At 45.8% G+C, this 72,089-nt stretch overlaps 1 protein-coding gene across 1 annotated transcript; it reads left to right on the top strand.

Annotated features, from left to right (window-relative positions):
• Positions 1 to 27,732: 27,732 nt before the first annotated feature.
• Positions 27,733 to 60,745, top strand: LOC311147881 (plexin-B1-like; the record flags this gene model as incomplete). Its single annotated transcript, XM_084184708.1, has 36 exons — positions 27,733 to 28,842; positions 29,712 to 29,894; positions 38,649 to 38,777; positions 39,190 to 39,287; positions 39,469 to 39,601; positions 39,827 to 39,983; positions 40,102 to 40,210; positions 40,301 to 40,409; positions 44,860 to 45,591; positions 47,066 to 47,164; positions 47,274 to 47,396; positions 47,592 to 47,685; positions 47,780 to 47,946; positions 48,042 to 48,193; positions 48,300 to 48,405; positions 48,526 to 48,662; positions 48,831 to 49,007; positions 49,095 to 49,329; positions 49,565 to 49,807; positions 49,930 to 50,106; positions 50,327 to 50,475; positions 50,745 to 50,845; positions 51,103 to 51,320; positions 51,498 to 51,676; positions 51,818 to 51,884; positions 51,980 to 52,126; positions 52,299 to 52,467; positions 52,661 to 52,764; positions 53,124 to 53,208; positions 55,038 to 55,204; positions 55,336 to 55,496; positions 57,128 to 57,275; positions 57,487 to 57,551; positions 57,870 to 57,945; positions 58,107 to 58,181; positions 60,641 to 60,745. The coding sequence occupies 36 exons, from the start codon at positions 27,733 to 27,735 to the stop codon at positions 60,743 to 60,745; spliced, it is 6,486 nt and encodes a 2,161-aa protein (XP_084040834.1).
• Positions 60,746 to 72,089: the final 11,344 nt, after the last annotated feature.

The following is a 72,089-nucleotide window of genomic DNA, read 5'->3' as shown; positions in this document are numbered from 1 at the left end:
ATTAGGCTACAGGTAAAAAATAAAAGAAATGTAAGAAAAGTTTGGGATCACTTAGAAATGTTGTCCATTAAAATCACATCAAATTGATCAGAAATACAGTGTAGACATTGTTAATGTTGTAAATGGCTATTGTAGCTGGAAATGGCTGATTTTTAATGGAATATCTACATAGGCGTACAGAGGCCCATTTATCAGCAACCATCAGTCCTGTGTTCCAATGGCACGTTGTGTTTGCTAATACAAGTTTATAATTTTAAAAGGCTAATTGATCACTAGAAAACCATTTTGCAATTATGTTAGCACAGCTGAGAACTGTTGTGCTGATTAAAGATGCAATGAAACTGGCCTTCTTGAGACTAGTTGAGTATCTGGAGCATCAGCAATTGTGGGTTTGATTACAGGCTCAAAATGGCCAGAAACAAATAACTTTCTTCTGAAACTCGTCAGTCTATTCTTGTTCTGAGAAATGAAGGCTATTGCATGCGAGAAATTGCCAAGAAACTGAAGATCTCGTACAACGCTGTGTACTACTCCCTTCACAGAACAGCCAAACTGTCTCTAACCAGAATAGAAAGAGGAGTGGGAGGCCCCGGTGCACAACTGAGCAAGAGGACAAATACATTAGAGTGTCTAGTTTGAGAAACAGACGCCTCACAGGTCCTCAACTGGCAGCTTCATTAAATAGTACCCGCAAAACACCAGTCTCAACGTCAACAGTGAAGAGGCGACTCCGGGATGCTGACCTTCTAGGCAGAGTTGCAAAGAAAAAGCCATACTCAGACTGGCCAATAAAGATAAAAGATTAAGATGGGCAAAAGAACACAGACACTGGACAGAGGAAGATTGGAAAAAAGTGTTATGGACAGACAAATTGTAGTTTGAGGTGTTCGGATCACAAAGAAGAACATTTGTGAGACGCAGACCAAATTAAAAGATGCTGGAGGAGTGCTTGATGCCATCTGTCAAGCATGGTGGAGGCAATGTGATGGTCTTGGGGTGCTTTGGTGGTGGTAAAGTGGGAGATTTGTACAGGGTAAAAGGGATCTTGAAGAAGGAAGGCTATCACTACATTTTGCAACGCCATGCCATAACCTGTGGACGGTGCTTGATTGGAGCCAATTTCCTCCTACAACAGGACAATGACCCAAAGCACAGCTCCAAACTATGCAATAACTATTTAGGGAAGAAGCAATCAGCTGGTATTCTGTCTATAATGGAGTGGCCAGCACAGTCACCGGACATCAACCCTATTGAGCGGTTGTGGGAGCAGCTTGACCGTATGGTACGTAAAATGTGCCCATCAAGCCAATCCAACTTGTGGGAGGTGCTTCAGGAAGCATGGGGTGAAATCTCTTCAGATTACCTCAACAAATTGACAACTAGAATGCCAAAGGTCTGCAAGGCTGTAATTGCTGCAATTACTATTTCAATTAAAAATCATTATTTCTAACCTTGTCAATGACTACATTTCCTATGCATTTTGCTATATTTCCTATTCAAACTCATTTCATGTATATTTTCATGGAAAACAAGGACATTTCTAAGTGACCCCAAACTTTTGAACAGTAGTGTACATATTAGTAATATTTAATTCTGTGATTGAAATTACGACCCCATCCTCAGTAACCTATTCCAGCAGGCTATTGGGAAACACAAGCACTTCTTAGGCCTACCTCGAAATCGCCTCGCTATTCATGTTGAATAAATTAGTCTGTTAATTTGAACTAAAGCGAGCTGCTAAATCGTTCGTTCTTGCCTACATCTTGTCTAGGTTACTGTAGACTCTCTGAAATGAGATGTAGGCCTATCAGGGGCTATAGGCTACCTTCCTTTAGCTAAGCAAACTATGGGAACATGGAATTACGATCATAAATCCTGATTTTAGTCTGTAGCCTATGCCTATTGAAATGACAAGTACATCTCGCAAATGGGCCATTTATAACTGTTTGTACTTTTAACATTGGCACATAATAAAGCCACTATTGGCAGAAAATAGCCTAACATTCTCATTTTTAAGTGTTTCTTGCTCAGAGATTTCGAGATCCTCTGTCCAACTTTCATCACTCAAACTCTCCTGTCAGATGTATCTATAGTTATGCACATGAACAAACAATGATTTATTTACAATTATAAACCGGGTTTGAGCCCTGAATGCGGATTGTCTGAAAGCCATGGTATATCAGACTGTGTACCAGGGGTATGACAAAAAATTACTTTTTATTGTTTCTAATTACGTTGATAACCAGTTTATAATAGCAGTAAGGCACTCAGGGGGTTTGTGGTATATGGTCAATATACCACGGCTAACGGCTGTATCCAGGCACACTGTGTTGTGTTGTACTTAAGAACAGCCCTTAGCCGTGGTATATTGGCCATATATCATACCCCCTCATGCCTTATTGCTTAATCATAGCAGTCAAACGAGTTAAATCGGCATCCATTGATGGAAAATGATCTGGGGAGTTTAATAAGGGCAAATTATATTTTCTCTCTTGCGACATATTGAAATGAATTCATTACATCATGTCATAGTTCGCAATAATTATTATTTTGATGAAAACCGAGTTTTGCTTCTAACGTCATTACAAGTTACGTCGATATTCCTTCTCAATTGGCTCGATAACGTAATTGAAAAAGGGTTTATTGTATAAATGTGGCAACTCCTCTCTTGCTATGTGAAAACATTTTGGCCTAGTTTTGAGTGGTCATTGGTCTGGAAATTTTACCTAGTCCTGGCAACTCTGGACGAGACCAAAAATACAACAGGAGAACAAGCAGACAAACGCTAATTAAAAAATTAAAAATAACAAAACATCAAATCCAATTAATCCAATTAATTTGTTATATCGCCCAGCCCTACTGCCAGATCTCTGACCTCCTCCCTGTGTAGGCTGTCTCATCGTCGCCGGTGATCAGGCCTACCACTGTCGTGCCGTCGCCAAACTTAATGATGGTGTCGTGTGTGGTCACACAGTCGTGGGTGAACAGGGAGTACAGGAGGGGGCTAAGCACGCCCCCGTGTTGAGGGTCAGCGTGGCGGATGTGTTTTTGCCCGTCAGAAAGTCCAGTATCCAGAGGGAGGTGTTTAATCCCAGGGTCCTTAGTGATGAGCTAGGAGGGCGCTATAGTGTTGAACGCTGCGCTGTAGTCAAAGACCAACATTCTCACGTAGGTGTTCCTTTTGTCCAGGTGGGAAAAGGCAGTGTGGAGTGCAATATCAAATAAAATAAAATTGTATTTGTCACATGCACCGATATACAACTGGTGTAGACCTTACCGTGAAATGCTTACTTACAAGCCCTTAACCAACAATGCAGTTTTAAGAAAATAGAGTTAAGAAAATATTTACTAAATAAACTAAAGTAAAAAATTAAATAATAATGATAATAACACAATAAAATAACAATAATGTTACAAATAAAAAACGGAAATTTCACATTTACATAAGTATTCCGATCCTTTACACAGTGCTTTGTTGAAGCACCTTTGGCAGTGATTACAGCCTTGAGTCTTCTTGGGTATGACGCTACAAGCTTGGCACACCTGTATTTGGGGAGTTTCTCCCATTCTTCTCTGCAGATCCTCTCAAGCTCTGTCAGGTTGGATGGGGAGTGTCGCTGCACAGCTATTTTCAGATCTCTCCAGAGATGTTCGATCAGATTCAAGTCCTGGCTCCAGCTGGGCCACTCAGAGACTTGTCCCAAAGCCACTCCTGCATTGTCTTGGTTGTGTGCTTAGGGTCATTGTCCTGTTGGAAGGTGAACCTTCGCCCCAGTCTGAGGTCCTGTGCACTCTGGAGCAGGTTTTCACCAAGGATCTTTCTGTACTTTGCTCCGTTCATCTTTCCCTCGATCCTGACTAGTCTCCCAGTCCTTACCGCTGAAAAACATCCCCACAGCATGATGCTGCCACCACCATGCTTCACCGTAGGGATGGTGCCAGCTTTCCTCCAGACGTGACACTTGGCATTCAGGCCAAAGAGTTCAATCTTGGTTTCATCAGACCAGAGAATTTTGTTTCTCATGGTCTGATAGTCCTTTAGGTACCTTTTGGTAAACTCCAAGCGGGCTGTCATGTGCCTTTTACTGAGGAGTGGCTTCCATCTGGCCTGATTGGTTGAGTGCTGCAGAGATGGTTGTCCTTCTGGAAGGTTCTCCCATCTCCACAGAGGAACTCTGGAGTGACCATCGGGTTCTTGGCCATAGATAATAAACAGCGAGTAGCAGCAGTGTAAAAAGAAAGGGGGGGGTCAATGCAAAGAGAACAGTCTATGACTGGAGTCTATGACTGGAGTCTTTGACAATTTTTGGGGCCATCCTCTGACATTGCCTAGTATATAGGTCCTGGATGGCAGGAAGCTTTGCCCCAGTGATGTACTGGGCCGTACGCACTACCCTCTGTAGCGCCTTACGGTCGAATGCCGAGCAGTTGCCATACCAGGCGGTGATGCAACCGGTCAGGATGCTCTCGATGGTGCTGCTGTATAACTTTTTGAGGATCTGGGGACCCATGCCAAGTCTTTTCAGTCTCCTGAAGGGGAAAAGGCATTGTTGTCCCTCTTCACGACTTTCTTGGTGTGTTTGGACCATGATAGTTTGTTGGTGATGTGGACACCAAGGAACTTGAAACTCTCGACCCGCTCCACTACAGCCCCGTCGATGTGAATGGGGGCGTGTTTTCAGCCCTCCTTTTCCTGTAGTCCACTATCATCTCCTTTGTCTTGCTCACGTTGAGGGAGAGGTTGTTGTCCTGGCGCTACACTAGAGATAGCGTCATCTGTGGATCTGTTGGGGCGGTATGCAAATTGGAGTGGGTCCAGGGTGTCTGGGATGATGGTGTTGATGTGAGCCATGACCAGCCTTTCAAAGCATTGCATGGCTACAGATGTGAGTGATAGTCATTTAGATAGGTTACCTTGGCATTCTTTGGCATGGGGACTATGGAGGTCTGCTTGAAACATATGGGTATTACAGACTGGGTCAGGGAGAGGTTGAAAATGTCAGTGAAGACACTTGCCATTTGGTCAGCGCATGCTCTGAGTACACGTCCTGGTAATCCGTCTGGCCCTGCTGCCTTGTGAATTACATCTGCTACGGAGAGCGTGATCACACAGTCGTCCGGAACAGCTGGTATTTTCATGCATGGTTCAGTGTTGCTTGCCTCGAAGCGAGCATAGAAGGCATTTAGCTCATCTGGTAGGCTCGCGTCACTGGGAAGCTTGTGCCTGGGTTTCCCTTTGTAATACGTGATAGTTTGCAAGCCCTGCCACATCCGAGGAGCGTCAGAGCCGGTGCAGTAGGATTCGATCTTAGTCCCGTATTAACACTTTGCCTGTTTGGTGGTTCGTCGGAGGGCGTAGCGGGATTTCTTATAAGCGTCCGGATTTGTGTCCTGCTCCTTTAAAGCGGCAGCTTTAAACTTGGCTAATCAGAAAGTAGCACAGAACAGGGCTCTGTTTCATTCTGCCACAGTGGAGGAGACTGAAGTTGAAAAAGATGAAAACACTGGACCAAGCAGCAGATGTCCTTGTTAAACATTACACAGAAGGACGTGCCAAGCTAGAGATAACCTGGGGAGGGAGGGTTGGGAGGGTGGCCATTGTTGCTGACCAAATCAGAGCCAATTAGGCTGGTAAATGTTTCCATATCACTTTTTAGACAGCATTAATTTCACACATAGTCAGACATTTAACTTTTAACTTTCACACAGCTCGTTGCCTATCACCATTTTTAGACATTGGATAACATTTTGGAGATGCAAATATGGCAAACGTGGAGTCTATTGGATGAGCATTAGCTGGCGAAATGGAATCCCACCTCAAGCAAGAGGATATGATACCAGATGCCCAAATAACATCTGATATGCTGTAGTACAGGTACTGTACATGCCGATGCTGTAGCCCCATCATGCATTGCGACCACACAGTAGCTCCATACAATCCATCCATTGTGGCAACAGTCTGCTAACCAGGAGGAGTGTTCTCTCAGTGTTTATACAGATGAGCCTCCCCGTGTTGCGCTCCCTACAAGCAGCCCCAGCAGCATATTGTTTTAATATCTCGCTTTCAGCTCAGCGTGTGTAATGGCAATTTGAGAAGGAGCGCAGCCCCCCCCACAGTGGCTGTGTTTTAATTGGTCGCTCCAGGGCATTCAGTGGCCTCTCCTCTCTCTCTCCTGTTCTGAGACGTGCCTCAGTCTGATCAGGTCTGTTTGTCCAGCTGCTGGATTACACCCCCCCTTCTCTCCCCCTTCGCAATTCTCTCTTCCTCTCTCACTCTTTTTGAATACACATGCACACACACTCATTCACATGCACACACACACGCATTCTCACACATACACACACACATTCCCCTGCACACACACACACTCAAAATCAAATCAAAGTTTATTGGTTGCCTACACAGTTTAGCAGATGTTATAGTGGTTGCAGTGAAATGCTTGTGTTACTAGCTCCTAACAGTACAGTAAAAATTTACACAAATCATTAACAAGAAATCACGAATGTCAGGATGAATCCAGTTAACAACCCAATTCACACAACTCACACACTCACTGAGAGTTATCCAATCTTATTTGTCACGACATAAATGGATTCTGTTTTTCCCTTTCACTCAGAGTGACATGTCCAAAGGCCATGTCCGCCTGTCTCCCTCGGCCCCTTTCCTCTCCTTTCCTCCTCTCTCCTTGTATCTTTTATTTTCCAGGGTACACAGTTTGATCCTGGTTACCCTTGACACAACTCAGCTTATACAGTGAGGGAAAATTGTATTTGATTCCCTGCTGATTTTGTACGGTTGCCCACTGACAAAAACATGATCAGTCTATAATGTTAATGGTAGGTTTATTTGAACAGTGAGAGACAGAATAACAACAACAAAAATCCAGAAAAACGCATGTCAAAAATGTTATAAATTTATATGCATTTTAATGAGGGAAATAAGTATTTGACCCCTCTGCAAAACATGACTTAGTACTTGGTGGCAAAACCCTTGTTGGCAATCACAGAGGTCAGACGTTTCTTGTAGTTGGCCACCAGGTTTGCACACATCTCAGGAGGGATTTTGTCCCACTCCTCTATGCAGATCTTCTCCAAGTCATTAAGGTTTCGAGGCTGACGTTTGGCAACTCGAACCTTCAGCTCCCTCCACAGATTTTCTATGGGATTAAGGTCTGGAGACTGGCTAGGCCACTCCAGGACCTTAATGTGCTTCTTCTTGAGCCACTCCTTTGTTGCCTTGGCCGTGTTTTTTGGGTCATTGTCATGCTGGAATACCCATCCACGACCCATTTTCAATGCCCTGGCTGAGGGAAGGAGGTTCTCACCCAAGATTTGACGGTACATGGCCCCGTCCATCGTCCCTTTGATGCGGTGAAGTTGTCCTGTCCCCTTAGCAGAAAAACACCCCCAAAGCATAATGTTTCCACCTCCATGTTTGACGGTGGGGATGGTGTTCTTGGGGTCATAGGCAGCATTCCTCCTCCTCCAAACACGGCGCGTTGAGTTGATGCCAAAGAGCTCAATTTTGGTCTAATCTGACTACAACACTTTCACCCAGTTCTCCTCTGAATCATTCAGATGTTCATTGGCAAACTTCAGACAGGCCTGTATATGTGCCTTTCTTGATCAGGGGGACCTTGCGGGCGCTGCAGGATTTCAGTCCTTCACGGCGTGGTGTGTTACCAATTGTTTTCTTGGTGACTATGGTCCCAGCTGCCTTGAGATCCTTGACAAGATCCTCCCGTGTAGTTCTGGGCTGATTCCTCACTGTTCTCATGATCATTGAAACTCCACGAGGTGAGATCTTGCATGGAGCCCCAGGCCGAGGGAGATTGACAGTTATTTTGTGTTTCTTCCATTTGCGAATAATCTCACCAACTGTTGTCACATTCTCACCAAGCTGCTTGGCGATGGTCTTGTAGCCCATTCCAGTCCTGTGTAGGTCTACAATCTTGTCCCTGACATCCTTGGAGAGCTCTTTGGTCTTGGCCATGGTGGAGAGTTTGGAATCTGATTGATTGATTGCTTCTGTGGACAGGTGTCTTTTATACAGGTAACAAGCTGAGATTAGGAGCACTCCCTTTAAGAGTGTGCTCCTAATCTCAGCTCGTTACCTCTATAAAAGACACCTGGGAGCCAGAAATCTTTCTGATTGAGATGGGGTCAAATACTTATTTCCCTCATTAAAATGCAAATCAATTTATAACATTTTTGACAAGCGTTTTTCTGGATTTCTTTGTTATTATTCTGTCTCTCACTGTTCAAATAAACCTACCATTAAAATTATAGACTGATCATTTCTTTGTCAGTGGGCAAACGTAAATAATCAGCAGGGGATCAAATACTTTTTTCCCTCACTGTACATGACTGGAGGGGCTATAGGCTAATATGCAGCATTGTTGTTTTGATTTTAACTTTTTGGGTTTGGGGACATTAGAAACATTGTAGGCCTATTACTAGAATTTCTCCAACTTTATCCCGAAAAGTGGATAGAATCATTTGTTTGGAGCCTGAATCTTGCAGACCTGTGAACAGAGGGAATCTGTTCATTTTAATTTAGAGAAGAGAACCCACAGAGAGCCCAGAGCAGAATCAACCCTGCTTCTCATAGGAATGAGGGATTGGTAGGTAGGGGGTAGGGGGTTGGTGGTATGGGGGGTGAACGGTAAGGGGGGGTAAGGGGGTGAAGGGTAACTAGCTGGCTTAACGACTGTGAGAATGCTCAGCCCTCAAAGGCCCCAGCAGAGATCCCTGGGCTCAGGAGGCTATCCCATCACCAAGAGGAAGCACATGTTGGCCCTATCATTCATAGCTATTGTATGGCATTACAGTAGTCATTAGTACTTTGAAGAATTCGCAGTAACAACTGGGAATTTGGATGTCAAGAAGATCTAACTTATTCTGTCATTCATTGTATGTATTCCGTTTTTTTTATATATACACTACCAGTCAAAAGTTTGGACACGCCTACTCATTCAAGGGTTTTTCTTTATTTTTTTTACAAATTTTTACATTGTAGAATAATAGTGAAGACATCAAAACTATGCAATAACACATATGGAATCATGTAGTAACCAAAAAAGTGTTAAACAAATCAAAATATATTTTATATTTGAGATTCTTCAAATAGCCACCCTTTGCCTTGATGACAGCTTTGCACACTCTTGGCATTCTCTCAACCAGCTTCATGAGGTAGTCACCTGGAATGCATTTCAATTAACAGGTGTGCTTTCTTAAAAGTTAATTTGTGGAAGTTCTTTCCTTCTTGATGCGGTTGAGCCAATCAGTCACCTTACAGTGAAATGCTTACTTACAAGCCCTTAACCAACAATGCAGTTTTAATAAAAATAAGTGTTAAGTAAAAAATAGAGAAGTGAAAAATAAAAGAAAAAAGAAAAAATTAAAGAGCAGCAGTAAAATAACAGTAGCGACGCTACATGGTCGTGGTCCTCTGTAGCTCAGCTGGTAGAGCACGGCGCTTGTAACGCCAAGGTAGTGGGTTCGATCCCCGGGACCACCCATACACAAAAAAAAATGTATGCACGCATGACTGTAAGTCGCTTTGGATAAAAGCGTCTGCTAAATGGCATATTATTATTATTACATACAAGGGGTACCGGTACAGAGTCAATGTGCAGGGGCACCGGTTAGTCGAGGACTATGCATTTTAGGCTATGCATGGAAGCCATGTTTATGTTAATTAACGGTCAATTACCATGAGACCGGCAGTTATTTCCTTGACAATCACCGGCTGACAACATTTCATGACTGCCACAGCCCTAGCAGTGCCGCCAGCCCAGACCTCCCTCTGTTGTATTGTAATGGCCGTGGCAAAACTCTTCGTCAGCTCACTCTGTGCTCAGTCCAGACACTGGTATGGAGGCTGGGCTTTCCCATGACTAGCTGCACTAGAAGAATAAAGCAGGCTTACGTCAGTTTAATTTTGGTGTTCTCCTCTACATATTTTTTACAGTACGCTATAACAGCAAAAGGCATAAAGAAAGAGGAGTACTGTATCTTGCTGAGCTAAAGTTTGCATACACTAGGTGTTGTTCTGGAGAGGGCGGGCCGGGGCAGTGAAGAGGGAGGAGTGGCGTGGAAGAGGAGTAACTAACCATCACATTTCAGTCTCTGTGGAACACTTTAATGCTCTGTTTATCTTTCACTGATCTGGCATTGGCAGCATACCAGTATTTAGGGCTGTGCTTTGATGTTAGTATCTACAGTATACATGGGGGGGTTTTGTCAGACCATGTGAGTTTTGCTTGGCCTTTTCTTTGGGTGAACTTGACTCACTGCCTCGATGGTTAATACGCCAACGCAGAGTTAAACCCTCTGTGAATCTGGCTGAAACACATTAAAGCCCATCCACTCCCTCACACTGGTCTGATCAATGATTAATGCAGTCCCCCCGGGTGTCAGTCATGTTAGCAGACTGTCTCAGCACCTCTGAATGAATGAATGATTTTCTGTCAGGGATTAGAGAAAGGGGTTGTGTGTGTGTATGTGTGTTGTGTGTGTGTGTTTTGTGTTTGTGTGTGTGTGTGTGTTGTGTGTTGCTTCTACTTAAGAGAGAGAGAGTGCACTCTATTAACCATTTGACAGTTGAAGACCTCCCACTCAAAGATGCCTGCTCTGATTCTCTCCCAGGGAAAACGAAGGGGTGTCTTGCGGGCGCTATTATCTTTTAAATGAAGCTGTCTGTCACCTGGCACACGAACAGAAGGCCACGACAGCTCTCACCTGCCTGGCTCTGCCCAAAATGAAACAAATTGGAAGGGGATCCTTTTTTGCCGTGATTTTTATGAGAGTAGACAATGAAAACAATGTCAAAATATGTATTTCTTTCATAAAAGCTGACCTCCTTTCCCATGTTGAAACAACCCCTCCACTTTCAGTCACTCCTCAGTGTGGTATGTTTCTCAACAGTGTTACTCAATTATTGGCACGTTGTGAAGGGTCAAAGATTCATCATGTATGTAATAAGAGTATGTAGCTTAGTGTATTTTCTCCTGAAAAAAGCATTACAACGCATTATCATCAGTTTAGAAACATGTTTTTATAGTTTGACCAATGTACTTGGTACATTTGATTGCCACTCTGGGAAAAGAAAGTAATCCTCAATGACAGGGTTGCCCAACCCTGTTCCTGGAGAGCTACCCTCCTGTAGGTTTTCGCTCCAACCCCAGGTGTTACTAACCTGATTCATCTTATCAACCTGCTAATTATTAGAATCAGGTGTGCTAGATTAGGGTTGGAGCAAAAACCTACAGGACGGTAGCGTTCCAGGAACTGGGTTGGGCAACCCTGGTCTATGAGTAGTCCTATTTTGGTCCATAGTGAAAAGTGAATTTGGAACGCTTCTCACAGGACCTTTAACCATTCAGAGATTATTTCTGCATGACGCCTCTGGCAACCGATGAAACACATTTGTGATGAAAGTAACAGTCTTTGCATACACAATCATGCCAATGAGGTAATCTGGCCAAGTTTTTATTTTATTTTGGCTTAGCTACAGACCACTAAAGAGCCAGAAGCATCAGTTACTATGGGGCTTAAAGCAAGATCACTGTAGTTGGTCTTGCTTCTGTACAGTATGGGATTCAAATGGAAGGTTTAAAGCTGCAATATGTCACTTTTGGGGCGACCCAACCAAATTCACATAGATATGTGTGTCATAGATCTGTCATTCTCATTGAACGCTAGTCTAAGAAGTGGTAGATCTGTTCTATGTGTGCTATTTCTATGCTTCCCGTTCTTAAGTTTCGGTTTTGCGTCTTTTACTTTCGGTTTTGTACACCAGATTCAAACACCTGAAAATACAATATTTTGGGTTATGGAAAATATATTTCACAGCGGTTTAGATGGTACAATGATTCGCTACACAATACTTGTTTGTTTTGTCACATAAACTGAAATTAGGCAAACTACACTGAACAAAAATATAAATGCAACATGTAAAGTGTTGGTCCCATGTTTCATGAGCTAAAAAAAAACATATTTCTCTACATTTTTGTGCACAAATTTGTTTACATCCCTGTTAGTGAGCATTTCTCCTTTGCCAAGATAATCCATCCACCTGACAGGTGTGGCATATCAAGAAGCTGATTAAACAGCATGATCATTACACAGTTGCACCTTGTGCTGGGGACAAAAAAAGGTCACACAACACAATACCACAGATATCTCATGTTTTGAGGGAACGTGCATTTGGCATGCTGACTGCAGGAATGTCCACCAGAGCTGTTACCAGAGAATTGAATGTTCATTTCTCTACCATAAGTCGCATCCAACGTAGTTTTAGAGAATTTGGTAGTAGAAAATAACATGGCTATATACAGAGAGTAGAAAATAACATGGCTATATACAGGAAGTAGAAAATAACATGGCTATATACAGGGAGGACCATGATACAAAGCAGAGATGTGCTTGTTTCTACTTGAAAATAAAACATATGCTGAACTGACTGGCCTTTTGGCTGACTGGCCTATGGGCTGACTGGCGTTGGGCTGACTGGCCTATGGTCTGACTGGCCTTTGGGCTGACTGGCCTATGGGCTGACTGGCGTTGGGCTGACTGGCCTTTTGGCTGACTGGCCTATGGGCTGACTGGCCTTTGGGCTGACTGGCCTTTGGGCTGACTGGCCTATGGGCTCACTGGCCTTTGGGCTGACTGGCCTTTGGGCTGACTGGCCTTTGGGCTGACTGGTGTTGGGCTGACTGGCCAATGGGCTGACTGGCCTATGTCTACTCAGAGTACTTAAGGGCCTATTATACACTGAGTGTACAAAACATATTTCCATGACATAGACTGGCCAGGTGAATCCAGGTAAAAGCTATGATCCCTTATCCACTTCAATCAGTGTAGATGAAGGGGGAGGAGACAGGTTAAATAATTATTTTTAAGCCATGAGACAATTGAGAAGTTGATTGTGTATGTGTGCCATTCAGAGGGTGCCTTTGAACGGGGTATGGTAGTAGATGCCAGGTGCACCGGTTTGAGTGTGTCAAGAACTGCAACACTGCAGGTTTTTCACGCTCAACAGTTTCCCATGTGTATCAAGAATGGTCCACCACCCAAAGGACTTCCAGCCAACTTGACACAACTGTGGCAAGCATTGGAGACGAATTGAGGCTGTTCTGAGGGCAAAAAGGGGTGCAAATGTTAGGAAGGTGTCCAGAATGTTTTGTACACTCAGTGTAAGCGCTTCCATCTGACATTTTAGCAGACGCTCTTATCCAGAGCGACTCACAGGAGCAATTAAGGCTAATTGCTTTTCACAAAGGCACATTGACAGATTTTTTTCACCTAGTCGGCTCAGGGATTCAAACCAGCGACCTTTCGGTTACTGGCCCAACACTCTTAACCGCTAGTCTGCCTGCCACCCAAGTCATTGAGACCATCAGTGACGTTGTCAGTAGACGTTGTCGGGAGAGGTCGTGTTTTTCTCTAGCTGGAGGTAAGCAGGAGGTAAGCTTCTCATATGGTGTTGAGTAAAGCTTAACCATGTATTAGATCGTAGGTAGGTAGTTAGCTGTAGTTAGGTATTGTATTTATTATAGGTTAGTATTGTTGTTATTGTAGGTTTCCGTAGGTAATTGTAGGTTAGTATCGAAGCACGAGGCTAGCTAGCTAGCGGGTAGCTACTGGTATCGATTAGCAACGCTGGAGAGCTGTTTCCAATGTTAATGTAGTCCTAGCCATCGTTTAATTTTTGCTGCGTTATGCGTTACGAAAGAAACTAGACACGGACTTGAATTATCTGTTTAGTGTGCTAACACACTCTTGGCAGTTTGTTGTAACCAAGTATTGATGCTAAATTGTGTGTTAATGGATGCTAGCTTGCAAGTTAGCTACGGCGTCATAGCTAGGCATCGTGGGTTGTTGTGGGTAGTTACTGTGTCTTGGCAGTGCCGGCTGTAGCACGAAGCGAGCTACCTAGCCGTTCTTTCGAACAGAGTCAGAGTCAACACAATAGCCATTGTGTGCCGGGTGTAGCACGAAGCTAGCTAGCTAGCCGTTCTTCAAACAAAGTCAACACAGTGGCCATTGCTAGCTACCAAACACGACCAGCTAACTGTACGGTAGTAGCTAAATACAATATACTTGTCCTAGCTAGCCAACGTCTAATCATTGCTGCGTCATGAAAGGAACTTGACACAGACACGAATGATCTGTTTAGTGTGTTATCACACTATTGGTGGTTTGTTGTGACCAAGGGTTGGTGCTATACGGTGTGTTATTGTTATTGGATGCTAGCTTGCTAGTTAGCTATGGTGTCATAGTTGAATAAAGTGGGTTGAGTCTATTCCTTTAAACATTGAACCGCTGTGGTTCACAACAATTCTGATTTCTAAAGGTGGAAGTTGGGAGAGTTTTTGTTCGGGTGGTTCAGTGAAACAATTTTAGTTTCTGAGGTAGCAGTTTTTGGTGAGGGAGGCCCTGCTCTCTCCGCTCCCAGATGCTTAGCTCATTTCATTCCGATCTCCTCTGCATTTTTGTAGCCATTTGCTACAGCCTGTCAACTATGCCTCTGCCTATCCCTGTTCTCTCCTCTCTGCACAGGCTACACAAACGCACCACACCGCGTGGCTGCTGCCTCTCTAACCTGGTGGTCCCTGCACGCACCACCCACGTGGAGTTCCAGGTCGCAGGCAGCCTCTGGAACTGCCGTTCTGCTGCCAACAAAGCTGACTTCATCCCAGCCTATGCCAACCTCCAGTCCCTCGACTTCCTGGTGCTGACGGAAACATGGATCACCACTGAAAACACTGCTACTCCTACTGCTCTCTCCTCGTCTGACCATGTGTTCTCGCATACCCCGAGAGCATCTGGTCAGAGGGGTGATGGTACAGGAATCCTCATTTCTCCCAAGTGGACATTCTCAATTTTTCCCCTAACCCATCTGTCTATCTCCTCATTTGAATTCCATGCTGTCACAGTCACTAGCCCATTTAAGCTTAATATCCTTGTCATCTATCGCCCTCCAGGTTCCCTTGGAGAGTTCATCAATGAGCTCGACGCCTTGATAAGTTCCTTCCCTGAGGATGGCTCACCCCTCACAGTTTTGGGGGATTTCAACCTCCCTATGTCCACATTTGACTCATTTCTCTCTGCCTCCTTCTTTCCACTCCTCTCCTCTTTTGACCTCACCCTCTCACCGTCCCCCCCTACTCACAAGGCAGGCAATACGCTTGACCTCATCTTCACTAGATGCTGCTCCTCTACTAATCTCACTGCAACTCCCCTCCATGTCTCCGACCACTACTTTGTTTCCTTTTCTCTCTCGCTCTCCTCCCACACTACTCACTCTGCCCCTACACAGATGGTAATGCGCCGCCGCAACCTTCGCTCTCTCTCTCCCACTACTCTCTCCTCTTCCATCCTATCATCTCTTCCCTCTGCTCAATCCTTCTCCCTCCAATCTCCTGATTCTGCCTCCTCAACCCTCCTCTCCTCCCTTTCTGCATCCTTTGACTCTCTGTGTCCCCTATCCTCCCGGCCGGCTCGGTCCTCCCCTCCAGCTCCGTGGCTTGATGACTCATTGCGAGCTCACAGAACAGAGCTCCGGGCAGCGGAGCGGAAATGGAAGAAAACTAAACTCCCTGCCGACCTGGCATCTTTTCACTCCCTCCTCTCTACATTTTCTTCATCTGTTTCTGCTGCTAAAGCCACCTTCTACCACTCTAAATTCCAAGCATCTGCCTCTAACCCTAGGAAGCTCTTTGCCACATTTTCCTCCCTCCTGAATCCTCCCCCCCCCCCTCCTCTCTCTCTGTGGATGACTTCGTCAACCACTTTGAAAAGAAGGTTGACGACATCCGATCCTCGTTTGTTAAGTCTAATGACACTGCTGGTCCTGCTCACACTGCCCTACCCTATGCTTTGACTTCTTTCTCCCCTCTCTCTCCAGATAAAATCCTGCGACTTGTGACTGCAGGCCACCCAACAACCTGCCCGCTTGACCCCATCCCCTCCTCCCTTCTCCAGACCATCTCCGGTGACCTTCTCCCCTACCTCACCTCGCTGATCAACTCATCCTTGACCGCTGGCCATGTCCCTTCCGTCTTCAAGAGAGCGAGAGTTGCTCCCCTTCTCAAAAAACCAACACTCGACCCCACTGATGTCAACAACTACAGACCAGTATCCCTTCTTTCTTTTCTTTCCAAAACTATTGAGCGTGCCGTCTTTAGCCAACTCTCTTGCTATCTCTCTCAGAATGACCTTCTTGATCCAAACCAATCAGGTTTCAGGACTGGTCATTCAACTGAGACTGCTCTTCTCTGTGTCACGGAGACTCTCCGCACTGCTAAAGCTAACTCTCTCTCCTCTGCTCTTGTCCTTCTAGACCTGTCTGCTGCCTTTGATACTGTGAACCATCAGATCCTCCTCTCCACCCTCTCCGAGCTGGGCATTTCCGGCGCGGCTCACTCCTGGATTGCGTCCTACCTGACCGGTCGCTCCTACCAAGTGGCGTGGCGAGAAGCTGTCTCCGCACCACGTGCTCTCACCACTGGTGTCCCCCAGGGCTCAGTTCTAGGCCCTCTCCTTTTCTCCCTATACACCAAGTCACTTGGCTCTGTCATATCCTCACATGGCCTTTCATATCATTGCTACGCTGACGATACACAACTAATCTTCTCCTTTCCCCCTTCTGATAACCAGGTGGCGAATCGCATCTCTGCATGTCTGGCAGACATATCAGTATGGATGACGGATCACCACCTCAAGCTGAACCCTGGCAAGACGGAGCTGCTCTTCCTCCCGGGGAAGGACTGCCCGTTCCATGATCTCGCCATCACGGTTGACAACTCCGCTGTGTCCTCCTCCCAGAGTGCGAAGAGCCTAGGCGTGACCCTGGACAACACCCTGTCGTTCTCCGCCAACATCAAGGCGGTGACCCGATCCTGCAGGTTCATGCTCTACAACATTCGGAGAGTACGACCCTGCCTTACACAGGAAGCGGCACAGGTCCTAATCCAGGCACTTGTCATCTCCCGTCTGGACTATTGCAACTCGCTGTTGGCTGGCCTCCCTGCCTGTGCCATTAAACCCCTACAACTCATCCAGAATGCCGCAGCCCGTCTGGTGTTCAACCTTCCCAAGTTCTCTCACGTCACCCCCCTCCTCCGCACACTCCACTGGCTTCCAGTTGAAGCTCGCATCCGCTACAAGACCATGGTGCTTGCCTATGGAGCAGTGAGGGGAACGGCACCTCTGTACCTTCAGGCTCTGATCAGTCCCTACACCCAAACGAGGGCATTGCGTTCATCCACCTCTGGCCTGCTGGCTCCCCTTCCTCTGCGGAAGCATAGTTCCCGCTCAGCCCAGGCAAAACTGTTCGCTGCTCTGGCACCCCAATGGTGGAACAAGCTCCCTCACGACGCCAGGACAGCGGAGTCACTCACCACCTTCCGGAGACATTTGAAACCCCACCTCTTTAAGGAATACCTGGGATAGGATAAAGTAATCCTTCTAACCCCCCCCCCCCCCCCCAAATTGTAAAGTGGTTATCCCACTGGCTATAGGGTAAACGCACCAATTTGTGAGTCGCTCTGGCTAAGAGCGTCTGCTAAATGACGTTAATGTGCCCTTGAGCAAGGCACTTAACCCTAATTGCTCCTGTAAGTCGCTCTGGATAAGAGCGTCTGCTAAATGACTAAAATGTAAATGTAAATGTAATCAGTAAACTAAAGCTTCCCCATTTTAAATTCCCCAGTAGTGGAGTGTTTTGTTAGAACGTACTCTCCTCCACACCGCTCTAGGCCTGAGCTTAGGAGAAGCCCTCCCTGCCAAGCATTAAACAAATAGTTGGCATTCTGATAGGCGCCTGTGATACCAGTCACTGAGGAAGAGGAGAGGGTGGAGTGCGATGTATCTCTGTTCTTATAGGCTTATGGGGTCCCTCTGCTGTTGCCTATGTGTACATATGAAGTGCTAATCGCTAATGGTTTATTTAGTTTCCTCAGTCCTCTATGAAAAATGTGTCTTGTTATTTTCGGTCCATCTCTGTAGATTCCCAGGTTACAGAAACAAATAGCTTTTGCTCGGACATTCTTACTGGTGTACCTTTTGTTTAAACATACTAATGTCTCTTCAAGTGAGGGGAATAATTCAATGCAGCAAATGGAGCGTTTCTTACCATGACCTCTATTCTTAAATTATAATACCAACCACCTAACCATTAATTATTCTGTCGGGAAGCATCAGTGGTTGTACAGTCGCTACTAATTGAATTGCCTGTGAGTTGACGCTAGCCTTCAGCTCTCTTTTCATCCAACCACGGGATGTCGTCAAGACAACCACCAATGACAAAGGGCTTTCTCAGTCTATTCAGCGATATGAAAGACAGGCTGTTTTGTGTGACGGAGATCAGTGGAGGCTGCTGAGGGGAGGACGGCTCATAATAATGGCTGGAATGGAGTCAATGGAATGGCATCAAACACAGCAAACATGTGGTTTCCATGTGTTTGATACCATTCCATTGACTTCATTCCAGCCATTATCATGAGCCGTCCTCCCCTCAGCAGCCTCCACTGACGGAGATGTAATAACACATGCAGTAGGTTTGGTAAGGTATGCAGCTAGGGCACAAATGCATCAACAACCCTATTTATCCACCTCTTCAGCCTCCTGTGATGTCAACACAAAGACATACATAATCAATATCCTATTGACAGGATGCTAACAACACCATATGGTCTGAATAAAACATATTGACACGATCACACAACATAAATTATTATTTAATCTCACTTCCATTGTAGCTACTTCTGCTCTGCAGAACACTTATGGCCGAACTGCTAGAACTGCTAAATGCCAACTATATCTCACTTGCAAATGGATTGGTCAATCTGATCATGTTGGTTTGGTCTTTAAAGTTCCCAGCAGGCAAAACAGGGAAAGAGTGTAAAAGAAAGAAAGAAATCCAGGAAGAAAGAATGTGTTTTCACTATTTTCTGCATTCACATGCTCCTCTATGTTCAGATTTTGCTCAGATCATTCCCTGAGGAAACCCCAGTCAGTAGTGTTGTCTGTAATTTGGTTGGAGTAGTTGGCTCCTGTCCTGGTATTGTGGCCACCAGCCTCTCAGCAGGACCTGACCACCAGCCTCTCAGCAGGACCTGACCACCAGCCTCTCAGCAGATCCTGACCACCAGCCTCTCAGCAGGACCTGACCACCAGCCTCTCAGCAGGACCTGACCACCAGCCTCTCAGCACCTGACCACCAGCCTCTCAGCAGGACCTGACCACCAGCCTCTCAGCACCTGACCACCAGCCTCTCAGCAGGACCTGACCACCAGCCTCTCAGCACCTGACCACCAGCCTCTCAGCATGACCTGACCACCAGCCTCTCAGCAGGACATGAACACCAGCCTCTCAGCAGGACCTGACCACCAGCCTCTCAGCAGGACCTGACCACCAGCCTCTCAGCAGGAACTGACCACCAGCCTCTCAGCAGGACCTGACCACCAGCCTCTCAGCAGGACCTGACCACCAGCCTCTCAGCAGGACCTGACCACCAGCCTCTCAGCAGGAACTGACCACCAGCCTCTCAGCAGGACCTGACCACCAGCCTCTCAGCAGGACCTGACCACCAGCCTCTCAGCAGGACATGAACACCAGCCTCTCAGCAGGACCTGACCACCAGCCTCTCCTCAGGATCTGACCACCAGCCTCTCAGCAGGACCTGACCACCAGCCTCTCAGCAGGACCTGACCACCATCATTCACTACCATTCTTCCAAAGGCACCTTATTTTACAGTAGTGTATTATTTGATCGAATCTGAATGCAACATATACTTTAGTTTTACACATTACTATATATACAGTGCATTCAGAAAGTATTCAGACCCCTTGATTTTTTCCACATTTTGTTACGTTATAGCCTTATTCTAAAATGGATTAAATTGTTCCCCCCCCCCCCCCTCATTAATCTACACACAATAACCCATAATGACAAAGCAAAAACAGGTTTTTATAAATTTTTGCCAATGTAATAAAAATGCAAAACTGAAATAATACATTTACATAAGTATTCAGACCCTTTACTCAGTACTTTGTTGAAGCACCTTTGGCAGCGATTACAGCCTAGAGTCTTCTTGTGTATGATGCTACAAGCTTGGCACACCTATATTTGGGGAGTTTCTCCCATTCTTCTCTGCAGATCCTCTCAAGCTCTGTCAGGTTGGATGGGGAGAGCCGCTGCACAGCAATTTTCAGGTTTCTCCAGAGATGTTCGATCAGGTTCAATTCTGGGCTCTGGCTGGGCCACTCAAGGACATTTAGATACTTGTCCCGATGCCACTCCTGCGTTGTTTTAGCTATGTGCTTAGGGTCGTTGTCCTGTTGGAAGGTGAACCTTCACCCCAGTCTGAGGCCCTGAGCGCTCTGGAGCAGGTTTTCATCAAGGATCTCTTTGTACTTTGCACCGTTCATCTTTCCCTCGATCCTGACTAGCATGATGCTGCCACAACAATGCTTCACTGTAGGGATGGTGCCAGGTTTCCTCCAGACGTCACTCTTGGCGTTCAGGCCAAATAGTTCAATCTTGGTTTCATCAGACCAGATAATCTTGTTTCTTATGGTCTGAGAGTCTTTAGGTGCCTTTTGGCAAACTCCAAGCTGGCGTTCATGTGCCTTTTACTGAGGAGTGGCTTCCGTCTGGCCACTCTGCCATAAAGGCCTGATTGGTGGAGTGCTGCAGAGATGGATGTCCTTCTGGAAGGTTCTCCCATCTCCACAGAGGAATTCTGGAGCTCTGTCAGAGTGACCATCGAGTTCTTGGTCACCTCCCTGACCAAGGCCCTTCTCCCCCGATTGCTGAGTTTGGCCGGGCAGCCAGCTCTAAGAAGAGTCTTGGTGGTTCCAAACTTCTTCCATTTAAGAATGATGGAGGCCACTGTGTTCTTGGGGACCTTCTATGCTGCGTAAATGTTTTGGTATCCTTCCCCAGAACTGTGCCTTGACACAATCCTGTCTCTGAGCTTGATTTTTGCTCTGACATGCACTGTCAACTGTAGGACCTTATATAGACAGGTGTGTGCATTTCCAAATCATATTCAATCATTTGAATTTACCACAGATGGACTCCTATCAAGTTGTAGAAACATCTCAAGGATGATCAATGGAAACAGGAGGCACCTGCCCTCAATTTCCAGTCTCATAGCAAAGGGTCTGAATACTTATGTAAATAAAGTATTTCTGTTTTTGTAATAATTTTGCAAAAAAAAATAATAAACAGTTTTCGCTTTGTCATTATGGGGTATTGTGTGTAGATTGATGATAAATTGTTGTTATTTAATCCATTTTAGAATAAGGCTGTAACATAACAAAATGTGGAAAAAGTCAAGGGGTCTGAGTACTTTCCGAATGCACTGTAAGTATATTAATTCTGATGTATAGCTTATGTATGAATACATAATCCTCAACCCTTGGAAAGCGCTTCAGCTGCCTCCATTCGTCATTCTTGCAGAATGCTCTCTCTTGCTCTCTCTCTCTCTCCCCCTGCTCTCTCTGTCTCTCTGTATCTCTCTCTCTCTCTCTCTCTCTCTCTCTCTCTCTCTCTCTCTCTCTCTCTCTCTCTCTCTCTCTCTCTCTCGCTCTCTCTCTCTCTCTCCCCTGCTCGTGCTCTCTCTCTCTCTCGCTCTCTCCCCTGCTCTCTCCCCTGTGCTCCCCCTCTCTCTCTCTCTCTCTCTCTCTCTCTCTCTCTCTCTCTCTCTCTCTCTCTCTCTCTCTCTCTCTCTCTCTCTCTCTCTCTCTCTCCCTCTCTCTCTCCCTCTCTCTCTCTCTCTCTCTCTCTCTCTCTCTTTACTGTGCATAAGGCAGACCTGTGTAGTGTATCTATCGTGATGTTTGGTTTGATCACATACTCTAGAGCTAACTGGACTAAGTCTGCGTTAGTTCTGCTGCACCTTGATTCCCCAAAACCACCATCAGAAACGTCTAGGCCTACATGAAGGGTCCCATTATAAGACCGATAGTGTAAAGCTCTTTACAGGGAAGTGGCTTTGTTCTCCACCCGGTCAGAGAAGCCACTTGGTCAGAGAGGACTGAAAGGGACACTATTCCCACCAACGGTCTACACACAGACCCCCTTTTCAACACTGGGGACAGACCCTCTGTGTGTTTATGTGAGAGCTGTTTGCTGTAGACCTAAAGAAGTGGACGGAAAAGGCAGAGGGCAAAGTGTGTGTACAACCGCCTTTGATATTAGCTTGTTTACATTGATCTTTGTCTATACCAACATTTTCTATTATATGCTACAATAGAAGACATTTGTGACTGTGACTGGCCGGTGTTATTCCCTACAAAAAGACCCTCGAAGTCTGACAACTACACCCTATGCTGTGACATTTATGTTTTGTAAAACAGAAAATCTATGCATAAGATTAACTGTACTGTAGTTGGATACTGCCTTTGCCTCGTAGTCATGAAACTATGAACTGTGATGGCTGTGTGTGCTCATCGGAGCCTGTCATAACTCAAGCAGACGATACAGTACGGTACAGCACCATTTGGCCATGTGCCAGAGGGGGAGATGCCAGGAACAGCAGAACAATGTCAGGTCTCCGAGCCTGAGGCCCGTCTCATTCAGACGTCGCCCGAAGAATCGCACCCCTGTCTTTTTGGAGGCATTCGCTGCTGACCTCTCATTTTTATGGTGTCTTAGCCTTCAGAACCCTGTCACAAGTCATTAGGAGTTGAATGTTCAACGTACACTGCAGCCACTTTCAATGATTGATCAACATAGAGGAGAGTCTCCCGATCTCTCTCTTGTTTCTGAGGAGTCTCTGTGCGTAGAGCTGTGGAGCACATCGGACTTGGCTGTAGTGTAGTGGGATTGTAAAACCCTGATCAGACCACCAGTGCTGCTGACAGCCTAATAGCCTAATATTTATAGGTTCCTTGGACTGCACCAGGGCAGAGCCATGCATTCCAGACACGGCCCATGAACTCTGGAGATTGTTGGCTCTGCGTGCCCCTGTCCCCGAGCCCCTCTCCTCCCATGTTATTATGTTTGATCATTACAAACTGTACCGTAGCAGTAGTAGTAGTAACAATAAAGTGCTACATTCTTATTACAATTTGGGCGGTTGGCAGACATTGGAAATGAGGCTCCTTTTTATGTTGGTACAAAGGAATGATTAGTATTGTTTTCCCAGTCCTATCCTACGCTGCTACTCCTGTTACTAAGAGGAAGTTCCCATGACGATTTTTCCCTCTGCACTAAAAATATTGACAGTGGGACATCAGCCGGTCAAAGAGCAGGTGAGGACAGCAGAGCATGGCTGTGTTCTCTAATCTTCCCAGGCCTCACAGTGCAGCTGTGTATCACGGGCCACTAGGTCTAGACCAGGGGTTCCCAAACTTCTTTGGCCCACGACCCCATTTTGATAACTGAAAATTCTTGTGACCCCAACCATGTGAAACAAAATATGTAATTAACAGCCAATGTTTACTTTTTTATTTAGGGCTATGACAGTCAATTGCAAATTTGTCTGACATAATGTCTCTTATCTCAACACCAATAATGAGATGTGTGTTTTTGATGCATGTTACGTTGGAGCTTCTCAAAGTCAGGGGGCGTGGTCGACAGTGCGCACTTCATTTCTGCTGTCACATCCAACCAGAATCGATATTTAGTTTTAATGCAGACGAGAGCACTGAATCCAGCTTCACACTGGTATGAGCTGGCGAAGGGGAGCCTACACTGAGTTTTATGGTGCTTTAAAGACAACTGGAAACTCTGATGTCAAATCATGACGTAAATTATCTTTTTTTATATATACACTACCAGTCAAAAGTTTGGACACACCTACTAATTCAAGAGTTTTTCTTTATTTGTACTATTTTCTACATTGTAAAATAATAGTGAAGACATCAAAACTATGAAATAACACATATGGAATCATGTAGTAACCAAAAAAGTGTTAATCAAATCAAAATATATTTTATATTTGAGATTCTTCAAATAGCCACCCTTTGCCTTGATGACAGCTTTACACACTCTTGGCATTCTCTCAACCAGCTTTATGAGATAGTCACCTGGAATGCATTTCAATTAACAGGTGTGCCTTGTTAAAAGTTAATTTGTGGAATTTATTTCCTTCTTAATGCATTTGAGCCAATCAGTTGTGTTGTGACAAGGTGGGGGGGTATACAGAAGATAGCCCTATTTGATAAAAGACCAAGTCCATATTATGGCAAGAACAGCACAAATAAGCAAAGACAAACAACAGTCCATCATTACTTTAAGACATGAAGGTCAGTCAATACTGAACATTTCAAGAACTTTGAAAGTTTCTTCAAGTGCAGTCGCAAAAACCATCAAGCACTATGATGAAACTGGCTCTCATGAGGACCGCCACAGGAATGGAAGACCCAGAGTTAACTCTGCTGCAGAGGATAAGTTCATTATGTTACCAGCCTCAGAAATTGCAGCCCAAATAAATGCTTCACAGAGTTCAAGTAACAGACACATCTCAACATCAGATGTTCAGAGGAGACTGTGTGAATCAGGCCTTCATGGTCGAATTGCTGCAAAGAAACCTCTACTAAAGGACATCAATAAGAAGAAGAGACTTGCTTGTGCCAAGAAACACGAGCAATGGACATTAGACCGGTGGAAAGTTGTCCTTTGGTCTGGAGTCCAAATGTGAGATTTTTGGTTCCAACCGCCGTGGCTTTGTGAGACGCGGTGTGGGTGAACAGATGATCTCTGCATGTGTTGTTCCCACCGTGAAGCATGGAGGAGGAGGTGTTATGGTGTGGGGGTGCTTTGCTGGTGACAGTCTGTGATTTATTTAGAATTCAAGGCACACTTAACCAGCATGGCTACCACAGCATTCTGCAGCGATACGCCATCCCATCTGGTTAAGAAGGACCAAGAAGGAGAGTGATGGAGTGCTGCATCAGATGACCTGGCCTCCACAATCCACCGACGCTTAACTCGGAAGCCAGCCGCACCAATGTGACGTAGGAAACACCGAAGTCAGCTTGCAGGCGCCCGGCCCGCCACAAGGAGTCGCTAGAGCGCAATGGGACAAGGAAATCCCAGCCGGCAAAACCCTCCCTTAACCCGGACGACACTGGGACAATTGTCGCTCCTCCTCATGGGTCTCCCGGTCACGGCCGGCTGTGACACAGCCTGGAATCGAACCCGGGTCTGTAGTGATGCCTCAAGCCCGGTGATGCAGTGCCTTGTTTCTTTCAGAGTTCCCAGTTGTTTTGAACGCACTGAAGTCGGAAGCCTGAGATTTCCGAGTTACGAGTCCCCAGTTGTTTTGAACGCGGCATTAATGCTCAGAGGGAGACGGCAGGGTCTTCCCTTTCAGTCAGAAACCAAAACTCCTCTGTAGTGACCCGTGAATGCTTTGTCTGCCGCATTCGATCACATGACAGCTCGATCAGCTGTTTGATTTCACTTACCGGCATGTCAACTGAGCCAGGATCACAGTCAAACGGATTGGGAAGTAGGTCCCAAAGTGCTATTCCAAGCGTTGGAGGTGAGCAGTTATCACTCGTGTGGGACACTTACTGATGCTGTTTTCTGTTAATTTGTTTTAATTACACAGAAAGTCAACCAAGTCTGTTTTTTTTTGTTTTTTTTTGTTTTTTTTACATCCATTGTGAATGACAACAGTTCCTCTCGCAATGCGAAAAATCTTTCCAGCACTCCCCCTCAATAACCACCAAGCCTCGGGGTGAAATAGAACATTGTCATGCTCTGATCCCATATCTCCACATAGTTTTGCGAACAGGCGTGCGCGCAGTGGATGTGGTTTGATGTAGTTTACAATAGAAGTGACCTGCTGCAGTATATCTCAGAGTTCTGTGGTCAGCTCTTTTGCCGCCAGTTGCTCTCGTTGTATCATACAATGCGTCCATATGGCAGAGGGAGACACTTTCATAACTAGAGTGCAGAGGCCTGCCTGCCGTCCCGCCATAGATGGAGCCCCATCTGTGCAAAAGCCCACCATTCGATCCCATATGGAATCTGTTTTCCGTCTATATAGCCACGCAGCACACACTATGCCGTTTCATGCTCGGGAATCATGAGACAGAACATTATGTCCTCATGAATAGCATCCCCCGACATGTATAGCGAACAGAAGTCAATGCCTGGGCATCTCGGCCCTCACAGCTAACATCCATTTGGAGAGCATAAGCTGGGAAGTTTTTGAGTTGTTCTGTCAGAGCATAATTTTTTTTTTTAATCAGTGTTATCTGACAAAGGTATTGATGGAAACACCGTACACCTGGCGACCGTATCAGCGTGCACTGCACCCACCACACGAGTCACTAGTGTGCAATGGGACAAGAACATCCCTGCCAGCCAAACCCTCCCCTAACCTGGACAACGCTGGGCCAATTGTGCGCCGCCCCATGGGTCTCCCAGGCGCAGCCAGCTGCGACAGAGCCTGGATTCGAACCAGGATCTCTGGTGGCACAGCTAGCACTACGATGCAGTACTTTAGACCATTGCGCCACTCGGGAGGCCCAGACACAAAGTATATTGAAAGCAGGTGCTTCCAGGCAGGTGTGGTTCCTAAGTGAATTAAGCAATTAACATCCCATCATGCTTAGGGTCATGTATAAAAATACTGGGCAGGCCATTATTTTGGCTACCATGGTTATGCCCCCATAGGATGACAATGCCCCCATCCACAGGGCACCAGTGGTCACTGAATGGTTTGATGAGCATGAAAATGATGTAAACCATATGCCATGGCTGCCTCAGTCACCAGATCTCAACCCAATTCAACACTTATGGGAGATTATGGAGCAGCCCCTGAGACAGCGTTTTCTAGCACCATCAACAAAACACCAAATGATGGAATTTCTCCAGTTCCAGACATGACAAGGTGCATTGAAGCTGTTCTGACTTGTGGTGGCCCAACACCCTATTAAGACACTTTATGTTGGTGTTTCCTTTATTTTGGCATTTACCTGTAGGTTTGACTCAATAAAACATGATGCACATGGAATTGTATGTTTGATGTATATTTCATGGACTACTTCAACCTCTTGGTGATTTCTTTCCTCCATCCCGTGTGGCAGTGGGTGTGGAGGTTACTGTCCAAGACGTGACCACCCCCCTGTTGCAGTGGTCCTGGAGGTTACTGTCCAAGAAGTAACAGACCTCTTATCATGAAGAAGTAACGAAGGGTCTGACTGAGACACACCTAGTGTATCAGAGCACTCCAGGACCACCAGCTAGGGCCCTCCTCACCCTCTTATGCCCCATCCTCATGTCACTGGCTACAGTCACATACTGTGGTCCTTCGTGAGGGGACGGGGGAGAGCTGGGGTTTCAGCTGTACTGGAGGACTCCCACTGGCCAACTGGCCCATTGATACACTGGCCCATTGATTCACTGGCCCATTGATACACTGGGGTAGTGAGGTGACGAGTGACAATGGAGAATGGGCTGTATCCCCTTATTAAAATGTTTCACATGGCAGGTTCATGAACATGATCCAACCAATGTAACTCCTGCTGGATTATTGGGTGATATTAGATTGTAATAATATTTTCATGTTTTCTTTTCTCTACAGGTGGAGTGGTTATGTTGGTGGATGAGGAGGAGACTTGAGTTTAATGTCAGAAACAAATGGTTAGACATTGTATAAATATATATTAATATGTTTGTATAACAAACTTGATGTTGAGCATTTTTTAACAACTGTTTTTAAAAACTGTTTTTATTTTCTTTGCAGAATATTTGCTATGCCACTTGGTATGTCTCTGATCTCAACTCTGCTCGTCTTCCTCCTGGTCACCACCTCATGCTCCCTCGCTGTCCGCACTTATCCCCGCTTCTCCAGAAATGATACTTCCTTTGAGCACCTGGTCCTGCACCCAGACCCCTCTGTGGGCACAGTCTACGTGGGGGCCAGGGACCACCTCTTCCAACTGGTCGGGCTGGACGGCCTACGTCTGGAGCAGGAGGAGGGGACCGGCCCAGTGACTGATAGTAAGGAGTGTCTTCCCCCTGTCACCGAGGCCAACTGCCCCCAGGCCCGGCGCACCTCCAACCACAACAAGCTGCTCCTGGTGGACCCCTCAGCCATGGAGCTCATCACCTGTGGTAACGTCCACCAGGGCACCTGCCAGAAGCGCAGCCTTGCCTCTGTGAAGGAGGTGCTGTTCTCCACAGAGAGGCCGGTGGACACCCAGTACGTGGCGGCCAACGACCCGGGGGTGTCCACGGTGGGGCTGGTGGTTGGGCCCCGAGGCGGGGAGCGGGCCGTGCTCTACGTGGGCCGTGGTTACACAAGCAGCCATCCGCCCATCTCCACACGGCATCTGGCCCATGAGCCTGTGTTCTCATACGACGAGACTGCCAAGCTGGCCGTGGCGGGAAGGCTCTCGGAGTACGACCACCATTTTGTAGCTGCCTTCGCTCGCCGTGGGCATGTGTACTTCTTGTTCTATCGCCGTGACATTAAGGCTGTGTCGCGGGAATACCGTACGTATGCTGCCCGTGTGTGTCTGGATGACACCTCCTACTACTCCTATGTAGAGGTACCCCTGGTGTGTCACTCCTCCTATACCTCCTCCCCAGAGAGGAACTACAACCTCCTGCAGGCGGCCCAGGTGGGTCAGGGGGGCGGCAGAGAAGGGGAGGCTCTGCTCGGGGTCTTCTCCACCCGGGCCAGCTTCTCCAACGGGCCCTCAGACGACTCGGCTCTGTGTGTGTACCCCCTGGACGAGCTGGACAGACACATCGATTCCACACGAGACATGTGTTACACGCTGGATGGCCGGGTGGAGGGAGGAGGGGAGGTGGCCTACATCGAGTACGAGGTCAAGTCCAGCTGTGCCAACTTACCCACGGTAAGGTATTCAGGGGAGCAGATGTTGTAAACCTTTCACATGATTCCTCTGTTTCATCAGAATGAAAGAAATGTCAATGTAGTTCTCCACTGCTCAATGCCATGCATTTGCCTTGTTTTTCCTAAGGTCAGGGTACTACCAATGGAATGCCTTATAATCTAGTTCAATCCCACTTGTTCTCTACCTTGGCCGATGTAATGCTTATTGGACTAGATCCATGCTTAAAGCAGAACAGCCGTAGAGAGAGGAAGGCCAATGATTCATGAAGAGCCTTAACGAGCCCTGTGTCAAACAGCCAAGAGATCCCTGATGCCTGGGAGTGAAGTAGCCACGCAGGCTTATGAACCCGGGATGACCTCCAGCCTCCAGTCTGGGCCCGGAGCCCGGAGCTCATCAAGCCTGCTTGCCCTGTAGCCCGGGGCATTTTAATAAAACAAACTGTCCCGACTCAGCTATCGGACTGTTAAATGAAGGCTGACAAGGATGGGGAGGAGCGCTTTGAAGTCCAACAAGACGGACAGATGGATTGGAACAGAAAGTTAATTTGGTAAACAATGCGCTTTAAAGGAAACAAGCCCTGGAACAAAATACATCCCAATTTACTGGAGTTGAGCTGAATACTTATTGGTAGGGATTTAAGGGTGTTACCAAAATCAAAGGAGCAAGATTGCAACCTTGGTATGCTTCCAATCTAATCTAATATTAATCCTCTTATAAAAACTAAGAGGATTGGTTAGACTGTGAGTCAATGGTGTGAAAGGAATATTTCTGAATGGAAGTAATACTGTTGAATGACTAACCAGGTTCCAGTGATAATGTGAACGGAACATTCTCTGAGAGAAGTGTATTGTTTGTTCTCTGTGTTCCAGAACACCCTGAAGGCTTATCCCTGTGGCTCTGACCACACCCCCAGTCCAATGGCCAGCAGGGTACCCATAGAAGCTGAGGCGGTATTGGACAGCCCGTCCGCCCGTCTCACTGCTGTGGCTGTCAGTGTGAGGGCAGGGCACACAATTGCCTTTTTAGGAGACTCTAAAGGGAATTTGCACAAGGTATGCCAAGTTACAGTAGGTCATGATGCATGTTTCAGTTAATACATGAGATTTAGATCAAGATAGCAGTGTTTCAGACATACTTCTACTCAAATGGAGCTGCACATCGTCTAAAAGCGTTGTTAAAGCCATAGCCAGGGCCAGGGGGAGGTGGGGGAGCCCTCCTCAGCCCTCCTCTCCTCAGCCCTCCTCCCCTCAGCCTTCCTCAGCCCTCCACCCTCAGCCCTCCTCCTTCAGCCCTCCTCTCCTCAGCCCTCCTCCTCAGCCCTCCTCCTTCAGCCCTCCTCTCCTCAGCCCTCCTCCTTCAGCCCTCCTCTCCTCAGCCCTCCTCTCCTCAGCCCTCCTCCTTCAGCCCTCCTCCATCACAGCCCTCCTCTCCTCAGCCCTCCTCCTCAGCCCTCCTCTCCTCAGCCCTCCTCTCCTCAGCCCTCCTCCTTCAGCCCTCCTCTCCTCAGCCCTCCTCCTTCAGCCCTCCTCCTTCAGCCCTCCTCTCCTCAGCCCTCCTCCTTCAGCCCTCCTCCTCAGCCCTCCTCTCCTCAGCCCTCCTCCTCAGCCCTCCTCTCCTCAGCCCTCCTCTCCTCAGCCCTCCTCTCCTCAGCCCTCCTCCTTCAGCCCTCCTCTCCTCAGCCCCAGACAGAACAGGACAGAGGGCTTTGAGTCCCTCAGCATATAGCCCACTGAAGTTACCCATTTTAAAGGGAATATCTCATCGCTGTACACCAAATTCCACAACCAGCATTCAGACACACACACATGTGCAAATGCATGTGTGAACACACATGCACACACACACACACACATATACACACACACACACAATGTGGGTACCACCTGCAGGTTTCTAAACCATTGTGTCAGCTCGCTAAGATGTTCTGAGAGTCCACTTGACAAACCAAAGAGATTCCTACTTACAGCACTGTGATCACTGGAGGTTAATGGAGGCCATCATCAAATCTATGCTAATCTCATTAAACTCAGGTAACTTGAGAGTTTGAGGGCTTATGATTCACTTAGGAAAAGGTGTCTTGGTATCCTCCAGATTAGATTTACTGACTGACAATCAAATTAACTGTTCTCTTTACAATAGAATCCTGCAGACAGTACAAATGCACCTTTAATTTGCTTTTAGCCACATATTCTAGCCAAAAATGTAACTTTTGTTTTTCAGTTGCCTTTCAGTCGGTCACTCTGTATAACATACTATGGGGAGTCAACGACCAATTCTAATCACCTGAAGCAAACGGATATCACGGCCAACGGGCCAATGGATGCCGAGCCCGCCCTCGAAAGCCCCGCCTGGGGTCGTGAGAGAAACTCTGAAATAAAATATATAAAATCGCACTTGGTTAATAGAACAGGGGTTATTGAAGTACTGTCAGACTGATTTGTAATAGACTGTCACAGTCTCAATTAAAAAAGTAAACATTGGCTGTGGATTACATAACTATAATTTTTTTACATGTTGGGGTCGCAAAATGTTTGTTTGACATCAAAATGGGGTCGTGACTCGTGAGCCAAATATGTTTGGGAACCTCTGCCCTAGATGTTGCCAGTTTTGGGCCTTGGTATCGGTTTTTGTGTTTGTGAAAAACCCACTACTTTCTGCTCTGCTTGTGTAGCCAATGCTTCCTTGCTTGACTAAGATGGCCAGTGGTAAGAGTAAGTTCAAAAAGGCTAACCAGCCGAGTTTGAACCTCCGACCGTGCCCTAGGTGGTTTTCACAAAGAAAATTAAAGATACTCACGAGTGCTGTCCTATTTCCTGGGGTGGAAACACGCTCAGGAGGCCTTGGCTCAGACCAGTTCGTGTGACCATTGTCTCCGGCTGGGTTCAACTTCCATTGGGAGTCGGGCTGCCTTTGTGAAGAAGATTGGTGGTTAGAGTGGAGTTCAGCCGAGTGAGGCTCATTCCGGTTTCTCTGGCAGTGTTCAGAGTCAGGACTCCGGGGATGATTTACTATCCCTGAATGGCTCTGGAGGGTTCAGGGAATCGGATGACATGAGCCTGAATCCCTGGCTTTGGTTTCGGCAGTGGAGAGTGAACAATTGGTGGTGAATGCGCCTTTGATGGCATTTTCTCCCCCGCAGCGGACTTCCTCAAGGTCAACAGTTCGCTGTGCGTCCTCCTCCTTGTCGTGGCGTCATTACGTCAATGGTCAAGGTTGTAAGTTTAAAATGCTCACACTTCGCCAGCATTTGCAGCAATTGGTTCATGTCCATAGATCTGAAGGATGCATATTTTCATGTGCTATACATCCTCCCAATCTCCCTATCGCCCGCACCTTGTCTATGGTGGTGGAGGCAGCTTTGGCACCGGTGCGGTGCTAGTTGATCAGAGTATTGGCCTATCTGGACAATTGGCTGGTCGTAGCAGAGTTGAGGGAACTGATGGAGCTCCACACTGCTGGTTTCCCATATTCAGTCTCTGGGGTTCATAGTGAATCACAAGAAAAGTTGTTTGACTCCAGCTCTGCGCATTCAGTTTCTGGGTCTTGCTCTGGACTCGGTTCTGAATCGTGTTTTTGTCCCAACAGAGGAGGGTCGCATTCCGGCTCTGTCTGTCACGGTTTCAGCTTGGGCACTCGGTGCGTTTTCTCTTGTGCCTGCGGTTATTGGATCTGATGGCCTCTGTAATAGCTGTGGTGGCTCTGGGACTTCTGTTGATGTGTCTGTTTCAGCGCTGGGTTATTGCCGACAACAGGACGGTGGTGGCTACATCAACATACAGGGAGGGACGCAGTCTCTCTCTCTCTCTCCTAAACCTGGCCTGTTGTCTGCTCATATGGAGCAGTGCGCATTTCCTGTCGCTGAGGGCGACGTATCTTCCCAGATCTTTCAACGTGGGTGCAGATCTACTTTCTAGGGGGGGTCCTATCTCTATGGAGTGGAGAGTGCACCCCTTGGTGGTGGACCAGATATGGGACCGGTTCGTCAGAGCCAACGTAGATCTTATGCAGCGCGAGAATACGCATTGTCATCTGTTCTTCTCAATAAGGGATCTGAGCGCTCCATTGGGAACGGCCCCGTACCCTGCTCTATGTGTTTTTCTGGTGGACCTGATTCAGGCCATCGAGGATAGGGTCCATCAGGAGGGTGTGTTGTTGATTTTGGTGGCTCCCCGTTGTCCAGACAACCCTGGTTCCCAGAGATAATCCGCCTGTTGGGCTGGGTCATCGGTATCTATTGTCCCAGGCGCACGGAAGAATTTGGCACCCACGACCGCAGATATGGGATCTGTGGGTTTGGACCCTGAAAGGTTGAATTTGTCAGCTAGGGGTTTTCCCTCTATCGTGATTATGACTTAGAAATGCTAATTAATTAATGAGGAGAGACAAGGTCAATCACCAATCAGGATATTACTTTATTCAAAATGTATTAATAAGGGAGCAGGTCACACCACACACACAAATGAATAGAGTGAGTGCTCTGCAATAATGAGGCTGGTCGACCCCACACTCTTGAGTGTTGGGCCGAGAGCTCTGACATACAGAGATAAACAGAGGTCTTATATAGTAGACCAATAATGCTTAGTCATGGCTGGTTCCACCACAACTGTCTCAATGTGTCGAACCAACAGATATCTACTGGATGAGGTGGCAAATATTCAGAGTCCTCTGTGTTCTCATGCGAGTACTAAGAACTGTTTGTTCTTAGAATAGAGGATAAGGAGAGACTTCGTTCGGAACAGAGATACCTTGTATCCGAACATGCAAGTTTCAGAGTACAGATGGTGGAGGTAAGAACACGAGATGTGCACAGCCGTGGTGGATTAGATACAGAGATAGAGTTATGTTATAACAGCAACTTACACAACCAGAGTAACAGGATTGTACACACCTATAATTTACAGTGGGGAAAAAAAGTATTTAGTCAGCCACCAATTGTGCAAGTTCTCCCACTTAAAAAGATGAGAGAGGCCTGTAATTTTCATCATAGGTACACGTCAACTATGACAGACAAATTGAGATTTTTTTTTCCAGAAAATCACATTGTAGGATTTTTAATGAATTTATTTGCAAATTATGGTGGAAAATAAGTATTTGGTCATTAACAAAAGTTTCTCAATACTTTGTTATATACCCTTTGTTGGCAATGACACAGGTCAAACGTTTTCTGTAAGTCTTCACAAGGTTTTCACACACTGTTGCTGGTATTTTGGCCCATTCCTCCATGCAGATCTCCTCTAGAGCAGTGATGTTTTGGGGCTGTCGCTGGGCAACATGGACTTTCAACTCCCTCCAAAGATTTTCTATGGGGTTGAGATCTGGAGACTGGCTAGGCCACTCCAGGACCTTGAAATGCTTCTTACGAAGCCACTCCTTCGTTGCCCGGGCGGTGTGTTTGGGATCATTGTCATGCTGAAAGACCCAGCCACGTTTCATCTTCAATGCCCTTGCTGATGGAAGGAGGTTTTCACTCAAAATCTCACGATACATGGCCCCATTCATTCTTTCTTTACACGGATGAGTCGTCCTGGTCCCTTTGCAGAAAAACAGCCCCAAAGCATGATGTTTCCACCCCCATGATTCAAAGTAGGTATGGTGTTCTTTGGATGCAACTCAGCATTCTTTGTCCTCCAAACACAACGAGTTGAGTTTTTGCCAAAAAGTTCTATTTTGGTTTCATTTGACCATATGACCTTCTCCCAATCCTCTTCTGGATCATCCAAATGCACTCTAGCAAACTTCAGACGGGCCTGGACATGTACTGGCTTAAGCAGGGGGACACGTCTCGCACTGCAGGATTTGAGTCCCTGGCGGCATAGTGTGTTACTGATGGTAGGCTTTGTTACTTTGGTCCCAGCTCTCTGCAGGTCATTCACTAGGTCCCCCCATGTGGTTCTGGGATTTTTGCTCACCGTTCTTGTGATCATTTTGACCCCACGGGGTGAGATCTTGCGTGGAGCCCCAGATCGAGGGAGATTATCAGTGGTCTTGTATGTCTTCCATTTCCTAATAATTGCTCCCACAGTTGATTTCTTCAAACCAAGCTGCTTACCTATTGCAGATTCAGTCTTCCCAGCCTGGTGCAGGTCTACAATTTTGTTTCTGGTGTCCTTGACAGCTCTTTGGTCTTGGCCATAGTGGAGTTTGGAGTGTGACTGTTTGAGGTTGTGGACAGGTGTCTTTTATACTGATAACAAGTTCAAACAGGTGCCATTAATACAGGTAACGAGTGGAGGACAGAGGAGCCTCTTAAAGAAGAAGTTACAGGTCTGTGAGAGCCAGAAATCGGGCTTGTTTGTAGGTGACCAAATACTTATTTTCCACCATAATTTGCAAATAAATTCATTAAAAATCCTACAATGTGATTTTCTGGATTTTTTTTTCTCAATTTGTCTGTCATAGTTGACGTGTACCTATGATGAAAATTACAGGCCTCTCTCATCTTTTTAAGTGGGAGAACTTGCACAATTGGTGGCTGACTAAATACTTTTTTCCCCCACTGTATATTAACCTTGAAGTAATGCTAATACTAATTTTTTCTCTCACAGACTGCATAGTTGGCGCGTTCACCCTCTATGAGAGGATCGCATACATACTGTATAGTCGGCGCCTGCACCCTCTATGAGAGGATCGCATACATACTGTATAGTCGGCGCCTGCACCCTCTATGAGAGGATTGCATACATACTGTATAAGTGACGCGCATTTGAGGGTTGGTGTCAGGTTAAAGGAGTTTCTCCTTTTTCAGAGCTCTTTTGGTGGACATTTTGATGTTCTTGCAAGAGCTTTTTGAGCAGGGCCTTTTTCCACATTGAAGATTTATATGGCAGCCATCTCAGGATTGACGGCTCTACCCCAGGGTCTCATCCTCTTGTGGTGCGGTTCCACATTGAGTGAGCCGCCGTTTGAACCAAAGGAGTCTGTGGACCTGAAGGTCCTTCCTACAAGACTGCCCTGCTCATGGCCTTGGCGTCGGCCAAGCGCGTTGGGGATTTCCAAGTGCTATTAGTACACCCTTCCTCTTTGGAGTTTGCGCCTGGCGACTCCAATGTGAGGTTACGTCCTAATGCAGCTTTTGCTCCAAAGGTTATACCTATGTCTTACAGGTCCCTGGCTTTCAAGCTGTTCCCTATCTCACCTCCTCTGTTTGCTTCCAGTGAACAACAGAGGTTGCATGGCCTGTGTCATATGCACGCTTTACGCACGTAGATATGGATAGGACCAAGGATATCTACATTAATGACCAGCTTTTTCCCTAATCCAGCTCGGGGTAGGGCACTTTCTAATTGGATAGTGGAGGCTATCTCCCTGGCGTGTGACAGCAAAGGGCAAGGGTAACCTAGCAGTGGGCGTGCTCACTCCACTAGGGGTGTGGCGGCTTCTTGGGCATTGTTCGGGGGCATGACGATTGGTGATATCTGTGCTGCAGCGATTTGGGCTTCCCCACATACCTTTGTGAGGTTTTATCGCTTGGACGTATGTGCTCCCAGTGTGGCTCATAGTGTTCTTATGGCTGGGTCCAGGAGTGGGTGTTGGGGAGTGGGTCCAGGAGTGGGTCCAGGAGTGGGTGTTGGGGAGTGGGTCCAGGAGTGGGTCCAGGAGTGGATGTTGGGGAGTGGGTCCAGGAGTGGGTGTTAGGGAGTGGGTGTTGGGGAGTGGGTCCAGGAGTGGGTGTTAGGGAGTGGGTCCAGGAGTGGGTCCAGGAGTGGGTGTTAGGGAGTGGGTGTTGGGGAGTGGGTCCAGGAGTGGGTCCAGGAGTGGGTGTTAGGGAGTGGGTGTTGGGGAGTGGGTCCAGGAGTGGGTGTTAGGGAGTGGGTCCAGGAGTGGGTCCAGGAGTGGGTGTTGGGGAGTGGGTCCAGGAGTGGGTCCAGGAGTGGGTGTTGGGGAGTGGGTCCAGGAGTGGGTGTTAGGGAGTGGGTCCAGGAGTGGGTCCAGGAGTGGGTGTTAGGGAGTGGGTGTTGGGGAGTGGGTCCAGGAGTGGGTCCAGGAGTGGGTGTTAGGGAGTGGGTCCAGGAGTGGGTCCAGGAGTGGGTGTTAGGGAGTGGGTGTTGGGGAGTGGGTCCAGGAGTGGGTCCAGGAGTGGGTGTTAGGCACAGTGCAGGTTGCGCATTTATTCAGGTTACCACAGTTTCCCTTTGGGTTTGAGCCTTTGGCTGCCGCAGTTCGTCGATAACGCAGTGTGCAAATGCGCATTATCAAGTCACCGCAGGTGCCCTGTCGTTTTGGACTTGCGGTTCCTTGTGTGAGTTCTGGCATTCCAGACTCCTCAGGTCTTGGTGTGAGCCTTTTTGGAACCGGTAGGGTCTATGGACTTGGGCCGCCGTGATCGATGTTAGGCAGCATTTTGTCCGGGTTATCACAGTTTCCCTGCGGGTTTAAGCCTTGGTCTGCCGTGGCAGCACGCGAGTATACCGTTTCCAGGTTAATGCAGGTTTCCTGTGGGTTTGACCCTCAGGCTGCCGTGGTTCATCGACTCTGGCCGATGCTATGCAGCGTGCGCGTGTGCTTTACCAAGTCACGACAGGTGTTTTGGACTTGAGGTTCCTTGTACGAGTTCTGACATTTCAGGCTTGCAAGGTAAGTATTGTTATTGGGACCGTGTGGTCTTGGGACTTGGGCTGCAGTGGCAGCGTGTCAGTGCGCATAGCCAAGTTGCAGTAGGTTCTGGTTCCCTATATTGGGCTTTGACAGTTTAGGCTTCTCGGGTAAATATTAGGCTTCTGTAACCCCTTTTTGGAGACGGTGGAACCTGTGTATGCTTGGCCTGCCGTGGGACCCCTAGTTTGGTACCCTCTGAGCCGGCTTGGGGGCGTGATAGTATGTCCCCATAGTATGTTATACGACTGAAAGGGAACGTACAGTTATGAATATAACTGCGGTTCCCTGAAGGAGGGAACGAGGTATGACATATTTTGGCCCCGCACCGTCAGGGGGTTTGCACATACAGCACATATAAAACGTACAGTACAGTACAGTACACAGTCAGCACATACAGTACATATAAAACGTACAGTTGTGAATATAACTACTGTTCCCTGAAGGAGGGAACGAGGTACAACATACTATGGGGAGTCCAACGACCAATCCTATTCACCTGAAGCAAACTTAAATTACGCCCAACAGGCCAATGGATGCCGAGCTCGTCCTCGGAAGCCCCGCCTCTCTGGTTATAATACCACAGAATAGCCGCATGTGCACACTCCCTCAAATCGTTTGGAGAAAATAACCTTTCTATTTTATTCAGTTTTGTTCAATTGTATTCTTCATACTATAAAATAATATAAAATCATGCCACGGGAATTCTAAGCAAATCATGTCTGCTAAATGAGCTAGTGTAGCCCACAGCCATTTGGCATAGCTAGATCAGGACCTAACATAAGGACAACTCAGAGTATGCTATTCTGTTCTTCTGAAATAGACTACATTTTCTTCATATCATGCTTCTTTAGACCTGTCTAAAATAAATAATGGATTTATTGTGAAGGTGTAGGCTATATTACATGGATTTATTAGACTTTTTAAAATGTAGATGTTCCAAAGGTCTGCATCAGTGGCTTGTAGGCTATGTGTGGAAGCCAGGGCAGCACTTAACCCTAATTGCTCATGTAAGTCGCTCTGGATAAGAGCGTCTGCTAAATGACTAAAATGTAAATGTAATGCTAAATGTGTTTATGTTAACTACAATTCAATTACAGTGAGACCGACAGTTATTTGCTTGACAATCACTGGCTGACGAAATTTCGTGACCGCCACAGCCCTACTTGGAAATTATTGATAGTTTACGACAGTAACCTTATGCTTCCCTCCAGGTTTTTCTAGGCTCTGGAGGTAGGGTGGAGAAGTACTCCTCCATGATCATCCAGCCCAACTCACCCATCAGCAGTGACCTTCTCCTGGACCAGACGGAGTCCCACATCTACATCATGACCAGCACAATGGTTAGTCTGAGTGGACACCACACAGCAAAACACAGCTCAAACACATCATCACTAGCTACTTGACTCTCCTAATATAGAGCAGGGATTATCAACTACATTCAGCCACAAGCCATTTTTTTTTCTTGAGCTGATGGTTGGGGGGCGGAATGCAGTGAAGTCGATCAAGGGTAGGTACAGATGTGTTTTTGCATTTTGTCTGACCAGCCATTGGCACACTCCCTTTTAGATTAGAAGGCCTTCTCATGAAAAGCAAGTACTATAAAGTGTGTGTGTGTGTGTGTGTGTGGGGGGGGGGGGGGGGGGGGTTAGGGGGCATTTATAAATGATATAACACAATTATAGCACCTCTACAGCTTCATTGTCCATGTATAGTACAGCTGTTCATAAGAAAGGGATGTGGGTAATCTTTCAGGTGGAGAAGCGGCCGGTGGCAGAGTGTGATCACCTGGACTGTCAGTCCTGTCTCTCAACCCGAGACCCTTACTGTGGCTGGTGTGTTCTGGAGGGCAGGTGAGGAAGCACCAACTCACTATTCTAATTCTATACCACAGAGAGTCAAGTTAATAAGAGCTTGAAAATATAGGAAGAGCAAAGGCAAAATGTCAACATTAACTTATGATCACCTTCCCATTTCTTCCTCTCTTTGGACCTGTGTTCCACCCCTCACCCCCATGTCCCCCTGTGATGGCAGGTGTGGCCAGCGTTCCCAGTGCAGTCGGGGGGCTCTGCAGGGCCAATGGCTGTGGAGCTTTGACCAGCAGCAGCAGTGTCTCAGTATCCAATCCTTGAGCCTGTATAACATCAGCCGTGGAGAGGAGACAGACGTAAGACATGAGAAGTGCAAGATACAGTGTTGTTTTGAGCTTGAAATGAAAAAAAAAAGAATACCCTTTGACACCTGTCTGTTTGTCTGTCTGTCCCTCTTTCTCTCTCTCTCTCTCTCTCTCTCTCTCTCTCTCTCTCTCTCTCTCTCTCTCTCTCTCTCTCTCTCTCTCTCTCTCTCTCTCTCTCTCTCTCTCTCTCTCTCTCTCTCTCTCTCTCTCTCTCAGATTGCTGTGTCAGTGAAGGGATTGCCAAGTCTAGTGGAAGGCGAAGCATACAAATGTTTCTACCAGGATGTGGAAAGTCCTGCCACCGTCACAGACACTGGTGTGACCTGCTCTACCCCCGACGCCAGCAGGCTGCCTCTCATTGGCCAGGGAGAAGGTGAGGGACATTGGTGTGAGACCAATAGGACACTACAAAGCAAAATGCAAAATGATTCCTCTCTTATTCTCAATGATCACCAGAGCGAACTATCCTACTACTGTCCTCTCCTCCTCAGACTCAGTCACTGTCCCCCTGTCCCTTCGCTTCCTCAAAGTGACAGTGGCTGCTTGGGAGTTCACCTTCTTTGACTGTGGCGTGGTCCAACAGCTCTCTGGACGCATGCCGTGAGTTAAAATGCTGACATTTTACCGCAATATAATTGTATATTTCTCCCTGTTAACCTCTCACTGTCTCCGTCTTCTCTCTGTTTTCAGGTGCAGAGGTTGTGTGAGCAGCCGCTGGGGCTGTAACTGGTGTATTCACCAGCACTTCTGCACCCCAAACATTTCCTGTGATGAGGGAGTCACAATTTACAACCAACACGTAAGTCCACCTACAGGTTGTCAGTCAGTGCAGTTACAGGACTGCTAGCTGGTACGTACTATATCTACTAACCAGCCTATTCAGGTTTGCTTTGTAGAGAAACTGGTAACTGTCCTAGGTAAGGGGTACAGTGGCTTACGGAAGTATTCACCCCCCTTGGCATTTTTCCTATTTTGTTGCCTTACAAACTGGAATTAGAATTGATTTTTTGGGGGTTTGTATAATTTGATTTACACAACATGCCTACCACTTTGAAGATGCAAAATGTTTTTTATTGTCAAACAAACAAGAAATAAGACAAAAAAACTGAAAACTTGAGCGTGCATAACTATTCACCCAGCCAAAGTCAATACTTTGTAGAGCCACCTTTTGCAGCAATTACAGCTGCAAGTCTCTTGGGGTATGTCTCTGTAAGCTTGGCACATCTAGCCACTGGGATGTTTGCCCATTCTTCAAGGCAAAACTGCCTCAGCTCCTTCAAGTTGGATGGGTTCCGCTGGTATACAGCAATCTTTAAGTCATACCACAGATTCTCAATTGGATTGAGGTCTGGGCTTTGACTAGGCCATTCCAATACATTTAAATGTTTCCCCTTAAACCACTTGAGTGTTGCTTTAGCAGTATGCTTAGGGTCATTGGCCTGCTGGATGGTGAACCTCCGTCCTAGCCTCAAATCTCTGAAAGTGTCACGATCGTCAGGGAGAGACCAAGGCGCAGCGTTGAATGCGAACATTATATATTTATTTAGAATGATCACACGATCAAAACAACAACGATAACGTGACGTCTACAGTATAACACAAACCAAATCAGAACAAGAAACCACAAACACAAAGTGAAAGACAGACAGTTAAATATGGCTCCCAATCAGAGACAACCAGCTGACACTCGTTGCCTCTGATTGGGAGTCACTCAGGCCAACATAGATAGACAACGACTAGAACCTAAACAAAATAAACACCCTGGCTCAACATACGAGAGTCCCCAGAGCCAGGGCGTGACAGTACCCCCCCCCCAAAGGCGCGGACTCCGACCGCGCCAACCAACCACAACAGGGGAGGGACCGGGTGGGCACTCCGCCTCGGCGGCGGATCCGGCTCCGGACATGACCCAGGCACGGGTTGTGCTGGACTGACGACGCGCACCCCTGGCTTGGTGCGTGGAGGAGGAACGGGCCTTACCAGGCTGACGACGCACACCGTAGGCTTGGTGCGTGGAGCAGGGACAGGCCGGACTGGGCTGACGAAGCACACCACTGACTTGGTGCGGGGAGCAGGAACGGGCCGAGCCGGGCTGACGAAGCGCACCACTGTCTTGGTGCGGGGAGCAGGAATGGGCCGGACCGGGCTGACGAAGCGCACCCCTGGCTTGGTGCGGGGAGCAGGAATGGGCCGGACCGGGCTGACGAAGCGCACCCCTGATTTGGTGCGGGGAGCAGGAATGGGCCGGACCGGGCTGACGACGCGCACCACTGACTTGGTGCGGGGAGCAGGAATGGGCCGGACCGGGCTGACGACGCGCACCACTGACTTGGTGCGGGGAGTAGGAATGGGCCGGACCGGGCTGACGACGCGCACCACTGACTTGGTGCGGGGAGCAGGAACGGGCCGCGCCGGGCTGACGAAACGCACCACTGACTTGGTGGGAGTGGCAGGAACAGGCCGGACCGTACTGGGAACACACACCACTGGCCCTACGTGGGGATCAGGAACAGGCCGGACCGGACTGGCAACACACGCCAGTACCTCTCGCCGTGCCTCTACAACCTCCTTCCCCCTGATGACCAGTGACTCCCGTAACCTGGCGGCCTCCTCTGCCAACCCGCTGGACCGCTCTATCGCGGCCTCCTGCTGCCCCGACGTCGTGAGCCCCCCCTTAAAAATGTTCTGGGGGTCTCTCCTCCCCGTGGGCCAGGCCTCCATCGTTCTCGCCCAACTCTCGCTCCTCTGTCTCCAACTCCCGCCATTCAGCTCCTCAATGGGCTTGACCCAGTCGAAGCTCTTCCTCAACTGGTCCCAAGTCCACCCTCTCTGCTCCTCACTAGGCTTGACCCAGTCGAGGTTGCCACGGAGATCTGCTAGCGATGGCTCCTGGACACGCTGCTTGGTCTGGTTTTGGTGGTTTCTTCTGTCACGATCGTCAGGGAGAGACCAAGGCGCAGCGTTGAATGCGAACATTATATATTTATTTAGAATGATCACACGATCAAAACAACAACGATAACGTGACGTCTACAGTATAACACAAACCAAATCAGAACAAGAAACCACAAACACAAAGTGAAAGACAGACAGTTAAATATGGCTCCCAATCAGAGACAACCAGCCGACACTCGTTGCCTCTGATTGGGAGTCACTCAGGCCAACATAGATAGACAACGACTAGAACCTAAACAAAATAAACACCCTGGCTCAACATACGAGAGTCCCCAGAGCCAGGGCGTGACAGAAAGACTGAAACAGGTTTCCCTCAAGAATTTCCCTGTATTTAGCGCCATCCATCATTCCTTCAATTCTGACCAGTTTCCCAGTCCCTGCCGATGAAAAAGATCCCCACAGCATGATGCTGCCACCACCATGCTTCACTGTTGGGATGGTGTTCTCGGGGTGATGAAGAGGTTTGCGCCAGACATAGTGTTTTCCTTGATGGCCAAAGTCTCATCTGACCAGAGTACCTTCTTCCATATGTTTGGGGAGTCTCCCACATGCCTTTTGGCGAACACCAAACGTGTTTGTTTATTTTCTTCTTTAAGCAATGGCTTTTTTCTGGCCACTCTTCCGTAAAGCCCAGCTCTGTGGAGTGTACGGCTTAAAGTGGTCCTATGGACAGATACTCCAATCTCCGCTGTGGAGCTATGCAGCTCCTTCAAGGTTATCTTTGGTCTCTTTGTTGCCTCTCTGATTAATGCCCTTCTTGCCTGGTCCGTGAGTTTTGGTGGGCGTCCCTCTCTTGGCAGGTTTGTTGTGGTGCCATATTCTTTCAATTTTTTAATAATGGATTTAATGGTGCTCCGTGGGATGTTCAAAGTTTCTGATTTTATTTTATAACCCAACCCTGATCTGTACTTCTCCACAACTTGGTCCCTGACCTGTTTGGAGAGCTCCTTGGTCTTCATGGTGCCGCTTGCTTGGTGGTGCCCCTTGCTTAGTGGTGTTGCAGACTCTGGGGCCTTTCAGAACAGGTGTATATATATACTGAGATCATGTGACACTTAGATTGCACACAGGTGGACTTTATTTCACTAATTATATGACCTCTGAAGGTAATTGGCTGCACCAGATCTTATTTAGGGGCTTCATAGCAAAGGGGGTGAATACATATGCACGCACCACTTTTCCATTATTTATTTTGTAGAATTTTTTGAAACAAGTTATTTTTATCATTTCACTTCACCAATTTTGACTATTTTGTGTATGTTCATTACATGAAATCCAAATAAAAATCCATTTAAATTACAGGTTGTAATGCAACACAATAGGAAAAACGGCAAGGGGGATGAATACTTTGCAAGGCACTGTAACTGTTAGTTTATTCATGTCTTGTCGTATTGTCGTTTTGAGTGTTTGCTTTTTTTGTTGTGAACGTTTAGTTTTTTTTGTCAGTCTTATTTGCATATATTTCTTGCCTGTCCTCTCGTTTTACCGTTGTCTCCTTCCTCTCCATCCTCTACCTCCTCTACCTCCTCTCCCTCCTCTCCCCTCATCTAACTCCTCTACCTCCTCTACCTCCTCTCCCCTCCTCATCCTCCTCTACCTCCTCTCCCTCCTCTCTCTCCTCTCCCCTCCTCTCCCTCCTCTACCTCCTCTCCCTCCTCTCCCCTCCTCTACCTCCTCTCCCTCCTCTACCTCCTCTACCTCCTCTCCCTCCTCTCCCCTCCTCTCCCTCCTCTTCCTCATCTCCCTCCTCTACCTCCTCTACCTCCTCTACCTCCTCTACGTCCTCTCTCTCCTTTACCTCCTCTCCCTCCTCTCCCTCCTCTCCATCCTCTACCTCCTCTACCTCCTCTCCCCTTCTCTTCCCTCCTCTCCCCTCCTCTCCCCTCCTCTCCCTCCTCTCCCCTTCACTTCCCTCCTCTCCCTCCTCTCCCCTTCTCTCCCTCTCTCCCTCCTCTCCCCTTCTCTTCCTTCCTCTCCCTCCTCTCCCCCCTCTCCCCTCCTCTCCCTCTCTACCTCCTCTCCCTACTCTCCACTCCTTTTCCTCCTCTCCCTCCTCTCCTTCCTCCTCTCCCCTTCTCTCCCCTCCTCTCCCTCCTCTCCCCTTCTCTCCCCTCCTCTCCCCTCCTCTCCCTTCTCTCCCCTCCTCTCCCTCCTCTCCCCTTCTCTCCCCTCCTCTCCCTCCTCTCCCCTTCTCTCCCCTCCTCTCCCTTCTCACCCCTCCTCTCCCCTCCTCTTCCTCCTCTCCCTCCTCTCCTTTCTCTCCCCTTCTCTGCTCATGTTGTTACTATCTCAAGTTGAAACCACCAACATCCACTCCCCCAGCAACCAAACGATCTGATACTGTCCTGGCTGCTCCAACACTCCCAGCCACAGAGGTATCTGTTAGGACCAATCCCCCAGCTACTCCCCCCACCACCCCCGAGCCGACCGCAGTCCCCACCACCCTCTCACCAACCATCGCCACCACCACACCTTCAACCATACTGGCCACCCAGGCTACCACTGCACTGGAGGTGACAACCAGTCTGCAGGCAGGGGCCATCGCTGGAGAGACCACAGTGGAGGGAGATGGAGACGGGAGTCTCTCCAGGACTAGTGGTGGAACAGGGGAGACAGAGAAGACAACAGTCACCAGGGTTGAGCTGCTAGACTGGCCCAAGGCTCCAGAGACTGTGTCTCCTAGTAGTACTACTGGACTGACAGACACTGGCCTCACTGGGATGGAGCCCTCATTCTCTGACACCACCTCAACCACCTCTAGTGGTGTCCCCCTGTTAGTGGACCTGCCCACTGGCTCTGACAGGGATGATACCCCCCTGGCCCCCTTTGAAGGTACAGCCTCACCCCCCTGGACTAAGAAATGGGACAAGGGGGAGGAAGAGACAAAGATGGACCCTGCAACATCCTCTGCCACAGCGCCCTCTGGAGTTGATGACCCAAACCAGCCCTCTCAATCCTTTACCCTCACACCTGACCTTGAGTCTGAGTCTTCACCAGACTACCAGTCTGACTCCTTTGATCTGCCGGTGAGTGGGCGGGGCGGGGGGCTTTCATTTTCACTGTCAGTCTAGCTGATGCACACAGTACAAGTCATGTGCTTAATCGGATAAGTGCATTTGCATTGTGTGAAATTGGTTACTCTTAATTTGATCCCAAATTCCTACCCTCTTTATTTATGTCATTATATGTCTGATGTGTGTAAACATAGCATCGCCATTATGTTTTGTGTTTTGTGTGTCACTGAAGTTGTCAATTGTCAATGCTTTGGAGCTCAAACCATCCAAAATGGCTGTCTTCAGTTCAAACTAAACATGTTGTTTTTTGTTTACACCTTGTTTGTCAGTGGTTTTTGTTTTACACCTTGTTTGTCAGTGGTTTTTGTTTACGCCTTGTTTGTCAGTGGTTTTTGTTTTACACCTTGTTTGTCAGTGGTTTTTGTTTACGCCTTGTTTGTCAGTGGTTTTTGTTTTACACCTTGTTTGTCAGTGGTTTTTGTTTACGCCTTGTTTGTCAGTGGTTTTTGTTTACGCCTTGTTTGTCAGTGGTTTTTGTTTTACTTCAATCTCATGTTATAGACTTTTAGACTGTAGAGCAGGGTTCTTCAATTCCGGTCCTGGAGGTTCCGAAACACCTCTGTTTTTCATCCTCTCCTTCTAATCAGGGGCTAATTCAGACCTGGGACACCAGGTGAGTGCAATTAACTACCAGGTAGAAATAAAAAACAGAAGTGTTTCGGCCCTCCAGGACCAGAATTGAAGAACCCTGCTGTAGAGCAACATTTTGAAGTGGGATTTGCTTAATTGATCTAACAGTAAATCTGGTTTAAAGCGGCAATTATAATTTAAAACAATAGCAAAGTGTCCCTTTTTCATTAAAAAGCTGATAGTTGGGGCTGGAGATATGCAACCACTCTCAAATTCATAAACATAGCTATGGATGCAAGGACGGACCATCCAAATATAGTTTTAACCATGTTTTGAGGGTATATAGTGTTTGTTTCCATTTACTTTGTTTACAAACATTGGAGTAAAACAAGCTTATAGTTTGGGTTCTGATGGGATACGACAGTTGAATTAAGCTCATGAGGCATTTATAAATTATATTCTTCAAGAATAAAAAGGTACATATCATTAATTTCTAAGTCATAAAATTGATGTAGAAACTGCAGAACGCCCCTTTTAATGACTGAAATTTATGTGACATCACCTGGAGATGAAGGATATTGTTTTCTTTGATGTCCAATGTCCCCTGTGTGTATGTCCTGTAACGTATGTCCTGTAACGTATGTCCTGTAACGTATGTCCTGTAACGTATGTCCTGTAACGTATGTCCTGTAACGTATGTCCTTTACCGTATGTCCTGTAACGTATGTCCTGTAACGTATGTCCTGTAACGTATGTCCTGTAACGTATGTCCTGTAACGTATGTCCTGTAACGTATGTCCTGTAACGTATGTCCTTTACCGTATGTCCTTTAACGTATGTCCTGTAACGTGAGTAGGACTGCCCGTGTGTGGAGAAGGTCGAGGGCTCCTCTCTTCTTCCTGTTAATGTGGAGCGGAAGATCACTCTGGTGGGACTCCACCTTCACCTCTTCCAGGTGGGTGAGGAATTCTGGCTGATGGTTTACTTGACTTTAGGTGCGTGGTGTGTAAAATACGGTCTCTGTGTCCATCTATTGGCGTGTGCATGTATCTGTGTGTGATCAGGATGATGGTCTGGACTATGAGTGTGTCCTGACCATCGAGGGCCGGTCAGTGGTGGTGGAGGCATACGTGGAGCCAGACGACACCCAGCCCTCTCTCTACTTCATCACCTGTCAGCTACACCAGGTCACTCTCTATTCAATATCAGACTATGTGGGATTGCAATTTGAACAGTGTTTATCTGTAGGATGTTTCATGTTTTTTTTTATGAGTGATATTTCAACTATGCAGGCAGACTTATTTTGTCATGTTGTTGCAGTATGCGGGTAGCTATGATTACGTTCACAGCTAAGACTGACTTATTTTGTCATGTTGTTGCAGTATGCCTATACTGCCTTTGCGGAGGAATACAATGCCATGATCAGTGTGAGGAGGAGAGACAACTTTCAGATTGATAGTGCTGACGACCTTCATGGTAGGTTAGAAAGGACAAGAACTATTGATGTAGATCTCATTCAGATTCTGTGCTGTTGTTGGGTTGTTGACTCCTGGTATCCTTTTTGTTCCAGTGACGTTGTTTAACTGCTCTGTGGGCCGGTCAGACTGCAGCCGTTGTCGTACGGCTGATCAGAAGTACGGCTGTGTGTGGTGCGGGGGAGCTCGCTCCAGATGCAGTTACCAGGACTCCTGCACTGAAGAGATCAAACAGTCCTGCCCAGCACCCGTCATCCACTTTGTGAGGCTTGATTTGTGTCATTGTCTTTTCATGTGTTTGCGTCTTCAGACAGTGAAATGGACTCATTTCTTAACTTCTCCATGACTGTGTTGCAGATGGAGCCCGTCTCTGGACCAGTAGAAGGTGGTACTGTGGTGACCATCTCAGGCTCTAATCTGGGACAGAAAGCTGAAGACATCCAGAACTCTGTCACTATAGCTGGTGTCCCCTGCACAGTCATCAACAGCAGATATGAGATCTCCTCAAGGTAATGTTCTTCTCATGCAACAACTTTGATTTCTTCTACCTTCTGTATCTCTAGTTGTATCTGCATTCCGAGTAACAACCTGCTTTAACACTCCATTGTCCTGTAGGATTGTGTGTGAGACCACAGCCAGTAGGGGACAGAAGAGTGGCCAGGCCTCAGTCGAGGTGAGAGGAGGAGGACTTGGATTCTCCGATCAAAGGTTTAGCTTCCAGGTAACTATAGCAGACTTTAAATCCTCTACTAAAATGTTGAACTAGCCGAGTGGACAACACTAGCCGGCAGATTAAGTCTGATAAAGTGTGCTTTTCTAATGCTCTTCCTCTTCTCCTCAGGACCCAGCTCTGATGGAGATAGCCCCTCAGAAGGGGCCCAAGGCCGGGGGCTCTGCGTTGACCATAATGGGCCAGAGCCTGAAGACTGGACACCCCAGTGAGGTCAGCGTGCTGATTGGAGGAGTCCCATGCCTCATGTGAGTATCTTGCATATCTGTAACGTTCAGTCACCAGATCAAACACTGTAAACCAATGGTGTCTGCATGATATGACAGAATTCATCATTCATTTGTCAGTTTCCTCAAAGTCCTGTAATGTTCTGTAGCAGTAGTTGTGATATCTGGTTCAATTCATTCTCTCTCTAGCTCCTCTGAGGTCGTGGATGACCAGATTACATGTATGACTGGTGGCAGCAACAGAACCGGGGAGCATGGAATCACGGTCCGATTTGGTAGAGCAGAGCGCCATCTAGAGGGAGCCAATTACTACTACACCTCAGACCCTAACGTAACCATGGCTACACCCTCCAATAGCTTCCTCAGGTGGGTGGCACACTGTTACTCACAACGCATTGTGTCAGAAATATATATATATCTTTTTTTCTTAAAGTCTTCTCTCTGTGTGTCCAGTGGTGGAAGAATGATCCGTGTGTCCGGACAAAACCTGGATGTAGTGCAGGAGGCCAGAATCCGGGTGACCCTTAGTCCTCTGGAGTCCCTCTCTCCGAGGAAGAGGATGAGGACGAGGAGGAGTAGCAGAGATGGAGAGAGTAGAGTGAGATGTAGAGAAATCCCACTCAAGAGGCAAAGACGGATAGTTCCTGAGCCAGACTGTCCTGAAGACACACTCTGTGTTGTCAAACAGGTCAACTAGAATCCTCTAACATGATGTTCAGTTGTCTCCTGGCTTCCATTGAGGGATAGGCACTCTTTTCTTTGATCATGTTGTGTGATGTATCACCTTTAAAGTTTAAGTTGAGAATCAATCACTGCTTTCTCTAAATATCAAATAGCAAAACATCTATTTTTGCTGCTAAAATATTTGTGCTTGATCTATAAATAAGCTTCTCATCTCCTCTGTCTCATCTCTCCCTCTCCAGTTTGAGACGCGCTGTGCCGTGAGCAGCTCCTCTCTGATTCTGTGCCCTACGCCTGCCGTGGGGACCGAGGCCTGCAATGCCCAGGTCAAGGTGGACTTCCTACTGGATAACCTGCACTTTGACTTCAGCTCTGTGGGCAGCAGGGCTTTCAGCTATGCGCTCAACCCCATCCTAATCCCACTGAACCAGAATGACCCCAGCAAACCCTACCACCACAAACCTGGCAGCATCATCTCTGTGGAGGTCTCTGCCAAACCCCATATCTGCTACCATAAAAGCTTCTGCAACAGTTTTTCAGAGCCTATGAGAGTTGTCTGTTTCCTGTCCAGTTGTCTTTCTCTAATATCATTATTCTTCTTATCCAGGGGGAGAACCTGGACCTGGCCATCTTTAAGGAGGAGGTGGTGGCTCTGATCGGGGAGGGGGTGTGCTCGGTGAAGACCTTGACCCATAACCACCTCTACTGTGAGCCTCCATCCCAGCAGCCCTCAGTGATGGCCAGCAGGAAGCAGGAGGGCATGGATTCTCTCCCTGAGTTCACTGTACGTCCACACTCCTTGGGTCACCATTGTTGAAATTGGAAATCAGAGAGGGCACTTCTTACATTTTGGGGGATAGTCACACCTGTAACTCTGAATATGATGAGTAATGCTGTTGATGGATGATCTAGTGACTATAGTTATGGTGATAGTTGGGGATGAGAAGTATAAAACAGTTCAATCTAATCCTCCCACTCTTAATTCCATTGCTGTCTTGTCCTAGGTCCAGATGGGAAACCTGAACTTCTCCCTTGGCAGAGTGCAGTATGACACCCAGGTCCAGTCCACCTTCCCCCTGGAGGCCCAGGTGTGCGTTGGCGTGGGGTCCTCCATCGTAGCCCTCATCGTCCTCATCATAGTGCTCATATACAGGTGGGTGCCGACACATTTACATTTTAGTCATTTAGCAGACGCTCTTATCCAGAGTGACTTACAGTTAGTGAGTGCATACATTTTTCATACTGGCCCCCCATTGGGAAACGAACCCACAACCCTGGCGTTGCAAGCGCCATGCTCTACCAACTGCGCTACAGCGGACCAGTCACTGTACTCTACCAAGTATAAACCATTTAATCTGTTCAAAGTAATGCTCGGTATATTTGACGTGAGCTCTTCTGTCTGTCCACGTGTCTCTCTGTCAGGAGGAAGAGCAAACAGGCCGTGAGGGACTACAAGAAGGTCCAGATTCAGCTGGAGAATCTGGAGACCGGTGTGAGGGACCGCTGCAAGAAGGAGTTCACAGGTGAGAGAAAGCGCCATAAGCCATAAATTCACATATAAATGTTTATTTCTTTATTTAACTTTTATTTAACCAGTTTAGTCTCTTTGAGATAAACATCTATTTTTCAAGAGAGACCTGGACATAACAGCACCTTATATCACAAATCTTATGGCCTCAAATAAGGAGGGTTTTTCAGGTGTGGGTTACATGTGCTTTTGCTAAAAAGATTCTCACTGTATCTCAATGTGGTTTATTTTCCGCCCTCTTCCTCTGTGTAGACCTGATGACTGAAATGATGGACTGTTCCAGTGACCTGGTGGGTTCTGGTATCCCCTTCCTGGACTACAGGGCGTATGCAGAGCGCATTTTCTTCCCTGGCCACCGGGAGTCGCCACTGAGGCGAGATTTGGACGTGCCGGAGTGCCGTAGACAGACGGTGGAGCAGGGGCTGGTTCAGCTGTCCAACCTCCTCAACAGCAAACTATTCCTCACCACGGTAACCTCAAACGACTCTGAATAATTATGCTGTACAGTTTTGTTTTTTACTGAACTTGAACCAGCTCAATGGAATTTAGACTCTACAGTAATATCATAGTAATATCATAATGCATATATTTAATGCTTCTCTTTCACCGTGTCACTGTTTTGACCCCTTTGTGTCCCTCTCTCCCAGTTCATCCACACCCTGGAGGTGCAGCGGACATTTTCCCCTCGGGACCGGGCTTACGTGGCCTCCCTGCTCACCGTGGCCCTGCATGGGAAGCTGGAGTACTTCACTGACATCCTCAAGACTCTGCTCAACGACCTGGTGGTGCAGTACGTGGCCAAGAACCCGAGACTCATGCTCCGAAGGTGAGGGGGGATGATCACTATGATGTTCTCCTCAGTCTTGGGTAATGACAGTCTTCTTGCGGGGTCTTCTAAAGTCTCTTGTGGATGGGTTTTCTTATCAGTGTCAGACACATTCATGTCAAATATGTTGTCCTGTTTCAGAACTGAATCAGTGGTGGAGAAGCTCCTGACCAACTGGATGTCCATGTGTCTGTTTACCTTCCTGAGGGTGAGTCTCTCAGCCTGCCATGTCCCCATTCACCCCCCTGTGTCTCCTCACTAAAGAGGCAGTTAGAGAACCATGTCTCTGTGCTCTGTTATTAGGACACTGCAGGGGAGTCCTTCTACATGCTGTTCCGAGCAATTAAACACCAGGTGGACAAGGGACCGGTGGACGCCGTGACAGGAAAGGCCAAGTATACACTCAACGACAACAGGCTGCTCCGCGAGGACGTAGAGTACAAAACCCTGGTGAGAGCACAGCACACACAAACCCTGATGTCCCTTTTACCACAAAGACACGTCTACATGCAGGGCTTTATGTTGCATTATGAAGCAGAGGTTAGAAAGGGAGTTGTGCAGCATGGTGAAGTAGTCCTTAGTTTCAGTGTAACAGTATAATGAACCACCATTCACTTTTCAGACGCTGAATGTCCTCATGCCAGCGACAGGCAACGGTGACGTGCCCCAGACGGCTCCTGCCAAGGTGCTGGACTGTGACACCATAACCCAGGTGAAGGAGAAGCTCCTGGAGCAGGCATGGAAGGGCATGTCCTTCTCCCAGAGGCCCCACACAGACACTCTCCACCTGGGTGAGGGTCCCACTACAGCTCTCTCTATTATTCACTGTTCAATCTGAAGAGGTGACATCCTCGTCCATCCTGGCATGCCAGGTAGAAGTGAAGCCAAAGAACATGGTGTCCAGGTTAATGGACATGCTATAGAATTGACAAAGCCAACCGTTATAATTAAATGTTTAATCTTCTGTATTGTGTCCTTGATCAGAGTGGCGTGCGGGCACGGCAGGTCACCTGATCCTGTCTGACGAGGACCTGACGTCGGTGGTGCAGGGCTCCTGGAAACGCCTCAACACCCTGCAGCATTACAAGGTCAGACACAGCAGGCCACACATCCCATCACATTCTATCCCTCCCTATCACCCTTAAAGGGATAGTTCCACATTTTGGCTATTAAGCCCTTTTTTCTACTAGCATGCTAGCTGCTCCTGTAGACTTCATCATTGCGCTAACGCCAGTTAGCAATGCCTCCAGAAACTACAGTCAAACTGCACGCAGAGACATATAAATGGTATCAATGAGATTATCTGACTCTGGGGAAGTAGATAAAAGGGCTATATCACCAAAATGTCTAACTATCCCTTTAACCAGAATTACTAACTACATCACTGTAAAGTCTCCTTTTTGTTACTTTGTTAACTTGATTTTATGATTTCACAAATGGTCTGCAGGTTCCGGATGGAGCCACTGTTGCACTGGTACCCCGGAAGTCCAAACACGTCCATAATGACAGCCATGACTACATTCCTGGAGAGAGTGAGTCTCAACTTACAGTGGGGGAAAAAAGTATTTAGTCAGCCACCAATTGTGCAAGTTCTCCCACTTAAAAAGATGAGAGAGGCCTGTAATTTTCATCATAGGTACACGTCAACTATGACAGACAATTTGAGAAGAAAAAAATCCAGAAAATCACATTGTAGGATTTTTTATGAATTTATTTGCAAATTATGGTGGAAAATAAGTATTTGGTCACCTACAAACAAGCAAGATTTCTGGCTCTCACAGACCTGTAACTTCTTCTTTAAGAGGCTCCTCTGTCCTCCACTCGTTACCTGTATTAATGGCACCTGTTTGAACTTGTTATCAGTATAAAAGACACCTGTCCACAACCTCAAACAGTCACACTCCAAACTCCACTATGGCTAAGACCAAAGAGCTGTCAAAGGACACCAGAAACAAAATTGTAGACCTGCACCAGGCTGGGAAGACTGAATCTGCAATAGTTAAGCAGCTTGGTTTGAAGAAATCAACTGTGGGAGCAATTATTAGGAAATGGAAGACATACAAGACCACTGATAATCTCCCTCGATCTGGGGCTCCACGCAAGATCTCACCCCGTGGGGTCAAAATAATCACAAGAACGGTGAGCAAAAATCCCAGAACCACACGGGGGGACCTAGTGAATGACCTGCAGAGAGCTGGGACCAAAGTAACAAAGCCTACCATCAGTAACACACTACGCCCCCAGGGACTCAAATCCTGCAGTGCCAGACGTGTCCCCCTGCTTAAGCCAGTACATGTCCAGGCCCATCTGAAGTTTGCTAGAGTGCATTTGGATGATCCAGAAGAGGATTGGGAGAATGTCATATGGTCAGATGAAACCAAAATATAACTTTTTGGTAAAAACTCAACTCGTCGTGTTTGGAGGACAAAGAATGCTGAGTTGCATCCAAAGAACACCATACCTACTGTGAAGCATGGCGGTGGAAACATCATGCTTTGGGGCTGTTTTTCTGCAAAGGGACCAGGACGACTGATCCGTGTAAAGGAAATAATTAAGATTTTGAGTGAAAACCTCCTTCCATCAGCAAGGGCATTGAAGACGAAACGTGGCTGGGTCTTTCAGCATAACAATGATCCCAAACACACCGCCCAGGCAACGAAGGAGTGGCTTCGTAAGAAGCATTTCAAGGTCCTGGAGTGGCCTAGCCAGTCTCCAGATCTCAACCCCATAGAAAATCTTTGGAGGGAGTTGAAAGTCCGTGTTGCCCAGCGGCAGCCCCAAAACATCACTGCTCTAGAGGAGATCTGCATGGAGGAATGGGCCAAAATACCAGCAACAGTGTGTGAAAACCTTGTGAAGACTTACAGAAAACGTTTGACCTGTGTCATTGCCAACAAAGGGTATATAACAAAGTATTGAGAAACTTTTGTTATTGACCAAATACTTATTTTCCACCATAATTTGCAAATAAATTCATTGAAAATCCTACAATGTGATTTTCTGGATTTTCTTTTCTAATTTTGTCTGTCATAGTTGACGTGTACCTATGATGAAAATTACAGGCCTCTCTCATCTTTTTAAGTGGGAGAACTTGCACAATTGGTGGCTGACTAAATACTTTTTTTCCCCACTGTATCTATGACACATAACAAGGGCAGCATGGTCATAGGATATTGTTTAGCATCAATACAACAGAGCTACCACATTCAGACAATTCACAAGAGATCATTTTGTTGCGGTGTTGATACTGTGTAACTGCATGTCAACTGCATTGGGGTGACCTTACCTTATATACCTAGACTAGGACAGAGATGGCCTGCAGGGGGCACTGTCTGACCATGTGTGTCCCTCTTTCTGTCAGAGACGCCCATGTTGGACGATGGGGATGAGGGAGGCGTGAAGCTCTGGCACCTGGTGAAAGCCAACGAGGAGCCAGACCTTCCCAAACACAGGCGTGGCAGTCTGAGGGAGAGGGAGAGGGCCAAGGCCATCCCCGAGATCTACCTCACACGCCTACTCTCCATGAAGGTGCCAGAACGCACATGCAACAAACAAGCAATCCCACACACACATAGGCTCAACCACAAACAGTATTTGGAACAATTTACACTCAACATTTGCACATATTTATTCCCATAACTTCCCGCTGTCTCTCCCAGGGCACACTGCAGAAGTTTGTGGATGACTTGTTCACAGTGATCCTGACCACTAACCAGCCAGTTCCCATGGCTGTCAAGTACTTCTTTGACCTGCTGGATGAGCAGGCTCTGCAACACAACATCACAGACTCTGAGACCATCCACATCTGGAAGACTAACAGGTAACAACTCAGTACTACAGTCTCCTGAGTGGCGCAGTGGTCTAAGGCACTGCATCGCAGTGCTAACTGTGCCACTAGAGATCCTGTTTCGAATCCAGGCTCTGTCGCAGCCGGCCGCGACCGGGAGACTCATGGGCGGCGCACAATTGGCCCAGCGTCGTCCAGGGTAGGGGAGGGAATGGCCGGCAGGGATGTAGTTCGATTCCCACGGGGGGCCAGTATAAAAAAAAAAATGTATTCACTAACTGTAAGTCGCTCTGGATAAGAGCGTCTGCTAAATGACGTAAATGTAAATGTACTACTGGTTCATTTGCTTTCAAACACTGAAGTGTTTCCTATCTTTTGTAATAACAGCAACCAATACAGATCAGGGCCTCGTCATTAAAGGAAAGATTCACCCATTTTGAATGTTATATTGTTTTTGTGCATCTCTAAGTGATGTTCTATCGATTCCCTGGGTCATTTCACGTTTTCATGTGTATCTGGGTTTTTGGCGTTCAAGCAGGCAGAAATCTGTCCGGTATTATGTATCACCGTGATTAAGTCGCTCTCACTACACTGGACGTTAATAGGAATACGACTTTTAGGTCGCAAAAACGTCTATCATACATGTCAGATTTCAAAACTGGCCGATGTCATAACTCGGGAGGATATTTTCTCTCAAATGACCCATTGATCATATTTTTGCGAAATTCCTAACTCGAGAAATGTGTAATTTAACAGCGGGTCTAGCACATTTTTCCTATTGGTCTGCCTCTTTAGTCCAGGGTGCATTACATGGTGCCGTTGCCAGAGATATTATAGAAAGGAGATAGCAATCCAATGAATGAAGGAACGTATAACGCCCCACCCAGCAGACTGTCGACCAATCGCGTTCACGTTGTCATGGTGCGTCACACGGTTGCTAAACTAATCGTCACGCAGTCCCTTCTTAAAGTCAATGTATATGTCGAGAAACATGTCTATTTTCCTCTAAAGTACATCATGTCATGATTCCAAAGCTATCCGATACTACAGATAGCAAGTTAATTATCTCACATCTCGGAAAATATTTGTAATGTTGTAGTTCTTGTTGACGAAATTCGTGCTAATGTTTAGCGCTCAATAGACTCCCATTCACTCCTTGTCCCAGAATCGCCCAGAATGCACCATTGACGTAGCATGGGCAACATTCCCCATCTTCTCAAAAGTACATCTGCCGTTGCGAATGTTAAATTCCACTCTGTGAGGCACATTGATCTGCAGGTTGAACATGGTGAGATTGGATACTCCGAAATTGACAGTGCCGTTTGTTTTACATCTAACTGGCTATGTTACATGCTGATATTGTCTTTGGTATTATTGTGTGTAGCTACGTTTGATAGTTTACAAGCCAGCCCATAGAGAGCATTGCATTGTGGGTTTAGTAGTCGATTTGAGCTGCCACAGTTTTACACAATGATATCCCATGTTGCTACCAACGTTATGATAACGCCAAAATGAAACATTTGTTAACAAAAAATATTGTTCTCACATATTAGTGTTAGTTAACACTGTAAATTAAAGGAATTAGTGGTTTTGGGTTGATTTTCCCTTTAAATATAATAACATCTCTCTGCATACAGAGTTCTAATTGTTTGTTTTCCCACCAGTTTACCCCTGAGGTTCTGGATTAACATCCTGAAGAACCCTCAGTTCATCTTTGACGTTCAGGCATCAGACCACGTGGATGCTGTGTTGTCTGTCATAGCCCAGACCTTCATGGACTCCTGTACCATTGCAGAGCACAAGCTGGGCAGGGTGAGGCAAACAAGGAGAGGAGACCTTACTGAGTAGGTTAAGGGCCCAGGGGGAACAGACGGTCTAGCAGAAATGAAGGGAGAGTAGAGATACCAGGGGTTTTTGAATGAAATAAATAATTATAGAGAGAGAGAACGAGAGCATGCACGTTCTCAACACTCATGTAACCGTACTTTGTTTTGAGTAGAACATTTTATTTTTTTCCCTCTAGGACTCTCCTATCAACAAGTTGCTGTATGCCAGAGATATCCCACGGTACAAGCAGATGGTAGAGAGGTGAGAATACAATACGCCAGGCTGTTACCTTCCTGACCCTGGGCAGGGCAGAGAGGGCACAGCCAATCTGTCAGTGCCATGGAGCGGGCTCACTGAGCATGCAGGGCCTCTTCTGGGGAAAGTCTGTCGGTCTGGCAGCACACACCACTACCATAGCTATATAGGGAACTCATGTCAGAAGAATTCTAATGTAGTCATTTGCATGAAATGGATGAATTAGTGTTGTATGAGACGTGTAGCATATGGATTTTATGGAGGGTGCACTAATCTCAGATTTCCATTCCCTCACTACTCCCCCCCACCCCCCTCACTTTTCAGATACTATGCTGACATCAGGCAGACCATTTCTGCCAGTGACCAGGAAATGAATTCTGCTCTTGCAGAACTGTCTCGAGTATGTTACTTTTAAAAATATCTACAACTTGGTACATGTTTTGAGGTTAATTTTGTGCTGTAGGCCTTTTCTGTTTGGCCTTTGGTTGTTTTTGTATAGAGCACGTAGAAGTTGTGAACCAAGAAAGTTTTAGTGAGTATTTCCACCTTCTTTCTTTACAGAATTATGCTGGCGAGGTGAACTACCTTGTGGCCCTGCATGAGCTGTACAAGTACATCAACAAGTACTATGATCAGGTGAGTCCTCCATTTCTATCCATTGAGGCTTTTGAGCCCCTTCCTTGTAATTTCCATTAGATGTTAAGCTAGCTGAGATAAACAAAAGTAATTGTCTATCTTAAAGTAACTGTCCAGTGTTTCCAGATTTCTCTATTATGACCTATAATTAATTACAATATGAGTGAAATAGTTTTCCTTCCAAATAGTTTTAATTAAGTATGTTAAAAAGCAGCGAGTAGACCGCTGAGGATGACACCATGTTCTATGAGGAAATAGCAAGCATTTTTTAAACGGTCTGCTTCAGATATACAAGTTTGAGGTGGGTGTTTTTTTTCTCTCCAATTTATTTGTTGGCCACAAATAAGAGTTTAGGATGAGTCAACAACATTTTTTGGGTATGAGTTTTCATCAATAATGGCTGTTGATGCCGAAAAAGCTTTCGATCGTCTTTCCAGCTGAAATAATACATTTAATAGAAATATTGTATAAATATCCTAAAGCGAAAATACACATGAATAATACATTATCTGATGAAATTGCTTTAGAAAGGGGCACAAGACAGGGATGTCCTCTCTCTCCCCTTCTGTTTGCACTGGCAATTGAACTGCTTGTGGAAAGAATTAGACAGGACAAGTGTAACAGGTATCAGTATTGGTAAAGATGTATATAAACTAAACTTATTTGCAGATGATCTCCTGATAAACCTGACCAATATTGAAAACGAAATATTTAAAATGAACGTGGAAAAAAACTAAATAATGGCAATAGGAAAAAGAAAAAGAATAACTCACTATTTAAAGCAATCCTTCAAGTGGACCACAAAACATTTAAAAATATTTAGGATGCTTAATAAGTGACAATAAACCACAAATATATAAAGATAACTTTATTCCATTACTCAACAATATGAATTCAGATTTAATTAAATGGAATAAAATTCCCAAAAATCTTACAGGTAGAATAAACCTCTTTAGAATGGCATGGCTACCAAAGTTTTTGTATTTTTTTCTGTATTATTTTTGGTAATAGCAATTACCCCACCGAAGACATTCTTTAAAAAAGTATACTCGGTCATAACAGACTTTATATGGGAAAATAAAATTCATAGAATAAAAATGAAAGTTTTACATCTTCCTAAATCTGAGGGAGGTTTTAACCTTCCTGACTTGGAATTCTATCAACTCGTTACCCAAGGCTTTTACTTGCGACATATAGTTGAATGCACTCAAGAGGAACAATGGGTACATATTGAAGATGCGCATGCTCATCCCTATAATCTTTTTACGTGTCTATTTTTGAGGATAAAGCTAAGAACATTAACAACTTCACAGTTAAGAACACTATAACGATATGGAAGAAAATGAAACATATATTTTACCAGAACCAATATCACTCCCTAGAAACACAACCTTATGGAATAATCCTTGGATAGCTTTTCAGAATGAATCAAGAAATTGGCCCACATTGAAACCTAAAGGCATAGAAACCTTAAATGACTTGGTAAGAGGAAATACATGTATTTCCATGACAGAGTTAAAAAGTAATTTTGGACTGACCAATAGTTTCAAATACATATCACGAAATATAAATTTGAAATCTTTTGGACATCAGAGCAACCTTGAGGGAATCTTATTTGAGTCAGAAGAGGATGTTCATATGATAGGAAAGATCTACAAAACCTTGCAGAGAGCATATCCAACTGACAACCTCTTAGAAGAAAATATAAACTATTGGAACCAAGATTTAAAAATAACTGATGTTGGCATAAGATGGAGGGAAAGTTGGAGTATAACTAACGAAATTACAGTTAACGAAAATGTACGCTCCGGTATAAATTCATGTATAGAATTTATTATACAAGAGACAAAATTCACAAACTCTACAGCACAACGGCAGAGTCACGTCTCAAGTGTAAAACTAATAATGACTCAATAATCCATGCTTTTTGGGAACGCTATAAAGTTCGGAAGTTGTGGGAGAAGCTAGAAAGTTGGCTGTCAGAAGTATTACAATATAAACTTACTTTTAATCCATCTGTCTGCATATTTTCAAGACATGACATATGGGGGTGTAGTGAGATACCCAGTGGGCTGGACGATTCTTTTCTCATTACTCATTTTGAAAAAACGTATTTTACTAAAAACTTGGAAGTCAATCAATCTGCCATCATTGACACAATGGAAAAATGGAATGATTTAATATTTAAATATTGCAATAGCATGGGCGACTGAGAAAAACAAATTGGTCAAATTTAAGACCAAGTGGCAAACAATAATGCGCTAGGGATGGGGGTGTGAGCAGGCGGGTCTGGACAGATGAGATGTAGTAATTGTTTCTATGTGTCTGTAAATTGTCGTTCGTATGAGTTTGTTTTGGAATGTAAAAAAAGAAAGAAAGAAAAGGAAAAATAAAACCTAATAAAAAAAGGTGTGATTTTCACTGGACAGTTACCTTTTATTGGTACTCTCTCCTCCCAGATCATCACTGCTCTAGAGGAGGATCCTACAGCTCAGAAGATGCAGCTGGGATACAGGCTCCAGCAGATCTCGGCTGCCGTGGAGAATAAAGTCACTGACCTATGATGACAGAGTGGCCCTGAGACAGAGGACAGGCCACAACACTGAGATGACAGAGTGGCCCTGAGACAGGGCGACACTGAGGAAAAGACAGCTGCTGAGAGGGGTAGTCCCAAATGAAAGGAATGTGTGAAAAGGAGGAAGACAGTGAAAGGAACATACAGGGTGTGATTTCATACAGGGTGGGATTTCCCTCTCCTTTTTGGTGGACTGAAAGAAGGAAGAAGGCACTCAATAGCCACATCCTCGTGGAGTTCCTGATCATAGATTCTCCTGATGAGCTGCACAGGACATTTACATGGCAACCTGACTACATTTACCCGCTGCTGCTCAGTGTGTAGATACATAGACACTATCCTGAGTAAGTAAGCAAAGCCCTGTTGAACTCTCTGCATGGCTGCAGAGTCTCTGCAACAGGAAGTCAGTCTTACTGGGAGGAAATTGATATATGAAGCTTACAGCACTGGAGATAGTTGAATAGCAGTTAGTGCATTGACGCTATTGTCATCGAGTGCCTCCTGTTTCCTTGAGTCACGTTTTCTTGCGTTTTATGATATAGCTATCCTTTACAGACAATGTGTGATGTTTCCGACAAGCTCAATGAGAGGTAGTATTGTCTTCACTCATCTTCACTCCCATCAGTGTTTTTTGGCTATCCATCAATTTAAGTGTTTCTGCTTCATGTAGTAACTTTGACCCTAAACTCAGTGTTTTGTTAAGAGAACAGACTGCTTTCAATACGTTGAGAAAATGTTAGGTACTCCATGTGCTGGCTGTAATGGTCACCCAGCTTTGGAATTCTGTATGATTTGAATGTTCCTTGCAAAAAATCATGTATAATTTAGGCGACAAGTAATTGTTGTGCATTTCTAAAGGCAGTTCTATGTTTCCCTATAACTGCAGTAGCCAAACTGAATGATTCTGACCTAATGCTGAGATTATGATAGACATCTCTACCCTAAACCTCCAGAGACAAATCTCAGCTACTTAATGTTTTATCTCCAGCACTGTCAGACTACACTGCACATTATCTTTCAATGGCAGACCAGAAGGTGCTCTCACAGCAGGAGGTAGTAATCAAACACAACAACTCATACAACTAAATGTGATGGAACAGTTCATTTCAGAAAATGGCTGGTTATCATGCAAGACTTATAAAGAAAGTTTGAGATTGTGTTCATTCTGACATTTTGATTATTCAACTATCTGTATAGTTGTAATCTCTCGTAGACAGACTACATAACATAAATTATATATTAATGTCTGTCGAAAGACTGTAGGATGGGACAACTAACAAGCAACAGTTGTTACGGCTCGCAAGTTTTTTTCGTCACTGGTTATTTGAACAAATCACGATTTAGCAGGGTGTAAGCGTCTTTTGAAATTCGAAAGGGCAGGGCACATTTGGCCCAAAGACTTGACCGAAACTTGCAGAGTGAGGGGGTGGAGCTATACGCCCTGTATCCTCTCCTTGTTCTAGTATCTTTTCTCAAACAGCTTTATAAAAGGATTCACACCCTTGACTTTTTGCAGGTTTTGTTGTTACTTTTTCCACATTTTGTTGTGTTACAGCCGGAATTTAAAATGGATTAAATTGAGATATTTTTCTCACTGGCCTACACACAATACCCCATAATGTCAAAGTGGAATTATGTTTTCCGAAATGTGTACAAATTCAGAAAAAACGTAAAGCTGAAATGTCTTGAGTCAATAAGTAATGAACCCCTTTGTTATGGCAAGCCTAAAGAAATTCAAGAGTAAACATTTGCTTATAAAAGTCACTCTGTGTGCAACTATAGTGTTTAACAAGATTTTAGTATGACTAGCTCATCTTTGTACCCCACACATACAATTATCTGTAAGGTCCCTCAATCAAGCAGTGAATTTCAAACATAGATTCAACCACAAAGACCAGGGAGGTTTTCCAATGCCTCGCAAAGAAGGGCACCTATTGGTAGATGGGTGTAAAAAAATAAAAAAAATAAAAGACATTGAAAATCCCTTTGAGCATGGTGAAGTTATTCATTACACTTTGGATGGTGTTTTAGTACACCCAGTCACTACAAAGATACAAGCGTCCTTCCTACCTCAGTTGCCGGAGAGGAAGGAAACCGCCCAGGGATTTCACCATGAGGCCAATGGGGACTTTAAAACAGTTACAGAGTTGAAATAATGGCTATGATAGGAGAAAACTGAGGATGGTTCAACAACATTGTAGTTACTCCACAATACTAACCTAATTGACAGAGTGAAAAGAAGGACGCCTGTACGGAATATATTCCAAAACATGCATCCTGTTTGCAACAAGGCACTAAACTAACACTGCAAAAAATGTGGCAAAGCAATTCACTTTTTGTCCTTAATACAAAGTGTTTGGGGCAAATCCAAAACAATACATTACTGAGTACCACTCTCCGTATTTTAAAGCATGGTGGTGGCTGCATCATGTTATGGGTATGCTTGTAATTGTTAAGGACTAGGGATTTTTTCAGGATAAAAAATAAATAGAATGGAGCTAAGCACAGGCAAAATACTAGAGGACAACCTGGTTCAGTCTGCTTTCCACCAGACACTGGGAGATGAATTCACCTTTCAGCAGGACAATAACCTTAAACACAAGGCCAAATATACACTGGAGTTGCTAACCAAGAAGACAGTAAATGTTCCTGAGTGGCTGAGTTACAGTTTTGACTTAAATCTGCGTGAAAATCTATGGCAAGACTGAAAATGGTTGTCTAGCAATGATCAACAAACAACTTGACAGAGCTTGAAGAATTTTGAAAAGAATAATGGGCAAATGTTGCACAATCCTGGTGTGGAGAGCTCTTAGAGACTTACCCAAAAAGACTCACAGCTGTAATCACTGCCAAAGGTGCTTCTACAAAGTATTGACTCAGGGGTGTGAATACTTATGTAAATTATTTAATTTTCAATAAGTCTAAAAACATGTTTTCACTATGTCATTATGGGGTATTGTGTGTAAAAGGATAAGGTAAAATTGAGGAAAGATTGACACTTCTTGTTTTTATAAGAAACAGTAATGTGTTAGAAATTTCGAATTGTTTGCATAGTCAACTTACACACAGCACTGACACACACACTTACCCCACCAGACATGCCACCAGGGGTCTTTTCATAGTCCCCAATTCCAGAACAAATTCAAGAAAACGTACAGTATTATACAGAGCCATGAGTGCATGGAATTCCCTTCCATCTTATATAGCGCAAGTGAACAACAAACCTGGTTTAAAAAAACAAATAAAGCAACACCTCACGGCACAACGGCTTTCCCCCATGTGACCCCATGTGACCTACTTGTTGTGTGTATGTACTGACATGTATGTGTAACTGATAGATGCACACACACACTACATGTTAATGTTTTTAAATGTATGTAAATTGTCAAGTCTTTTTCCTGTAATGTCTGTTTCGTTATGTGTCAGACCCCACTAAGACTAGCTGTTGCCATTGGCATCGGTTAATTGGGATCCTAATTACTCAAATAAATCAAATCAAATAACTTTCAAAAAGATTGCTGACATGCAAAACATTTTGGGACTATATCAACAATGGACTAATGAAACGAATGCCAAAAGATAGTTTTTGGGTGAAAATTTCCTTTAAGTACATTTTCTTGAGATACGAAAAAGTATTCTCTCAAGAAGCATGTTCCTCAGCAGTGCATGTTCTCTTATGTGAAATAAACAATCATTATCATTGTCAACTTTCTCTTTCGCTGCACTCTTCTGAACAGGAATTCAGAAAATACTTCTAAACTCATTATTGGAAACTATATTTATAGTGTACTTGATCACGAGCAGAGTTTTTATAAATAAAATCAATGCTTCAACTTAAAAACAACTCCAAGTGTATTAGGAATGAATATACTAAATTACAATTAAAGCATATACAATTGAAGTACACTTTTAATAAGTGTGTTTAAGTATAATGATAGTGAAGGTATAGTATACTAAAAGACTGAAAAACAATTAATTTAAAGTACACTTTTTATAAGTGTGTAGAATTTTTTAGGGTGATGTATTTGCCTTAAAGAGCGACTGCCTTTAAAACGCAACGAATCCCTTTGAAAAATGCTATGTGGCATCGATATTAGTCAGAAACAGTTATTCTAGTGTCAAAATTGACTACAAAGTGTAAATAGGATAATTTTTTATCATAAGGTCAGTCTCGTCTAAAAAGGATTTTGGAACATCTGTGCGTCGCAACGGGTAAATGAAGGTTGGGTTTTGATTAGACAATGTCCATTTGCCCACTAACATGGGGTGAACAGCTGCAGTGAGTGCTCGCTATCCAATAGCATAGACAGTGAGACAGACCTGCCCAGCAGCTCTGACTTAGTTTACAGAAGACAACACGTCGCACATTTTTTTACTTGAGAAATACTGCACCAAACACCTTAGTTAGATATAAAATTGCGCAACTAAAACATCCTCTGCAAAAACATCAAAATTCATTGCAGATTTATTTCGTTATTTTTTCATTCATCCTGGGGATTTTGAGGAAGTGAAATAGGTTTCTGCATCTACAGTGTGTTTTTACATACATTTTTAGAAGTCAAGCTATAATTAGGGAATATCTGTTTGTTAGTAATGTAGAATAAGTTATGTGTGCGGTAAAGTACACTGTATATACAAAGTATGTGGACACCCCTTCAAATGAGTGATTCGGCTATTTCAGCCACACCCGTTGCTGACAGGTGTATGAAATCGAGCACACAGCCATGCATTCTCCATAGACAAACATTGACAGTAGAATGGCCTTACTGAAGAGCTCAGTGACTTTCAACGTGGCACCGTCATGGGATGCCACCTTTCCAACAAGTCAGTTCATCAAATTTCTGCCCTGCTAGAGCTGCCCAGGTCAACTGTAAGTGCTGTTATTGTGATGTGGAAACATCTAGGAGTAACAATGGCTCAGCTGCGAAGTGGTAGGCCACACAAGCTCACAGAATGGGACTGTCGAGTGCTGAAGCGCACAGCACGTAAAAATCGTCTGTCCTCGGTTGCAACACTCACTACCGACTTCCAAACCGCCTCTGGAAGCAACGTCAGCACAAGAACTGTTCGTCAGGAGCTTCATGAAATATGTTTCCATGACCGAGCAGCCGCACACTAGCCTAAGATCACCATGCGCAATGCCAAGCATCGGCTGGAGTGGTGTAAAGCTCGCCGCCATTGGAAACGCGTTCTCTGGAGTGATTAATCACGCTTCACCATCTGGCAGTCCGACGGACAAATCTGGGTTTGACAGATGCCTGGAAACGCTACCTGCTCGAATGCATAGTGCCAACTGTAAAGTTTGGTGGAGGAGGAATAATGGTCTGGGGCTGTTTTTCATGGTTCGGGGTAGGCCCCTTAGTTCCAGTGAAGGGAAATCTTAACACTACAGCATACAATTACATTTTTGACGATTCTGTGCTTCCAACTTTGTGGCAACAGTTTGGGGAAGGCCCTTTCCTGTTTCAGCATGACAATGCCCCTGTGCACAAAGCGAGGTCCATACATAAATGGTTTGTCAAGATCAGTGTGGAAGAACTTGACTGCCCTGCACAGAGCCCTGACCTCAACCCCATCGAACACCTTTGGGATTAATTGTAACGCCGACTTCAAGCCAGGCCTAGTTGCCAAACATCAGTGCCCGACCGAGACTAATGCTCTTGTGGCTGAATGGAAGCAAGTCCCTGCAGCAATGTTCCAACATCTACTGGAAAGCCTTCCCAAAAGAGTGGAGGCTGTTATAGCAGCAAAGAGGGGACCAACTCCATGTTAATGATTTTGGAATGAGATGTTTGACGACCAGGTGTCCACATACTTTTGATAATGAAGTGTACATTGCTGTCATATTTTGCCATGGACATTACTGTTGCTATCTTTGTTGCCATGGACATTACTGTTGCTATCATTTTTGCCATGGACATTACTGTTGCTATCTTTGTTGCCATGGACATTACTGTTGCTATCATTTTTGCCATAGACAAAACTGTTGCTATCATTGTTTGTTTTCCTTGCTGACTCCAAGCCTTATTTGTATTTCATTCAAGATGGCGCCAGAGGAGATGGCTGCCATTTTACGGCCCTCTAACAAATTGTCCTATTATGTGTGTTTTTTCACGTTATTTGTAATTTATTCTGTACATAATGTTTCTGCCACCATCTCTTATGACCAAAAAGAGCTTCTGGATATCAGGACAGCGATTACTCGCTACGTATTGGACGAAGATTTTGTCTTTAACGAGTCGAAACGCAAAGAATATTCTACAGACACCCGACAAGGCCCAAATCCCTGTCATTCGCATGAGAAAGAGACAGAGATATCGTGGACATAGGTCGGGGTGCCTTGTAAGGATCCGACGGCGAGTGAGTAAACTGCCTCTTCCATCAATCCTATTAGCCAACGTACAATCATTTGAAAACATAATGGATGACCTAAGATCAAGGTTATCCTACCAACAGGACATTAAAAACTGTAATATGTTATGTTTCACCGAGTCGTGGCTGAACGACGACATGGGTAACATACAGCTGGTGGGATATACGCTACATCGGCAGGATAGAACGGCTGGCTCCGGTAAGACAAGGGGTGGTGGTCTGTGTATATTTGTAAACAACAGCTGGTGCATAAAATCTAATACTAAGGAAGTCTCGAGGTTTTGCTCGCCTGAGGTAGAGTATCTCATGATAAGCTGTAGACCACACTATTTACCAAGAGAGTTTCATCTATATTTTTTGCAGCTGTCTATTTACCACCACAAACCGATGATGGCACTAAGATTGCACTCAATGAGCTGTATAAGGCCATAAGCAAAGAAGAAAACGCTCATCCAGAGGCAGTGCTCCTAGTGGCCGGGGACTTTAATGCAGGGAAACTTAAATCCGTTCTACCTAATTTCTACCAGCATGTTCAATGTGCAACCAAAGGAGAAAAAAAACTCTAGACCACCTTTACTCCACACACAGAGACGCGTACAAAGCTCTCCCTCGCCCTCCATTTGGCAAATCTGACCATAATTATATCCTCCTGATTCCTGCTTATCAGCAAAAACTAAAGCAGGAAGCACCAGTGACTCGGTTAGTAAGGAAGTGCTCAGATGACGCAGATGCTAAGCTACAGGACTGTTTTGCTAGCACAGACTGGAATATGTTCAGGGATTCTTCCGTTGGCATTGAGGAGTACACCACATCAGTCACTGGCTTCATCAATAAGTGCATCGATGACGTCATCCCCAAAGTGACCGTACGTACATACCCCAACCAGAAGCCATGGATTACAGGCAACATCCGCACTGAGCTAAAGGGTAGAGCTGCCGCTTTCAAGGAGCGGGACTCTAACCCGGAAATCCTGCTATGCCCTCCGACGAACCATCAAACAGGCAGAGTCAATACAGGACTAAGACTGCCCAGTGACACGAGCCTACCAGACGAGCTAAATCACTTCTATGCTCGCTTTGAGGCAAGCAACATTGAAGCATGCATGAGAGCATCAGCTATTCCGGATGACTATGTGATCATGCTCTCCATAGCCGATGTGAGTACAACTTTTAAGCAGGTCAACATTCACAAGGCCGCAGGGCCAAACGGATTACCAGGACGTGTACTCCGAGACTAAACACCTTCCTCTGCAACTGGATCCTGGACTTCCTGACGGGCCGCCCCCAGGTGGTAAGGGTAGGTAACAACACATCTACCACGCTGATCCTCAACATGGGGGCCCCTCAGGGGTGCGTGCTCAGTCCCCTCCTGTACTCCCTGTTCACCCATGACTGCATGGCCAGGCACGACTCCAACACCATCATTAAGTTTGCCGACGACACAACAGTGGTAGGCCTGATCACCGACAACAATGAGACAGCCTATAGGGAGGAGGTCAGAGACCTGACCGTGTGGTGCCAGGATAACAACCTCTCCCTCAACGTGTTCAAGACAAAGCAGATGATTGTGGACTTCAGGAAAAAAAAGAGGACTGAGCCGCTCCCATTCTCATTGACGGGTTGAGAGCTTCAAGTTCCTTGGTGTCCACATCACAAACAAACTATCATGGTCCAAACACACCAAGACAGTCATGAAGAGGGTATGACAAAGCCTATTTCCCCTCAGGAGACTGAAAATATTTGGCATGGGTCCTCAGATCCTCAAAAAGTTCTACAGCTGCACAGTCGAGAGCATCCTGACTGGTTGCATCACTGCCTGGTATGGCAACTGCTCGGCCGCCGACCGCAAGGCACTACAGAGGGTAGTGTGTACGGCCCAGTACATCACTGGGGCCAAGCTTCTTGCCATCCAGGATGTCAGAGGAAGGCCCCGGCCACCCTAGTCATGGACTGTTCTCTCTGCTACCGCACGGCAAACGGTACCGGAGCGCCAAGTCTAGGTCCAAAAGGCTTCTTAACAGCTTCTACCCCCAAGCCATAAGACTCCTGAACAGCTAATCATGGCTACCCGGACTATTTGCATTGTCCCCCCCACCCCACCCAACCCCACCCCCTCTTTTATGCTGCTGCTACTCTGTTTATTATTATTTATGCATACTCGCTTTAACTCTACCCACATGTACATATTACCTCAATTACATCGACTAACCGGTGCCCCCTCACATTGACTCTGTACCGCTACCCCCTGTATATAACCTCCCTACTGTTATTTTATTTTACTGCTGCTCTTTAAATATTTTAATTTTTACTCATCTATTTTTTACTTTTTCCTTTCTTAAAACTGCATTGTTGGTTAAGTGCTTGTAAGTAAGCATTTCACTCTAAGGTCTACACCTGTTGTATTCGGCGCATGTGGGAAATACAATTTGATTTGATTTGATTGTAAATACTTTACCAATGTAAGTAAGCTTTCTCTAACTGTTTGATATGAGAAATGTAATGGCAACCTAATGTGATGCAATGAAATGGTCCAAATGGCAAATGTAATTTTGGGTTTTGTATTTAAAGTGATCATTGTAGAACTATGCTGCCGGTTTAGAACCTAGAGAAACTTTGTTGTGCCCTCCACCAACTAAACTACAGCAAGACCCAGCTGTAGTTAGGCCTACCCTTTATGGGGCTGCTACTGGTAGATAGATAGACTTAGGTGGCAGAAAGGTCACATGTCACTCACTCAATCAGTCAGAACCCAAATCATGAGAGAGTGGCTCATCATTAAGGGCCACATTTCTCTGGCAGATTTTCCATTGGGCATGCTTATTAGTCCAGGAGCTGGCTTAATCTAAGTTTTGGAAAGTGGCTCACCGAGTGGCTATATTTGATTAAGGGAACCGCAGCACACTCCTTCTGCCATTGTCTCAAAATGTGAAATTTGTGTCTTCATGTTTTACATTTTAGTCATTTAGCAGATGCTCTTATCCAGAGCGACTTACAGTTAGTGAGTGCATACATTTTCATACTGGCCCCCCGTGGGAAACGAACCCACAACCCTGGCGTTGCAAGCGCCATGCTCTACCAACTGAGCTACAGGGGACACCAGCAGGGAGTTCAACACTCAGCAACAACAGCACAGGCCAAATTGACCTTCACTTATCCGACCAAGACCCACCAACCTTCCCCTCTAAACCCCAGAATCTTCATTAGCACAACCTCACTGACCTCTGCATTCATTTGATGTGACCTTTCCACTTTTGAACACACAATGAACCTGCTGGCCCTTGTTAGAGGGGAGTGAAGCACATGCCACTGAGGACTTGCTGCCAAGGCTATCTGGTTTTCATGAGTTCCACTTAGACCACTGCATGACACCAGTCAGCAGACAGGCATACTGTTGGCAGGTGGTTGACAGTAAATGGTGGTTTTTCAATAGCTTTCTCTTTTCTGATTGATCTATTTGTCATGCTGTACTTCCAGCCAATCAATCAGCCGTTGAAGCCAAGGTATTGTGACATATTCCGTACCAGATATTCCGTACCAGATGGCCTTGCCAGCCAATGCTAACTAGTGTTAGCGCAATGACTGGAAGTCTATGGGTATATACTAGCATGCTATGGGTATCTACTAGCAGGCAAACATTTTGGGATGTCACGGGGGACGACCTAACGACTCATTATTGTTCACATTTATATCAGTTTATTTTTTATCTTTTAACATGGCTAGTAAAGAGATTTATGTGATAACATGACATCCAACCTATATTTGATATGCTTCTGACCCAGTTTTCAAACTCTTGGGTCTCAGTCAACATAGGCAGCTGAGTCCTGTAGGGCTGCTGCTCGTATTACCACACATTGGAACAGCAGCACTAATGGCTGACTGAGGCTTAACAGCTGAATGCTGTGCCAAGATTAACCCGTAACTCTCTCATACAGGCCACTGTTGGCCATAAATTAAGGCCAGAACTGTGGTAGCTTGTCTTATAAAGACTGCATGAGAGGTTCATTCTATTTACAGTAGAACAATAATATTGAGCCTAAAGAAATATTATCAAACAACCAAACAACTCTGTCTGGAGCTAGAAAGATAGTTCCTCAACGTAAAATTCCCTCTGTGTCTCTTGGCTGAAGGGCAAGGTGAAACAAAAACATTATCTTTAAGTACTTCCTGTGAACCCCAAGGTTCCGAACGCTGCCAACAGGCCTGAGAACCCACTCATCTTCCCAGCTCGCTGTCCTCCACGTCATTCCCCAAAAACCCAAACTGCCGAAGATGTCCATTCAACACCTTGTCTACAAGTTATTGCGCTTGTCGCGCACTGTGACCGTAGTGCGCCATTTCCCCTATGCAAACTCTTTCAAGTTGCCTAAGACAGTCGGACATTGTAGGCCTACTTTATGCACTTCACTGAAAACATTTTGTTGAGTGGTTTGAAATGTTTATTGCCCATAATCTCTACTTGATTACATGTCACATGGATTTTGCAAAAGCGTTTGATAGGCTAAAGGGCTTGGGAATGCGCATATCCATTGTAGCCACGGCGATGATGGAGTTTACTTTTGAGAAGAGTTTATAATTCTCTTAATAGTTTTTATTGCCATGTTTTCTTTCCCTAACTGTTATCATTCAGGCACACATCAATGCATTGAGTCGTTTTGTGACAACATGGTAATGTAAAAGAAAAGAGGGGATAACATAGGCCTACCTACCTGTTTATATATGGGGTAGCATATTATATATGGGGTAGCATATTATATATGGGGTAGCATATATGGGGGTAGCATATATACTGACACAGAGGGTATTTAAATCATTTGGTTTCAGTCTTTTGGGTCGGGACTTGGGAGAGGAGGGATCAGACATGTGTGTGGGAGAGCAGGGTATCAGACGTGTGTGTGGGAGAGGAGGGATCAGACGTGTGTGGGAGAGGAGGGATCAGACGTGTGTGTGGGAGAGGAGGGATCA

The sequence above is a fragment of the Coregonus lavaretus genome (assembly GCF_964263955.1).
Source record: "Coregonus lavaretus genome assembly, chromosome: 20".
In the NCBI taxonomy this organism is placed as follows: Eukaryota; Metazoa; Chordata; class Actinopteri; order Salmoniformes; family Salmonidae; genus Coregonus; species Coregonus lavaretus.
This window is presented reverse-complemented; position numbering and strand designations above follow the sequence as displayed.